General features: G+C 40.3%; 3 protein-coding genes and 1 pseudogene across 8 annotated transcripts in view; 3 read left to right on the forward strand and 1 right to left on the reverse strand.

Moving 5' to 3' along the window:
• Positions 1 to 23853: 23853 nt before the first annotated feature.
• LOC111833199 (double C2-like domain-containing protein alpha) lies at positions 23854 to 39039 on the reverse strand. 2 transcript variants are annotated; one of them, XM_023791200.2, is made up of 11 exons: positions 38740 to 39039; positions 35591 to 35916; positions 34881 to 34960; positions 34078 to 34152; positions 33875 to 33984; positions 32475 to 32601; positions 31462 to 31521; positions 29346 to 29545; positions 26452 to 26533; positions 26007 to 26103; positions 23854 to 25244 (listed from the first exon to the last, which is right to left on the reverse strand). In XM_023791200.2, the coding sequence occupies exons 2-11, from the start codon at positions 35910 to 35912 to the stop codon at positions 25108 to 25110; spliced, it is 1290 nt and encodes a 429-aa protein (XP_023646968.1). In that variant the 5' UTR covers positions 35913 to 35916; positions 38740 to 39039; the 3' UTR covers positions 23854 to 25107. The 2 variants fall into 2 exon arrangements, with proteins under 2 accessions (XP_023646968.1, XP_072568799.1); XM_072712698.1 differs by lacking the exon at positions 23854 to 25244 and adding an exon at positions 25267 to 25760.
• Positions 39040 to 53904: 14865 nt separating this feature from the next.
• Positions 53905 to 72089, forward strand: part of adprh (ADP-ribosylarginine hydrolase) — a 23274-nt gene continuing 5089 nt past the window's right edge. Inside the window, exons 1-6 of the mRNA XM_023791226.2 lie at positions 53905 to 54227; positions 54636 to 54750; positions 55261 to 55369; positions 55921 to 56019; positions 56200 to 56305; positions 56488 to 56754. Coding sequence (XP_023646994.1) covers positions 54220 to 54227; positions 54636 to 54750; positions 55261 to 55369; positions 55921 to 56019; positions 56200 to 56305; positions 56488 to 56754 — 704 coding nt within the window. The 5' untranslated portion in view covers positions 53905 to 54219. The remainder of the gene's footprint in view (positions 54228 to 54635; positions 54751 to 55260; positions 55370 to 55920; positions 56020 to 56199; positions 56306 to 56487; positions 56755 to 72089) is intronic.
• LOC111845841 (uncharacterized) lies at positions 59673 to 67137 on the forward strand. Of its 5 annotated transcripts, none has more exons than XM_072712699.1 (8): positions 59673 to 59775; positions 60093 to 60130; positions 60802 to 60894; positions 62876 to 63087; positions 63190 to 64175; positions 64277 to 64346; positions 65389 to 65557; positions 66656 to 67137. In XM_072712699.1, exons 4-8 carry the CDS (start codon positions 62880 to 62882, stop codon positions 66813 to 66815), a joined length of 1593 nt encoding a protein of 530 aa, XP_072568800.1. In that variant the 5' UTR covers positions 59673 to 59775; positions 60093 to 60130; positions 60802 to 60894; positions 62876 to 62879; the 3' UTR covers positions 66816 to 67137. The 5 variants fall into 5 exon arrangements, with proteins under 5 accessions (XP_072568800.1, XP_072568804.1, XP_072568801.1 ...); XM_072712700.1 differs by having other exon boundaries at positions 59680 to 59775; positions 60096 to 60130; XM_072712703.1 differs by lacking the exon at positions 62876 to 63087.
• LOC140590928 (E3 SUMO-protein ligase ZBED1-like) lies at positions 67609 to 71842 on the forward strand (annotated as a pseudogene).

Raw genomic sequence — 72089 nt, forward strand, 5'->3', positions numbered from 1 at the left:
GAATTCACCCACTTTGGGGTGCATGGCCATGAGTTTAGCTTTAATGTTTTTCACTCTGTCACAGTCATCTGTGAAGTAATGAGTCATACTAATATCCTCAAACTCCAACAACTTTGGAGAAAACAGAAAGAAAGAAATTACATCTGAAGATAGTCCTGCATTGCAGTAAGAATTTGTTTATATCCTTGCCTTCCAAGATGACACATAAATTACTTTTTCATATTTTATACTAAACTGTCTGACTTTTATCTTCTGCCTTGATTACATGCATTAAATGAGTGCATTAAACATTTAAATAATTCATTGTCTCCTTCTGAAGCAGTCTGCAAATCATCTTAACATCTCCACTTTTAAATAACTAATAAATCAGTGATTATAATACATGTCCACAATGCTGACATTTCATTTGTGACACAAGCACCCTATAAGTCCATCTGAGAAACATCTTCCTTTTTCATGCTGACCTGCCTAGAATCCAAAGACCCACACATCACTGAAGAAAATGTCAGAAATTGTCTTTTGTATTACTGTCTGGTACAATTATATCGAAGAATGAAACTACCATTGTCACACCATCCATCACCATGGACTCGCCTGTCACTCTTGATGACTAAGGAGAATTACAAATTGGTCCAGGTTGACAACCCCCATGGCTAATTTTGGTGGCTTGTTTCACTTTTGAGTTACATGATTTTGAGGTTTAATGAGAACAGATAGATGGTTTGTTCATGAACAAAAGAGGTTCAGATACTGAATCTGGTTCAGCTCATATAAGCCAGTCCAGCCCTTATGAGCATCAACAAATATGGTCTTACATTTGCTTTAGTACAATGTCTCTCTGAGATGGCAAACTCTGCTGGTCTTATGTTCAGCACTCTTCAGTTTTATTAAAACGTAATATGTGCATCATTTACCTGGGTTCAGGCAGTATTTGTTTTCTTCCAAACCTTTACCTATTATGCAAAAGTGGGTAACTCTTTACTTGAGGGGGGTCAAATAATGCAGTAATACAATCTTATTTAATGTATTGATTAACCTGAAACTAAGTGTTAGTTACATACTGATCCCATGTTCGTCCATCATTAATCAATCATAACTTTGTATTTTATAACATGTATTTCATGCAGTTACTGTATTTCTACGAATACATTTGTAATTGAGTAGTGACAGAGTTACTAAAGTTACTTGTGCTTACTAATGCTTTGTCTCCTTTGTTTTTATGTGATGCTTGACACCAAAGGTTGAATGAAATGGGGTACCCATGACAGAAAAGTCACCTGTTGGCACCTCATTGAATGTTCATATATGTCCTTCTGTGGTTGCTTAGTTTTCTTGTAAGTACAGTAGAACCTTGGAACTCAAATGCCTCTTAACTCGACCAACTCAGACATCCAACGGGTCTGTTGAATTTATTTCGTCTTGCACCTCAACCGAAATCTTGAAACTCAACCATTCCTGCTAAAACTTGTACGGATCAAAACGCGTCTCTGATGGGCTGAAACAAAGGTAAACACACCTACTGGGATGCTGATGCCTATGAATTGCTGTCAGTCTCACGGTGCCTCTCCACTGAGTTCACCTTGCGAAAGTTGTGTTCCTGTGCTTGGTGTAAATTTTTTTGTGCTATATCTACAGTGCATTAAGTAATACAGTAATCATGGCCCCTAAGAAAGTGAGCAGTGATAGCAGTAGACCAAAGAGGAAAGTAGTGAGAGTAACTGCAGGACTTAAAAAGGAAATTATAGCAAGACTTGAAGGTGGTGCACGTGGGTCTGCTCTTGCTTCGGAGTGTGGGATTGTCATTTATTTCATGTTTATTGCTTTTGTATGTGTGCTTTTTCATATGTGTTGTTCAACATTAGTTTTATGTTGATTGTTAATGCTTCTTATCATTAGTTAGTTAAGTAGATAAGTTTAAATAGGCAATTATTGTGGGCCTGGAATTAATTAAATTCATTTACATTATTTCTTATGGGGAAATTTTACCTGGACCTCGACCAAATCGCAACTTGACCAGCCTTCTGGAACGAAGTTTGTGTTCCAAGGTACCACTGTATTCTACTTTCCATCCAGAATCTGAAGCATATTGGTAATTTCTGCTCCATACTTTCTGTAAATCTTCGTGACAGTAAATTGCTACCAGTCATCACCAAAAAGGGTTAAACTGATCAAGATTGCCAGGACTGAGTGCTGGTAAATGTGCTTATGCAATTTTTTGATTATAATATTATTTCTTCCTTCCAAACACAGTTACTGTGAGGCATCACTGAATAAAAATAGTTTGTTTTCCTTTCGGCATCACTTAGAACAAGCAAGTTTAATTTAATTATTTAGAGTTCTGAGACAAGTTGTTCAGCTCAGTGGCACATTTGCTAAGCCTGTTAAAACAGCCCACGGAGAATATCAGGGTGTGATACCTGATAGAGTGTCACCCAGTGTAATGTACTCCACTGAGTAATGTTACAAGTTACTGTGCAGATTAACTAGTGCTGTCTGATGTCAGATTTTTATTGTAGCTGTGTACCACTATAGAAAATAATGGGACTGAGGGTTAGTACAATTCGGTTAGTACTGACTTATGATGAGGTAACTCAGCATACTGTTTGTTTGGGTACCACATGGAACCAAACATGGAAAGAACATGCAATGTCCACACACACACACACACACACACATCTAGGGTAAACATATCCTTATGGGGACTGCTCATTCATTTCAATGGGAAAAATGCTAACGCTAACTATGACAACCTTAACCCCTACCCTGCCCAGGAAACCGGTCCCCATAAGGGAAAAAAAAATTCTCCATAAGGGAAAAAACAGTATGTCCCCATAAGGATAGGTAAACCCACTCACACACACACACACACACACACAGTTTGTAATTATATCTTTGAGGGGACTCTCCATTCATTTCTATGGGGAAAACTCAAATCCCAACATTACAACCAGCCCTTAACCATAAGTAACCAAACAAAATATGAGACTTTTGACATTTTTAGTTATTGGATTGCATTCATAGATCTTTGTGGGGGACAATGTCAAAATAACAGGTTTTTAGTACATTGTGATATAAACCTAATGTACACACGCACACACACAGAAGAAGGTGTAATTCAAACCCCCAGCATGTAGGGCTGATGCACCAGTGCCAGCCATTAGAACAAGTGAAATGGCCGAGCAATGGACTGGTAACAATATCCCCTGAGACATGGCATGTGTATCCTGGGATAAATTAAAATATGGAAGGATGGATAGATGGATGGATATGCCAACATAACAGCATTAAGGATGAGGTGGAAGGAAGAAGCATATACTGTCTATTTTATTTACTTGCCAATCGATAAACTTTCAGTTAACTGTTTTTTTCGTATTGAACAATGCAACATACAGTAAGTAGATCAAATAGTACACACTGGGTTTCTTGTGTTTGTATTAGTCTCACATTGTTTATTTCCATCATGAAATCTGCTAACCCTGCTGCTCTTTTCCCTACGCATTCTTCCATGCTAAGCTGTCAGGAGAAAAGCTGTGCTGTGCTCTACAGTCAATACAAGCTGTTCTTCTGCACTAACTAAACAAGACTAGCGTGAAAAAAAAGTAATTAAAAGAATGGCAGCCTTGACAGAGGGAGCGACATGGTGGGTAACACTACGGCCTCACACCCACAGACTTTGTGAGATTGATTCTTTCCCAAGCTCTAACTGTGTGTGCAAATTACATGTTCTCCTCATGTTCACCTCAGTTCCCTCCCACAAACAAAAGACATGTCCTCTGTGATGGACTAATATATTGTCCAGAGTGACCCATGCCTTGTACCGTCTAGTTTCTATGTAAGATCTAAGCTTTGTGAAGCTGCATCGATTTATTTTTTCATATAATCTTAATTAGTAACGGTTTTTTCTCTAAATTTTGCTTTGTTGCTAGCAGTAAATGAAATAAAAAGGCCCCATTCCACCAAAATGACTTCAGGGTACCTTGCCATAGATTCAACTAGTCTATCATAAATGGGGTAATAAGGGGTTTATACCCTAACATTTCTCCGTGATGTTTCAATGGGATTCTCCTTGGTGAAACTGCCTTGTTATTGAGCTATTTATCTGTTACAGAGCAGCTCTTAAAACAACAAGCCAGGAATAATTGCTTAACTGTGCATAACTGAAGTATAATTGTATGCCAGACGTCATTGATTTCTAAGTCTTCTTCTAGCCACCATAGCCAAGATATTGAGCAACTAGACCTGCCCAGCATTTCAAAACAAGCCATTAAAAATGATGGGATATTAATTGCATCATTAACACAGTAACTAGACCTACATGGTAGCACATAGCTTTTTATCACAAAGGGCTCCCCTTACTTTGAAAGGAACCTGTCGCTGTTGAAGTCTGCTCTCTTTTAAAAAGCTTAGATGTATTCAGCTGTTAAATAGGGTTTTGAGTCTTGCATTTCAAGGGTACCTGGTGTTCTCTACATTTTTTTGGTCTTCTGTCTTCTCTGCCTGTGGAGAAAAGTGTTCAAGAAAAAGATAAATGTGGGCAGAAACTGGACTAGTTTAGTAGGGATTTAGTTGTGCCAGCTACAGATGGACAAGTACTCAATATGTGACATACAGGAAATAGACACACTGTCATATAAATTCTAATCTAAGTAAAATACAATTTGATGAAATAGATTGTGAAAGATCACATGAAACAATGCAGACAGTAATATAGTCAAGAGTAACGATAATGCAAGTGTGAGTAGAAAATATCACAGTAACACTCAAGAGGCTGTTGAACATGCAGATACTGCCAATGAGAAGATAATATATTGCCACCCCCTGGGTGGAAATCCAGCATCGATGCTACTATTTTATGTTTTACCTGTTACTTCACATAAGGGAGAAAGATTACCCTAATACTGCATTTAATGTGGGAAGGATTTTAATCATGCATGACATTTATAGGCTACTTAATGCAGAAGAAAACAATCTGGAAAATATTATATTAAAATTGGATATCAGAAGAGTTCAATGTTAAATTCTCTCAGGAGAGAAAACCTTTATACTCTTTGTGGCACCTTAAACCTTCAGTCTGCTGAATCCATACGTCAAGGAGATAATTTAGTTGCACACAGCATGGGAAGACATAGATGTGAGATGCATACCAAAGTGACCACTAGCAGGGACAAGAAAATCACTATTTCTATTTTGAGTAGGAAAGAATTCATGATTCATATTTTACCCAGAATTGTGCAGCCCTACATCTTTTTTTACATTTCTGTTGCAGACATAACGAGGCCCAAAATAAACATGTGGCTTTAGCCAAATAATAACAAGCCTAAATGACAAGGGTATGCAGAGTGTGTACAGGCTCCCAGCTGCAGGTACCCATGACCACTTGCATAATTGTTATAACTAAAAATTAGGCAACAATAAGGCCAAAGACCATCCATAGTGTAAAGGTTGCATATATTTTTGCAAATCATCTTAGATGATTTACTAATTTTTACTAATTTTAAGTTGCATATTAATGTCAGTTCTGTCTGATGTATTTTTGTTTTAAAATATTCAAATATCTGTAGGTACCTTTTCAATATGGTCTTTCATGATACTATTGTATCACTCACTAGTCAAACGGTTAACAAAACATTTAGCATATTATACTTGTCACTGGGGTTTTACAGTTTTGGGTCATTTTCAGGACTTGAGTATATATGAGTCCATTAATATCTTGGAACTGAAGGTGGCACCAGAGTGATTCCCAGAATCACTTTTGAGCAAACTTAAAATACTCCACCGGGCTCAAAGGCCAACTCAGTGCCACACAGTCAAGTTTTATGAGAGCTTGTTAATAAATGAATAATAAATGTGTTTATGAGGTCATTACTTAAGACAATCCAACGGCCCTAAACAGAGAAATTTCCAGAAGTTCCCTGCACGGTCAATACAACAGGCCACCCACAGGTAGGGCAGTTATTAGAAACACTTGCTTACTTTTGCTATGAGATTAAGATGTCCGCTTTTAAGAGACAATGAGAAATGCTTTAATCGATCAAATTCAATAAAATGCCATCTTATTCGCTTCTGCTTCCTTTATACTGTTCCAGATATAATTAATATTTTATGATGAAGTTATGTCAAACATGGTACCAGCACCTTTGTACAGTATTTCAACAAGACAACGCCCGTCCACACATGGCACGTGAGTCTATGGACAGCCTGCGTCATGTTGAGCTCCTCCTGTGACCAGCCAGGTCCCACAATCTTTCCACAATGGAACACGTTTGGCATCAGCTCAGACGTCAACTCAGACCCAGTGCCAATCTGCAGGATCTCGAGGGCCAGTTACAACAGCTGTGGGCCAACTACAGTAGCTACAGGAGTGGATAAAACGGCTGTATGACTCCCTTCCACACTGTAACGCTTTATGTATCCAGGCCTGCGGGGACACCCACTACTGACATGGGACCAGCAGTGTGCCCATACTGCCAACTCTGTTGTCCATTTGATCTGATATTATAATCATTGAAATACAGTCACATGACCTTTCACCGCATGCAGATTTATTTCACTTCCACCACTACGTCTGGGTGCTTAACTTTTTCAACACTGACTGTATACACACACACACACACACACACATATAAGCAAGAATTTATGCAAATAATACTTGCTAATCTTTATTTTTTATAATTTAATATATATATATATATACACACACACACAAACACACACAAGCAAGCAAGAATTTGTACTATAAATAGTACAATATATATGTTTATATTTGTATATATATTGTATTGTATGTATTGCAAATTCTTGCATATGAAATCTCTATGAAGATCTTGCAAATAACACATATTTGCATAATTATAAAATAGAGGGGTTTGGCTTACACAGCATGTGACAATGTCATTCATGAATATTAAATGTCTTGCCTCAGTTTTGGCAGACGGTAATCCAGCTGAATTTGGTCTATTCAAATTTCAGCCAGCAGCTATAATCACATTACGTCAGTCTTATTTTAGGCACCTATTGTACACATGATATAAAAAAGAGGCACATTAGAATTCCATGCCCTTAGCTGTTTAACTGATGTTTTGTCCTAACTGGCTCAGTTTTTACCCAAATCCTATGTGTATGATGAGTGTTTCTGCATTGTGTTGACCTTGATCATGGGCACTCTTGTAAGCAGAATGTTACTACTGTGATGGACACATCTACTCCACCTTCCAGTGTAAACCTGACTGGTTTTTAAAAATGGCCCTGGCCTATCCTCACCAGTTGTCACCGGAGGAGATGCTCCAGGGCACGTGCACCACGCCCAGGTGATGTAGCTTCAGGACCAAATTGGAAATGCAAAAATAAAGCTGAAGCCTGACATGTAAGATACAGAGGAACTGCCTGCCAAAGAAACTGCGGCAGCCAGAGACGCTTATTATTGTGTCAGCTAGGGACTGTCACATACTGAACTTACTATGGCGGCGGAAAGGCTGCCAGCCAAAGAGGAGAAAATGAAGATGTTCTGCAGAAGCAAACGGAAATACAATTGAAGGAAAAATGCACGGTGCCCTCCATGTTAATTAAGATGATCTTTTAATGATTTTGTCTACTTTCATTTTATTCCATCGTATGTTCATACTGCATCACTTCCTGGCATTTTGAAGACAAGTTTACCAAAATCAGCCCAGTTTTGATCAGCTGGAGATTAGATTGCTTTTCAAATGTTCATCTACATTACACAAAGCTCTCATGTCGTCAGCTCTTGCAAAGGTTAAGTTTAGGAAGTTTTGAATTCCGAGAACCTGAAAATGTTAGCAATGTAACGCTCCTGCAACAATTTTTGAATGTCTTTATTTAAGCTTTATTTCCTCCATTAATGAACAATGTACCATATGTTATAAAGTGTAGTAAGCTGAAAATATAAGGTCGGCACGATGGCCTCACACTTCCAGGGTTAGGGGTTCAAATCCTTATTCTCTTTGTGGAGTTTACATGTTTTGGCTTGTGTTCAGGTTCCTTCCAGATCCTCTGGTTTTCTCCCTTTGTACGAAAACGTGCAGTCAAGCTAACTGGCATATCTAAATGACCTATAGTGTGCGAGTGCATGTGCTCTACATTGTCCAGGGTGTATCCCTACAAATCTGTCCATGCGGGATCAATAGTTTAAGAACAATGAAAAACATTTTTATTTATTAAAACTAAATTAACTGAAAAATTATTTTCAAGTATCAAACTTCATATTTGCTGACACCCTTTTAAACGAGATCTAAATTGCAGCAGTCCTGTTGGTTTTAAGGGGTTTAAGTACAATTTAAGAACACTGGGCCTCATTCACCAATTTTTTCTTAAGAATTCTCTTAAATTTGTTCCTACGAAATTTGTTAAGAACAACCTACGTTGGATTCATGACGTGTTCTTAAGTAGCAGAATTGTTCATACCTTTGTTCTTAAGAATGGTGAATCCCACGTCTTCGTAACTGAGAGCGGGTGCCAGTTTGTCCTAATTAGCATAGGGAAACGCCCTGCAATTTCCCATAAAAGGACATGAGACTGTAGGGCCGTGTGCAAGGAATGGCGAAGAGACGCGCAGGCTGTGAGCCGCTTGGCACTAAGAGGAAAAAAAAACTTCAGTAATGCTAAAGTAGAAGTATTAATACAGTAAAATCTCATTATAGTGGACTTCGCTTATAACAGAATATCGTCTATAATGGACGAGGTCCGCTGGTCCCGGCCATGCGCCTTTAAGAGCATGCAGAAAAAGCATCGGATATAGCGGACTCTCATATAATGGAATTTCGCTTATAACGGACAAACAATTTGGTCCCCAGCTGTAGCTTTGTTTGGCTGATGCTCCGCATCCAGCGCAGATACGTAGTCGGGATTATTAATAGTTACGCATCTGCTGAGGTAAAGTTGGATTACTACATGTACAATATAATAATCTGTACCACAAGTGTGTCTGCTGGGGTGTGGCATGAGTTAATGGTGTCCTGTAGCTGTGTTCTGGGCATACAGCAACTCTAAATGTAACGGACTGTTTTGCCAGGTCCCTTGAAGTCCGCTATAACTGGATCTTACTGTACAGGAGGTAAATGCAAATAGACATGTTATTTAGTAGCGTAACCAGTTATAAATATATAGCCCCAAAGAAAGCTGATACATGGAAAGATATCACCTTCTCTGAACGCTGTGTGCCAAATAAATCTAAATGATCTTCAAACATACGTTCCCTTCTCAGAGCACGATTGGCAAGCTCTTCGAGAAGTAACAGAAATGCCATTTTGATAGCAAGGCCAATGCGCAGAGACAGACCTATTTATAATCCGCCTGATCGTCGTTACTACCATGAAAATAATTTTTACACTTTTAAATTATTTTTATATTTTACTTTTATAAATTATTCAAATACTATCATTTTATGAACTGTAGAATGAACAAAACTGCTATAACCGATTATTTTGAACAAACTATCATTACTCAAATGTGCGTACGAATGGTCTTGAGTGTGCTTAGATTCTGTACTTAGCTAAGAACCAATTCAGATAAGAAAACATTGGTGAATGTCAGAATCTTCGTAAAAAAGTGCGTACATGGGGTTTAAGAACAAATTTGTTCGTAAGAACTATTGGTGAATGAGGCCCATTGTCCATCATCTCTTGACTAACACACAGTCATGGGGAGCTGGAGTCAGTCTCAAGAAGAATAGTGCAAAAAGCTGGGCCATGTCCTGGATGGAATGCCAATCCCTCATAGGACAAAAGGCTGGGCCACATCCTGGATGGAATGCCAATCCCTCATAGGACAACAGGCTGGGCCACATCCTGGATGGAATGCCAATCCCTCATAGGACAAAAGGCTGGGCCACATCCTGGATGGAATGCCAATCCCTCATAGGACAACAGGCTGGGCCACATCCTGGATGGAATGCCAATCCCTCATAGGACAACAGGCTGGGCCACATCCTGGATGGAATGCCAATCCCTCATAGGACAAAAGGCTGGGCCACATCCTGGATGGAATGCCAATCCCTCATAGGACAAAAGGCTGGGCCACATCCTGGATGGAATGCCAATCCCTCATAGGACAAAAGGCTGGGCCACATCCTGGATGGAATGCCAATCCCTCATAGGACAACAGGCTGGGCCACATCCTGGATGGAATTCCAATCCCTCATAGGACAAAAGGCTGGGCCACATCCTGGATGGAATGCCAATCCCTCATAGGTCAACAGGCTGGGCCACATCCTGGATGGAATTCCAATCCCTCATAGGACAACAGGCTGGGCCACATCCTGGATGCAATGCCAAATGCAGGTGACTTCAAAAATAAGTTTTGAGAACTTTACATCCTGAAGAGGACATTTTGTGGTGGTCTCAAACTGTCACATTTTGGCTCAGTGATAAGCCTTGCTTACAGTCTTCTCTTGGCAAGGCTTTGAGGTCCCCAGAAACCTGAAATGACTTAAAGTAATTCTACTTTGGAATGTGGAAGATTATTTTCATTCTCCAACTGTGGATGTTGATAACCTTTTGCTTGCAGTCTTTGGTAAGCTGTTTTACCTTACCCATGATAATGCATTCTAACACTCCCAACCTGCTGAAATTACCCACAATAAAACATTAAACATTGTGTGGCCTCTATTTTTCCAGAAATAACTACTGAAATTGAAAAAAAAATGTTTTGTTAAATATAGTTATGCATATAGCAATGAAATGCCTCTGGCCAGCCTCAAACTCATGACTGGAGGGGTACAGCATCTGAGCTGCATGCTCCACCCATACAGCTATGTGGTCACCAGGTGAGCAAGGAGACACAATAGGGGCTGAAGGACTACATTGAAGGGGTAAGTAGGGTGACTAGCGATGCCTGCTGGCCAAAAGGGAACAAGGCACATAGAACAGGGTCAGACAGTCACCAACCCTGACAGATGAAGATATCTTAAAGCAACGTTGGTTTACTGACCAAAAAGGGCCAGATGAGACAGAGATCTTCAGGAGCCTCTTGATGGAGATGTGGGTCTGTCCATTATTGGCTCTGAAAACCAGCATCAATGACTTCAACTTGATTGAGTGCCTATAAGGAGCCAATGAAGGGAATGTATATTTACATTTATGCATGTTTGACTGAAATTTAAAATGTACATTAACGAATGCTAACATATTGTAATCAACTGAAAAAAATTCTTTATTCTCAATATACACTGCCCCCCAAAAATTAAAGGAACATATTTTAATTTGTATAGCACCAAGTCAATTAAACTTCTTGGATATTGATGTGGTCTCTTAAGTAGCAGAGGGGGTTGTTAATCAGTGTCAGCTGCTTTGGTATTAATGAAATTAACAATGGTGCACTAGAGAGACAACAATGAGACGACCTCAAAACAGGAATGGTTTAACATGTGGAGGCCACTGACATTTTTCCCTCCTCATCTTTTCTGACTGTTTTTTCACTAATTTTGCATTTGGCTATGATCAGCGTCACTACTGGTAGCATGAGGTGATATCTGGACCCTAAAGAAGTTGCACAGGTAGTGCAACACCTCCAGGATGGTGCATCAATACGTGTCATTGCCAAAAGGTTTACTGTGTCTCGCAGCACAGTCTCAAGGTTATGGAGGAGAATCCAGGAGACAGGCAGTTACTCTAGGAGAGCTGGACAGGGCCGTAGAAGGTCCTTAACCCATCAGCAGGATGAGCACTGCCAGAGCCCTACAGAATGACCTCCAGCAGGCCACAGGTGTGAATGTCTCTGACCAAACAATCAGAAACAGACCTCATGATGGTGGCCTGAGGTCCCACCATCCTCTAGTGGGTCCTGTGCTCACTGCCTGGCACCATGGAGCTTGATTGGCATTTGCCATTGAAACCTAGAATTGGCAGGTCCACCACTGGCTTCCTGTGCTTTTCACAGATCAGAGCAGGTTCACCCTGAGCACATGTTACAGATGTGAAAGGGCCTGGAGAAGCCGTGGAGAATGTTATGACTGGTTTGGTGGGGGGTCAGTGATGGTCTGGGGAGGCATATCCATGGAGGGACACACAGACCCCTACAGGCTAGACAGCGGCACCTTGACTGCCATTAGGTATCGGGATGAAATCCTTCGGCCCATTGTCAGACCCTACACTGGTGCAGTGGGTCCTGGGTTCCTCCTGGTGCCCGACAATGCCTCATGTGCTGAGAGTATGCAGGCAGTTCCAGGAGAATGAAGGAATTGATACCATTGACTGGCTCCCACGCTCGCTTGCCCTAAATCCAAAAGAGCACCTCTGGGACATTATGTTTCAGTCCATCCGACGCCACCAGGTTGCACCTCATACTGTCCAGGAGCTCAGTGATGCCCTGGTCCACATCTAGGAGGAGATATACTTGAAGAGGTTGAAAAGTAAAAATAGATGTATAATTGATTTTTTGCATATAAAAACTGGTTAAATTCCCCATAAATGTTTTGACTAAGCATAAATAAAACGTTGATTCCATAGCTTGTTAAAATAGTTGCATGGTCCTACCATGGTTTTAATAGGTTTGCCTTAGCAGATCATTTTGATGATGATCACAGGAATAATGTGTCACAACACACAGGGCATCGAGGGTATGGGGCGAGGTAACTGGATTGGACTTATTGGTCCAACACATCTCACAGGTGCTTGACACATACCCAACTGTCCCATGATGAAACAGAAAATGGTATTCATTGGACCAGGTGACCTTCCATTGCCCCATTTCCAGTTCTGATGCTTGCGTGTGCATTGTAGGCACCTTCCATGGTGAACATGGGTCAGCATGGGCACCCTATGTGGCCTGTGGCTACGTAGCCGCATATGCAACAGGGTGCGATGCCCTGTGTTGTGACAAATTAATCACATATCCATCCTCAAAATTATCTGATATTTGTGCCAATCAGTAATATACCACATACTCATTTAATGTACACAGTACATCTCATGTCTTTGTCACTGAATACATGCAGCAACAGATGGGGTCAAGAGGTTCAGTTACTGTTTAATTAAGCATAAATTAAGCAATAAATGTGATACCCAAGCGATTTTAAATGTAGTCTGTTTGTTGGTGCAAGACATGGTGGATATAGTGTCACGTTGCGTGGTAGGCGGAAGAGCAGGAAGTCGAGAGGAGCCGGTTAGACGGACAAAACGGGGTTTAATGGGGGTAAACAGGGTAGACAGTAATGGACAGGACAACACCACACAACTAACGTCAATGACAAATCTGATGGGACTGAACTCGGATGCGGACTAAGTACACAAGACAGGCTGGGATTAACTAGGAACAGGTGGGAACAATCAGGAGTCGACATAAGGTAATGAGGGGGCGTGGCACACACGAGGATCGTTCGGAGCTGATCGTGACATATAGCATCTGAGGAATCCCACCTTTTGGAGATTTTCACACACTATATTGTGAGTATAGACAGAAATGTGGCAAAAACAAAAACATTCAGTCAGTGTGGGTGAAAACATCTTTTTAATGAGAAGGGTCAGAGGAGAATGGCCAAAGTAACACAGTCCAAGCTAATTAGGAAAAAATAGCAGCTCAGTACAACAGTGGAGAGCATAAAGGCTTCTCTGAATGCTTGTCCAGGGTGTGGCATTTTGGAAGCAAAAGTGATCTTGTTCTTGAATCTTGAATCCTAGACCCACCTATGTGCAGCAAATTAAATGGCCTCTTAGTGCATGTATAGGTTCCAGTAAAACCAGTAACATGTCTGGTTAAGTTCATTATGCTCATCCAAAATTAACATTAGCACAGATGTTCCCCAAGGGAATCCACTGTCCTCATTGCTTTTTATACAGCTACTGCAAACTATTATGTGAGTCACTGCAAGAAGTGCTCCATGATCAAATCAGTGGGTGAGACATTTTGAAAAGGTCTTTTACTGGTCAAGGAACTAAAATCAAAGAATCAGATTTTTCTGCATTCTCAGAGTCAGTTAACTAAGCTGGAATATAAATGCTACAGCATTGGAAGTAGGAGCTTCCACACAAAGTGTGGTTTCTGAGTAAAGAAAAGACTATGCTTAGGGTCATGCACATAAATGCTGTCCGTCTTCTATTGCACTTTTGACAAGAGCTTCAGTAGTTAAAACTGCTTGCAGAGTACAGAACCCCAGGTGATGTTTGTGCAGAAACCTGCTGTGGACATTTTTTTGGGATGCAAAACAAAATAGACAAGCAGTCAGCTGACTGCAAATGTCTGTTTAAGAACTGAGCACACCATTTCATAGAATACAATTTTCCAAGGACTTCAGAGAGAGAAATCTCTTAAAACACCTCAGAATGCAAAAGCACTGCAAAGAAAGCAATAATTTGCTGAACAACAAATCATATGTTCAGTTGAGTCACCCTTCATCCTGCTCTGAATAAGTACATTCAAGTTCAAAAGATGGTCTAATCAACTCCTTGGAGGTTGAGCTAAATGCAAATAAAAACAAAGCCAATTTGTGTGATAATGTTCAATAAAATGCCAAATCCACATGACACTGAATAGTTTGAGGGTCATTATGAATGTCTATAAACTAGATTTTCTGACTGTCACCATATCTCAGCCGTGTTTAAGACTGACGGGTGATTATGGAGTAGCACCAGAGACAGCTTTTTATCTATCCACCATGAATAAAAGATCCAGTTCATTGTGGAAGAATGATGTCGAAGAATAATGTTCAAACGATTGAAGATGATCTGTGTCAATGCAAAGTGCAGCTGTTCAGGTGGCTTGCAGAGGCTCGGCTCCTGATTATGACAATTTAAATTTGTGATTCAGAACACAAGGATGTCATTGTTACTTCAAAAATGCTGAGATCTTTGTCCTTTATTTTGTAGGGAAGTTTTGTTTCTACTGAAAAACAATTTATTCCAAAGTGATGTATTATATTGCCTTTCCTGCCACCTTAAGGGTTTAAATCACTAGTCTTTTTCTCTTTCTCTGGCTTGTGGTCCCTTTCTGAGTACATTATACTGCTCTGTGGTCTCGCCTAGCCATACATTATAGTGTCTGTTTAGCAGGAGAACGTAATTCAGCTCCAGAGTGCAGAATGATGAGCTGAAAACTTAGCTGCAGGCAGTGTAGGCCTGTTTATCCAGTTAGACAGCATGTTAGTGGGATCAAACACAAACTTCACCAAACTTACATCCGTCTTTCAAGCACTTTTCCAATACAGAGTCACATACTTACCTTTAAGAAATACTTGAACAAAATATATGCAAATGTACACGGGAGTTATTACAACAATATATTTTTATTCAGCTTTTGGTTATGGCAAACAGCCTGTGGCAGTTACCTTCAGAACTATTTAAAGGTTTACTGCCAGGCACATCACTCGACGTCAAGTCTCAATAGTCATTTTTTTTTTCGTATTCAAAGGAGTTTCAGTTGGGTTGTTCGCTAATTTGAATTTTTTTACAATTAAATTGTGAGCTTTTCTTGTGCTTTAGAATATATCTGCTCTCCCGAATCATTTCAGATTTGAAACCCCAGTTCTGTCTTACTCTGTAATAAACGGCACAGAAAACACAGAACCAGTCATATGCTCCTTGATCCTCTAAGCGAATGTCTTTGTTGTCCCTCTGCAGACACATCTCCTCACTGCTCTCCTCTTCTCCGTGCTAGAAATAGATGCTGCTATTTGTACTAGGTCTAGGTGCTAATCGAAGTGGCTAATTCCATGATTTCCAAGGGGAGACTACAGACTGTCACCCGCACTGGGGCAGTGTTTTGCTTTTGCTAGTATGGGTTAGATAACCATGTTGAATCTGATCCCAACACAAACAGTGTAAATCTCAGTTCAAGATTGACCTGTTATATTAAGATTAAGATTGACTTTATTGATCCCAGGGGGAAATTCTGGTTCTTACAGCAGCAAGAACAAATGTGCAGACGAACATAAATATTGTGAGAAACAGACAAGGTGGAAGGACAGTGTCAGGATCAGTGCCCATCTGGCCCTGTCCCATGTGTCTTCTCCCCATTTGACCAGCAGTTCTCACTGGCCATCCCAGTGTGTCTCCCTGTTCCCTGGACTGCTATGAGGCTTGAAAGGCTAAGTGGTTGGCCAGTCATCTTCCCTTTTGTTGTGGGTTCGAGGCTGGCCAGTTTCAACTAGTTTATTAAACTTTTGTTATTTTGTGTTTTCGTAGTTCATCTAGTGTTTGTGTATTTCAGTTAGTTCCTTGTGTTTTTTGCTCCGTTCCCTGTTTGTTAAATTTTCTTCTTCTTTTTCTCTTAGTGTTTGGATCTTTTGAGTATCTGTTTATTGACCTCTCCTGCTCCTTGTTGTCCCTAGTTTGTAATAGGCACACCTCCCCCTTCTTATCAGAGTATTTAAGTGCCTGCCTTTGGTCTGTTCCTTAGTGAACATTGATCATTGTGGATTGTTTCCCAGTCTTGTGCTGGTCCCCAGTTGTGTTCATTTGTGTTCTTTCCTGTGTCATTTAGTGTTATGCTCCTTCCTTGATCCCTACATGTCTTAGTTATAGTTTTAGTGTCCATTGTCTTTGTGTTCTTGTTTTAGTTCTTGTTTGACCTGTTTTGACCCCTTGTGGTCCCTTTATTTTCTGGTTCTCCATTTGTGTTCTGTTTTGTTGAGAGTGACTGCGCCGATCCTTCCTCCTTTGTGATGCTCCACCGTAACAGACAGCACACACTATGAAAACAAGGCAAAAGAAGTACAAACAGATTTAAAAAGATACACACATATGCACATATAAAGCATCCTAAAAAACAGAATAGTGTGATACTATAAATAAATAAATAAATATTTAAGGATAAGAATAATAAATCCTGTGCAAATAATTTATGTGCAATTACAAAAAAAAGCACATGACTTTTACTATAACAGCATATTATGGTTGGGGTGGGGAGTGACACGTTGGGAGGAGGTGTTGTGGTGTCTGATAGCAGCAGGCAAGAACAATCTCCAGTAGCTTTTTTTATTATGCCATGGTGAAAAATCTATGGCTAAATGTGCCCTAGGATAGCGCCCCCTGGAGCGGATGGGCAGAATTGTTCATAATATTGGCCAAATTTGCCAACATCCTATCTTTTGCTATCACGTCCTGAGGGTCCAGGGTCAGTTCTGTGATGGAGCTGGCCTTCCTGATGAGTTTGTTCAGGTGTTTCGCATGGCAGTTTCCCAACAGGCTACACTGTAGAGCAGAAGTTTGGTGGCTATGGATTGATTAAATACACAGCAGCTTGCTAGACATGTTAAAATACCTAAACCTCCTTGAAAGTAGAGTCGGCTCTAGCCTTTCTTCTAAAGCACCACTGTGTTTTCCATCCAGTTAATTCTGCTGCTTAGGTGGACCCCCAGGTCCTGCACCACCTTCCTTTTCTCCCCCTGGGTGGTGAATGGTTTCAGGGGCTGCCCCACCAGTTTCTATAGCTGCTGAAGTTGAGTTGCAGGTTGTTCTCTCTGGACTGCAAGAAAAACTCCTCTACCAGTCCTCTGCACTCTTACTCATCTCCATCGCTGATATATCCTACAAAGGAGGGGTCATTTGAGAACTTCTGCAGATGGTAAGAGCTGGTGTTGTACTGGAACTCTGTCATGTAGAGGGTAAACAGGAATAGGAACAGGACCATTCCCTAAGTATCGTCAGTGAATATCCCCAAAATAACCATATTCGACATCACACAGAATTCCGCATGAACTGTAACACATGTGTCATTCAGTGTTTAATTAGTAAGATAATATGTGTCAGGTGTTAAGCACAGAGGCAGATATGAAACTGTCAAAGCAATCTTCCTTGACTTTGAACATCATTCAGATTTTTTCATATTGATAATATAATTTTTTTTTATCATATCGATAATATAAATTCCTTCAGCCTGCTTAGCTAACCATCCATCCATTTATCCACTGCCAAAAGTGATAATCTGAGAGTGGCACAACACCATCCTGCCCCTTAATAGACAGTGATGCAGAGCCAGCAGGAGATTTTCATGTAAGCTGTCTATATTCCTTAAGCTGAACTCAAACTGAACAGCCTTTCGGGAAGCACAGGATAATTTCAATGATAATAAACACATATATTATACACTACAGCCATAACAACATTCAGTTTATTACCAAGTTAATTTGGTAGTTTATATATGGACTATTCTGATATATATTATCTGTTTTTGCGCTTCTGGATTCCATCATATGCAGACTCATTTTGGAAGATTAGTTTAGCAGTTTTAGAGACCACAGACTTCGGACCTTGTATAGGACACATGACCTTGCATAGGATATATTTTCCAGCTGATTTGACATCAGGCGTCAAAGAATAAAAATCTGTCACCTGTTGCATCCAAAATGGGTGGTTGGTAGATAGTATTGTGGTATTGACTGAATGGATTGTGTCAGTAACCTAAACCTACACTAACAGAAATATAGAAAAACAAAAAATGCTGAAAACAAGTCAAATTCATGATGCTGAGAAATAAATATTAGTATAATACTGGAATTCTACATCTAGAACAAAATATAAGAATGATTCAGATTTTCTTAATGGCAACCTAAGAAAGGACTGATATATTCATCATGCAGAATAACATGCTTGACAGATTTTTACACTCTGCCATAAATAAACTGAACCTATTAACACAGAATCTCTGCATAAGAGCACATGATTGCTGAGAATTTTTAAATTTAGCATAAAGTGTCTGTGTACACAGCCTTTCTCATTCGGCTGTGATGGCTGCTCACGACCCGATACACAGTCAAACAGAACAGCAGTGGCCTCTGCTGCCCCCAGGATATCCTTAGCTGATGATCCCAGCAGAAAATGCTAAACAGCATCATCCCAGATGGTGATATCTGCTTCTCTGTGTACAATTATCACTTAATGCTTAAGCAGATGTCTAGTCCAAGTCGCCGGCATTCAAGAGAACAGTAGGAAGGGAACAAAAATGTGCACTGTCTGGTAGGGAGCTTGGAGGGAACAAAAACATGGACTGATTGTGAGTCTCTGAGGACTGGATTGGGAATCGCTGCTTTAGATAATGGATCATAGTTTGTCCGGTTCTAGGCAGGTAACTGGCAGCAGAGCACTGAAGATAAATTCTTTTTCACACACCTCAGATCTCTCTCTGACTGCTGCAGCTGCCTGGAGGATATTCAAGTCAACGTTGGTCATCCTAAGACCTAAGAAATGGAGTGCTTTGACAATTCGTGACTATGAACACAAAACGGACAGTTCTCACCCAGCAGGTGTTCTGCATGAAGCAGAGATGCCTGGCGAAACTCCACTGAGATCCCACCACATGATCAGTGTCTGAGCCAGAGATTCTCCAGTAGCCAGTGTACAGCTCCCCTTTGCCATCGTGCCAGTGGTATGAGTCTTCCTGGGTCACTGCCTTCTGGTCATCACAATAACAGCAACACATTTTAAGTATTTGCATTATATTATGTAATGCCTTTCATATTTTTCAGATGACCGTTGTTTCACTGACTGCTCATGCTGGATACAAATATCTAAAACTTTTTAATCACTAATATATTTTTCTTAGTCTAATACCAAATATGGTTTATTTCACCTTTTCACCATGTTTAACTGAAACACCCTAATTTTATGTTACTATGATATATGATTTTTTTTTCCTTGTTGAAGAAAATAGAGACCGACAAGCCAAAACATCATGATAACCTGCCTAATATGCTGTTGGTCAACTGTGTGCCACCATCACAGCTCTGACCTCTTGGGATATGGACTCCACAAGACCTCTGAAGGCTTCCTGTGGTATCTGGCAGCAAGACGTTAGCAGTTCATCCTTTAAGTCCTGTAAGGTGAGATGTGGAGCTGTCACGGACCAGACTTTCTTGTCCAGCACATCCCACAGATGCTCAACAGGATTTGGATCTGAGGAATGTGGCAGCCAGGGCAAGACCTTGAACTCTGTGTCATGTTCTTCAAACCAGTCCAGAACAGTTCCTGCAGTGTGGCAAGATGTATTATCCCATTGACAAAATACCATTGCTATGGTAGGTGTACATGGTCTACAACAATGTTGTGATAGGTGTCATACGTCAAACTACCCTCCACATGAATGGGCGGACCAAGTAATTCTCCAGAAGAACATTGCCCAGAGCATCACGCTTCCTCCAGTGCATCCTGGCCCTTCACCATCTTAGCTACTGTGTGTTACGCGTACTGGTGCAGAATGGCTGCCGTTGCATCATGCAGATGGGTGCTATACAGTGGTGGCAGTTGCAGTAGCTCCCCATCGGTTCTGTAAGTGTTTTGGATGTCCTAAAAAGTGCTATATAAATGTAACCTTCATTCATTCTTCCAAACCATACCTCTCCCTCCTCCTCTGCTGTTTCTGGATTTGTGTACTTACATTAACTGTCACAAACGTATATGAAGATCCAGTCACAAGGAGAAAAATAAACATGACAAACATGATCAAAGGTTAAAAAGCAGGGTTAAAAACATAGAAATGACAATGACTCATAAATCTACCATGTCAAAGAACTTCACAATAAAGGCAAATTCTCTGTGATCCCTAAGGCTGATAGGCTTGCTTAAAAAGACATGTCTGAACATGTGATCTCCAGTGCACCATGTCTCTTGTCCCAAAAAGCAATATTTCCCAGCCTGGTCCTCAGTGACCCACAGACAGTCCATGTTTATGCTCCCTCCTGGCTCTTGGTATGACATGGACTCCCTGGGGGTTCCTGAGGATTGTGAAAAGCTGCCCTAAAGCAGCCACCATTTAAGGCAGACATTGAGTGAATGGATATGTCTCCCTGGCTCCCTGGTTAGCAGCTATGGCTCAAGGCCTGCGAGGCAAAAGCTTAGCCCTCCACTCCACGCCTTACTGACAAACATGCCTCCCGACTCTCCCCGTCCCAGGTACAACCTACAGAAAAATTATACACGCCAGCACATATAAAACAGATGTAAGTGGTCGTTGAACAGTATAAGGAAAGCAGAATACCCAGAGGACACCCACTCAAGGAGAAAAAACTGTGAGAAAAAGCAAAACTGCACGTATTGAGAGCCTACACCCCTGCTACGTACTGAGCCAGCGCGCTGCCCAGACCCCTGCCAGATCTGCCACAATTATGCGTCAACATCCAAAATTTTATTTGGCTTCCTAGGTATCTCATACACAATATTTTTAATGAATAATCCATACAGCTGTAGAAAGAGGGGGTAGCGTGTTTTTATTTTGTGTATTAATAATTTAAAAGTTATTGCCAATTTTGAGACTATTACCATCAGACACACACTGCATACACATGGTTTAAAGATCTGTTGCTTACAGACTAATATTGAAATTTTACATCAGATTATTTTAGTCTTGCTTTACACAAAGTAATATGAAAGCCAAAAGCCAAAACATTCAGAAAGATAAATTCAGATAATAAACTAACAAAAAGGACATTTCTATGGTGGGACCCTCTCAAGAATAGCCATTAATAAGCTCAGGTGATGCAAGAAGCTGTTCCTGTTCAGTTTTGATGTTTGTTGTTAGTCCAAAAAGCACTGATATCACATCCAGGCTGTGCCCCACGCATCCTGGGATAGGCTCCAGGCCCTCCTTGAGACCCTGCTCAGGATAAGCATTTGGAAGATGGAGGGATAGATGGATAGTCCAGAATAAAAACACCTGCTTTCCTGAGATTCCTTTACAATTAAATGAAGGCAGCTAACAGGGCAACGGCAGAATCACTTTGAAATAAAGCTGTAGAGAAACACTGATCAGCATATGGCTGTGAATGGGCTTCATGGGAACACTATTGAGACCATAATTAAAAAGTGGAAGGAATGTGGTGCTATCAAGATCTTGCCTAGAGCAGTTTCCTACCATATTGGATGAAAGAGCTATAGGAGGAGACTGATCATGCAAGCTGTTAGAAACTCAATGGTCACTTCTGGACGAGCGGTGAGCACTTTATGTTTGTTACGTCTGTGATACGTGGAGTGGTGCAGTCAGAGCTCTCAGACAGAGGCAGTGCTGGTCACCCCAGTATGAGAGCCTAGGGTGCCATCGTCTGAGGAGATTCAGACTTAGCAAGCCAGTTTTTCTGTAGTGTTTTTGGCCCAAAAGATGTCCTTTTAAGTATGAATAGACCATTTTTCAATGCATGTATTTAAGAACAGCATTTGTGTTGCAACTCTTGCAACACTGCATATAGCATCAGTCATGTTATAGCAAATACTGAAGAGATAGTTATGGCCAAGAATGGAACTTGTGTTTTTTTTACTCTTAATGTTAGTTTCTATTAAATAATTTATGGTATCCCATTAAATTTACATTACACCCCTAGTATAAGTCTGTTGTGTATTTGGTCAAGTGCTTTCATTTCGCAGTAAACTGGTTACAATGAGGTGTTTAGACAAACTAGCCAACAGACATCTTATGCTGACAAAGATGCCAAACTGAAGGTTTTGCCGAGGGAAAGGTATGAGCAACAGCAGAGAACAAGAGAAGGAGAAATCATGCCGCACATTCAGAAGGAAACATGAAGAAACCTGAACCAGTACACAGCAAGCAATGATGGATGATAACAAGCACACAATAAAAACATTATTAGATCTGATGGAGCAATCCCTACAGAAATAAAGACCCCCGCTTCATGTTTTCCGCAGACACCAGAATTAGGAAAATGCATGAAGGTACCAAGTTAAATGAAGTTATCTCTCTAACTTCAGAGCTAAATGGCAAGTAAGCAATCCTGAGAACACACATCTACTGTAGCTGCATCTCTGAACACAGTAAAGACAGTGGACTCCAGGGGAACAGCATGGACAAATTTCTACAGTCAGGAAGCATCTAAAGTTAATGTAGCATGTCGTAAACACATCCCGAAAGCAGGTTTCAGCACAGAAAATGACAAGCCCTTGCGAAGATGATTTGGAGGAAGAAAATGGCAGAAGAGGAATGTGGGAATGATCAATGACAGGGAGGAAGGAACAGGTGCCAGTCTGAGTGAGCTGCATGTAAACTCCAGGAGTGCGCTCTGTCTGCCTGACAGCCATCACTGTTTGGACGTGCACCTAGGTCTTGGGAAAACAGGCAAAATAAGTCTTCTGGTGTGTGGGATTCTTAAGGTTTTGAAGACCAGAACTACCAAAGACCCCATATTATGTACTGTATCTGAATGTTTTCACCCATCCATCCATCCATCAGAGGGTCATGAAGGGTATCATTTTCATGTAATGTCAACAGTGGAGTAGCTGGACAACCCAAAGCCCCTGACAAAATGTCACCTTTGCCCCCTGCTTGGGTTGGTACTTTCAATCACCCAGTTGATTTTGCCAAGGGGGGGGCGGGGGATTTTTGGCCCCCTGAATCGGTCTTGGTATCCATGCCCCTCTGATACCCCTGAATGGCAATGACTAAGTGCTATCGATTTATACGTGGATTTTTCAAATTGCATCATTAATGTCAGATGTTCACTACATAATATCTCCTTCTGCACTCTTGTGCTTCTAGCCCAGATGATTGTTTGCTTTCCAGCTGTACTGGTGGCCCAACAGCTATTTCAGGGATGTTGAGGCAGGCAGTTCAAACACAGAGTAGGAAGCTTTGCTGGATACATTTTACATCATCTGTCAATCTCCTTTAAAAGCATCAATCAATCTGTCTCCTGACCTCCTATGTCTTTTTATCCTCCAAAGAGGATAACAAACAGGACATTAGTGGAGATATTTCAATTAAGACATTTGTAGAAAATACACAATTTAGCCATAAAGCTGTGTGTTTCTAGACACTTCAGAAGTTCAGACTGAAAGTTATCAATAGTACCTATGGATGGCTAACTAAGCCCTTTTGAAAATGTATTCTGCAGTAAAACTATTTGCTACAATAGTATAATACCTATCAATATTCCTAAACAGAAACAAACCAGAAAGTAGAATATAATTCACTGCATTTCCAACATGTTTATTCAGAAACATCTTGTATAAATATAAACATTAGTAATCCCATTCCCTGCAATAACTGGACAAAGCCACAACAAAAATAAATTATAAATCAGCATTCATACACAGGGGCATGCAATTCCTTTGGACTGTGACACCGAGAAGAATAGTGAAAGAGACATACGTACTGGATATTGAACAACATCACTGGAGATTAGCATGCCTCATAGTCGCTTCATGTAGCTTCCATTGTCCCGCCGGCACATTGGGAGAATGCAGACTGAACTTATAGATAGATTGTTCTGCATAACAATCCTCCTCACAACAATAAGGTTAAGTACAGAATTATAATAATCATATACTGTTTCAAAATCAGCATTATTTTGCAGACTACACCAAAATCAGTAAACAAATTGAAAATGTCAGTCAGACCATAATATATGATTTACCAGCAATCCACTGAACAACAGTGCAAGCGACCAGTGCCGAAATACAGAGGGGAAGAATTATGCAGCATTTATAAGGGGAACAGAAAGCATGATACCCCAGGTGCAGAGGGCATGATTACCTGTGTCTATTTTGGGATTTGGGGAAATTATCAAAATATTTCTACTGAATGACAGGCTATTCATTTTTTCCCTTGATCTTGGCAAATGCATAATAATTTTGCAGTCATCAATATTTAGTGCTCTGCACCTGCAAAAGTATACACGAGGTATAGAGGATGTGCTTTCGGTCAGGCCTTCAGAGTAGGAAATAGGCAGGGAAGCAGGAGCTGCAGCAGTAATGCCATATTCAAAGGTACTTCAAGATTTTACAGAAAACAGTCAATGTGGAATATTAAGTCACGATAGTCATTATTCATAAAAACAACCAATTTTGGAACCTGTGGTAAATGCCTTTAATAAGAGAATATTTAAGACCACTTAGAATTTTATTGGAAGCATTTTCAACAGTTAATGTTATTGCAATGGAAAGATACCATACAACAAGGCATTGGAGGAAAATTAAATGATAAATCAATACCAAACTATAGCTTACAGACACAAAATAAAAGAGTAATACACTGCAGAGAAAAAGTAATAAAAGTACAGAATGCATTAGGCATAAAAAGACAAATGATTTTCTGTACACTATATACATGTAGATTATATCCCTGTAAAATAGGTCCACCATTAGCACCCAGCAAAGGATGTTTACTCATCAGTTTTCTAATGAGTACCGTAGCTACTGACAGTATACTGAATATGCCCTTTCAATCATGAAATGTGGATCCTGGCAGCTCATTGGTTAGGGTGTGCCAACGCTCCACCTTCTTGCCCTTATTCTTCAGGCATTCCACCCAATGCCGGAGTGCATCTCCCTGTGAGTGACAGCCTAGAGACACACCCCCTGCCATGCACAAGTACAGTAAGGATTAAAATAAATCAGTACTGCATAAATAACTACAAAATGAATCACCAATGACAGCAAAGATTAACGTGTTGATGAACTACTGAAGTGGACATGCATTAAGATAAAAAAGATGTTTTTACATGTTTATTCAGACTGTGCATTGTATTATCACAGTATATAATGAAAGACAAACCATGAATAAAATAGGTAGTGGGTTTTCATTTTACACAACTGGAGATGTCCCCTAGTAATTTATATAATCTTTTAGTTGGTGTGTGGTAAAATTACACAAATACAGACACTCCTCTACTTACGAACTTTCAACTTACGAACTTTCAGACATATGAGTGTAAGTCCAAATTGTGTTCATTGGGCTCCCATTTCCTGTCCGCAACATCAATTTTCTTTTCTGTGCGCCAATTCCGCATAGTATGACTTCTGGCCGCTACTCCCACCGCGCAGCAGCGTAGCGTGCTACTCCCAGCATCCTAGTTCTTTGTGCTTGTGTATACCCTTAAAATGATGTTGGATAATGACTTGCGAACATTTCAAATTACGAACGCCCGCTTGGAACGTAACTCGTTTGTAAGTAAAGGAACGTCTGTAGTTATGCCGCTTATTTATTGTATAGGAAAAAATGTGAAACACAAGATCATTATTTCTACTTAAGATGCCAAATAAGCATGAAATTAGGGGTTATGTTCTTTAACAATTTGAAATACTGAAAATACGAACACAAATAACAGCTCACCAACTCACCGATAAAGTCATTGGACTTTCCGAGGTCGTAATCCCAGACAGTGACCTCCAGTGTCTTAGTGGAAAGTTCCGAGAGGGAAATCTCATAGAAGAACTCCTGCCAGAGGTTATGTGGGATCAACAGGAGGGAACATGATGGGGACAGAGAGGATTAACATGGAGAATCACGAGAACAGAAAAGTACGGTACATTTGCATAAACTGGATGTGAGGGATGTGACAGTAATATTGTAGACTATCAAAATACTTAATGTTTGCTCAAAGACACCACAACTTATCTAGCTGTTATTCTGCCGTCATGCTTCAAATGGTTAATATTTAGTACTGATAGAGACAGGGATGGGGTTACTACCGCTTACATTCAGATACAATACGGTAAAGCAGACACACACAGAACTAGAGGAATGACTGCACAGAAGCTGGATAACAGCCATATCGGGTTGTACCTCGTTAAATTCTGGGTTAAGGGTCTTTTTTATGACCGCGGTTTTGTGTTTGGATTTCTTGTGGATGTCTGGCTTAAGGTATCTGAAATTGAGAAAAGCAGATGGGGGTGGGGGTGGAGAACCCAGAGAAGATCGAGCACATGTGGAGACAAGCAAACATTTGAGTCCCCCCCCCCAGACCGCCCCCCCCCCCCTTTGCGCTGACAGCCTCACTGACTTCCATGAAATTTTCATTTACCGATCTACCGTTTGCCAGTCAGTGTGTGCACAGAAATGTAAATGCACACGCACACACACACACACACACACACACACACAGTCACATGCACGCGCGCTTGCACTGCTTAGAGAAGCACCTGCTTTGATCAGCGGCTCTGTGTGAGGGAGGAAATGGCAACGACCAAAAGACATTGAGGTGTGGGAGGTGAGGGGGCTTGTCTATTCATACACCATCCTGCTTTGCTTTTTTTAGCCTGCAGGGAGAAATAACATTTGGAGCATTTAACCAAAAAAGATGACAGGAGGCGGAAGAATCAAAAGTCTTAGATGCAGATTTGCTTTTTCCCCATTTCAGGGAGACTTCAGGACACTGACTGGGTACGAACAAAAGGAAGCACCATTTTGGGCTCGTTTGTTTGATTTCTGTCACAGTGCATCATCAGTGGCCTCCTTCCCTCTTCCTTCACTTCTCCATCGCGCCCTCGCCTCAGAGACCTTGCCGGCAATGGACTGCATTTGTAATCAGAGGTTTCTGTTCTATTGGTCCCTGCCGTGGCCTTTCCTCACATCTCTCCCTCGCTAAACACTGCACTACCTGGTTTATTACTCACACTCGTTGCTCGCCTTTGTATTCTATCCCACCTACATGTGTTGCCTTCAATGGCAACTTCATTATGTGCCAATGGGGGTGAGCAGAAACGGGCTTGCTAAGTGGAAAGGGGTCACTCCAGAAAGCAGCATGCTGAACAAAATGTACACAAAAACAAATTAGCTCCGATAAGGTATCACTGTACTCGTCATGAACTATGCTTTACTTGTTTCAGTGTCAAATTAGATCCTTCCTGGTTCAATTAACTATCCAGCTGTGAGCGCTCAACAAAGATAGATGGGTTTGCTCTCTTAACTGAGTTAATTACTTTAACTCATTCATTATGTTCACCTGTCGGAGGCCATGCTACACGATGATGTCATACCAATGTACTGCCTAAGCAGCAATGTAACAAAAGCTGAACCAGACCGTGCAGTAAAAAAAATAATTTCAAAATATCGTTGAAGAGCTAACATGAAAGAAACTATCAATGGCATGTAAAATGCATTTGATTTAGTGTAAAAATTCATCTGTCTGGTTTTCCACAACCGTTTATCCAATTCAGGGCCTTGTTGAGCCTGAAGTTTATCCTAGGAGGCACAGGGTACTGGGCGGGTCTGATTTGGCACTGTGGGAGGAAATCGGAGTACCAGAGGACACCCAAGTGATGCCAAGGGGTATAGACACACACACACACACACACACACACAAGTTGGTCTACATCTAAATGGGGACTGTCCATTCATTTCTATGGGAAAAACCCTAATCCCAATCACGACACCCTTAACCCCTACTCAGCCCTAACCTTAACCATAAGCAACCAACCAAAATACAAGACTTTTGGCACTTTTACTTTTTTGATTGTTTTCACAGATTTTTATAAAATTGAGGTTATCCAAATGGGGACCTGAAGAAGTGTCCCCAAAAGTGAGGAAGTTTCAGATTTTACTGTACTTTGGGCACATTTTGGTCCACAAATGTGATTTATACAACCCCCCCCCCCCACACACACACACAGGTTTGTAATTATATCTTTGAGAAGACTTTCTATTAATTGCTGTGGGGAAAACTCTGTATTCACAGGTCAAGATAACAGGTTTGGTCCCCACAGTGTAATATAAACATAAACCACACACACAGTTTTGTAATTATATCTTTGTGGGGACTGTTCATGAATTTCTATAGGCAAAACCCTAATCCCAACAATGACAACCTTAAACCCTACCCAGTCCTAACCTTAACCATAAGTAACCAAACAAAATACAAGGCCTTTAGCATTTTTAGTTTTTTGATTGCAATCACAGATTTATACAAGTGATTTTCCCTTCATGAGGCTGAGAAAATGTCCCCACAAGGTCAAAATATCAAGTTTTTATCACATTGCGGGGACATTTGGTCCCCAGCCGTAGGATACTGTATTTACTAAAATATTGGATCACATGTTATATGGAAGACATATTATGGAAGATAGACCATTTATATATACACACAGTCACTCTGTGGGAAGCATAATTGCCTTACCCCTCCAGGGTTGTGGGTTTGATTTTGACCCCCGGCTCATGTCTGTAGCTTCTTAATGTTCTGTATCTGTGCGCCTTTCCCTCAAACACTCCAGTCTCCAGCAGTTCAAAAGCACCAGTGTAATGATGTCTCTAAACTTCCCACGGTGTGATTATTTGTGTGGCCTGTAATGGTCTGCCCTCCTATCCAGAGTACACCTCAGCAAAGGCTCCACATTCGCTGCGGCTCGCTATTAGTTAAGCAGTTATTAATGGATCATAAGTAAAATACACGGCATATATTGATAATATTGGCAGCATTCTGGCAACACAAAGATGAGTACAAGCTGCCAAGTGGGTGGAGAAGAGCTTTAGGGTATGAATATGCTATTTAAGCTGCGCTTTAACCAACTGTGTCCGAACTAAACCATGAATAAACACACCTGAGGATGTAAATTTCCATATTTATTGCATACATCCTTTTCCTAGCTTTTTGTCGTCTCCTCAAAGCCCTTCCTGTCCATTTCCTTCTTCCCCCACTCATTCCCTGCCCTCAGAATCCCGCTTCTGGCTCCCTCCGCACTCACGTCTTTACATATGGGTCTGAGAAGCCATTGACGTCCATGGCAGCCAGGTGGGCACAGCGTCGCACCCCCACACAGAGCCCACTGCGGCCCTCCTCTTTGGCCTGCCCGCCCTCTTCTGCTCCGTCGGATGGGGATAGGAACTGGAGGGAGAGAAGAAGGCGCCCCCGTTCCTCCAGACTCCTCTGCTGCTCAATCTCCCACTGTGAGAGGCAGGAACAAAGAGCTCCTCAGCATTGAGATTCACTAAACGACCATAATAAGAGTGATTTAAACTCGGCAAGAGGCGAATAAATAATGACGGCACCGAGGTACGGGTGCATTATAGAGCATAATCTGAAAACCAAAAGCTATTGCATAATAACCAAAATGGAATTATGATTCAAATTCTAAAGAACATTGAATTAGTGCAGATCAAATTCTGGCAGATTAACACAGCCGGAGTAACTAAAAAAAAAAGACTACCCAGGCATACTGTCTATCTAAAGTAATTAGGTAGAAAATTCTCTAATTCTCTTGTCAGATGTCTCCGACCAGTCTATATTTTTATTAATATCTTAGAACAGAACATTATAACTTAAAGTGTAAACCCATCAACTTTCAAAGAGACACACTGCTTATTGAAGCATAAATACAATGCAATGCAACAGGTCCTTCCCTTTTAAGTGTCACTCTTAGTTGCATTTTCAGATTTCTTGATTAGTCTGTTTGAACTGTTGTATCATATTTTGAAGTTGATCAGAAGCCTAAAAGTAACAGATAAGCATGCTAATCCTTTCACCTCATTTTTATCTCTTTAGCCGAACTGTCATTCTTATCCCTGTTTTTTTACTCTTCCTTTCTTCTGATTTCTCTGGAGCATCATTTCAAACGTCCCTGTTTATGTAAGGTACAGAGACTAATTCCCACACATTTAGTGGTGGCTGTTTCATGTTGCCTAAAATAGTCATTCTGCTCATCGCTTCAGGAATTTCAGGAGCCTCAAACCAGAATATTCCTTTATTCAGTGTCCCTGTGTGCTTTCCTTTAAACCCCACCTATACCGCCACCCACTGCAATGTTGGCAATGTGCCATTTGCCCATACAAGACTGTCTCGGCAAATGCCTGAAACACGCATACAGAAATTGTGAGTGAAAAGAAGCGACAGAGGAGAAGAAACAAGCGGAGCAGAATACACGAATAAACAACCATGGATGCATCCAAGCAGATTACTGCAGACAGATGTGATACAACACAGAGGCATGTGCTGACACGAAACAAACCGGAACATAAAGATAAACAGATCATCTGCCCAGCATTCACAGATGTGATAGAACACAGAGGCATGTGCTCGCATGAAACAAACCGGAACATAAAGATAAACAGATCATCTGCCCAGCATTCACAGATGTGATAGAACACAGAGGCATGTGCCGACACGAAACAAACCGGAACATAAAGATAAACAGATCATCTGCCCAGCATTCACAGATGTGATAGAACACAGAGGCATGTGCCGACACGAAACAAACCGGAACATAAAGATAAACAGATCATCTGCCCAGCATTCACAGATGTGATAGAACACAGAGGCATGTGCCGACACGAAACAAACCGGAACATAAAGATAAACAGATCATCTGCCCAGCATTCACAGATGTGATAGAACACAGAGGCATGTGCCGACATGAAACAAACCAGAACATAAAGATAAACAGATCATCTGCCCAGCATTCACAGATGTGATAGAACACAGAGGCATGTGGTGACACGAAACAAACCGGAACATAAAGATAAACAGATCATCTGCCCAGCATTCACAGGCATTACTGCATGCACAGACAGTTTAAGTTTCTACCCCTAGTCAGCCAAAATTCTAATAGCTACAAATTCATTCATTAACATTCCTCTTCATTTAAATACAGTTTTGATTTAATATATTTTTTTTCAATAAATTAACATTTATCCTGCATGTATTATTAGGATTCAAGTACCTGATTCCTATGCATATACTGTATGTTACTGTGGCTCTCAGTCTCCATAATGTATTTCACGTGCATAAATCAGCACTGAATTTGAATTTGAGGTAAACACAGAGGGGGAGACCAATTCATAGGCAGGACAAGGCTGCCAGCCTACCTCTCTCAGGTAGCAGGAGATTCCCCTGAGGGCTACACTCATAGCGGAGGGGGAGGGAAGCTGAGGGAGGAGAACAGAAGAGACAAGATGAGGTGAGACAGGGTGAGCTTTTGAATTTCATATTTCCTGGACTTATCAAGAACTTCCTGAATCGAAAACCATGGACAGGAAGCCAATCATCAGTATTGCGTTTAACATATTGTGCAACATTTGTTTCACATTATTAATATAACTGTCGATAGTCTAGAAATCAACTGATAAATCCTGTTACTATATGAGAACATGGTAATCCGAGAGTAACCCTGCAGCCACACCACTTTGACAAAAGCCAACTGACAGAAATTACTAACGACAGGAGACGCTGCTGTGCCCGTCCCGGGGGGAAGTCTGCCCCAGTCAGCAGTCCAGAATTTTTGAGGTAAATAGAAATCTACTATTACTACCGTTGCTATTTTGCCCCCAAAGATAGCGAAAAATGTTCCCCGACTGTTAGACAGTGATATTTAAGCTGACAATAGAACAGATCCACGTGGTTCCTTTGTCGTTGTCTCACTGAGTATTTCATAAATGTACTAGGAGTTAGCCACTATGCAAGCTTACCACATTAAATCCAAAGCCGCAAATTTAAAATTAGCGATAATAATAATAATAATAATAATGTCTATCTATAATAATAATAATAATAATACATATCTATCTATAATAAATCTATCAGTAAACATTTTATTATTAAATATTCTTTAAATTGCTATTTATTTTATACCACAATTACTTTGTGGTTATTAAACTTGCAAATTACTGCCAAAGTAAATCAAAAAGCTTTCAGCTCAGGAATTTTTTTCAGAAATCAAGCATTTATTATCTTTCATAATGGCATGATTTCATTATTAATTTTACGCACCGCAAAGATAATACCAAACCCTACAATGAGCTTATAACATCATTCTGTCAGGTTGGTGACTGACTCACGACGTGTGTCCCCCCCCCCCCCCCATCTTCCCCCATGCTCTCACAGGAGGGGGATGTTCCAGGCATATCTTGTAGTGTTTGGTCTGGTCAGGCTTCAGCCGGCGCAGGGCGACCCGCGACTCCCCTATGAACTCATTGTGGCTCAGCTTGTCCTCGTCGCACACGGACACCCTGAAAGGGTGGGAAAGGCAGGAAATGTGAAAAGAGCAGCTAGACGGATAACTATGCCGACTCACCACCAGCATCCTCATCGGCCTCCAACGTTCTATGCAAATGATGGCTTCCTCAACATATGTGTTGCAGATGAAGGTTTGTTATGTGTTTATTATGTGCTTGGCTGGTAAAGGAGGCTGGCTGTTCCCAGAGAGGTGCCACATGCTCAACAGCAATATGCCATAAAGCAGTGAGTCAGTGCCTGCAGAGCAGTGGTGGGCCAGGGAAGGTGATACATGCGGCACAGCACTTGGTCATATGTGGGATGGGATAAAATGGAGGGTGGAGAGGAGGCTGAAAAGCAGCAGGTGTTTCAGCAGATTCGCCCCCCAGGTGATCCTGCTCCCTGCTTGCCTGCAGCCTGACTCTCCTTCTTTAACTGAGCGCATGACGAAGGAGCTAAACTACCAAAGTACACGCTGTCAGTCATTCTGTGCATGTCTCTAGATCAAGACAGCAAAGGCAGAGGGAATCCTGCAGGACGGCGACCTGCACCGCAGTCACACAGAGCAAAATGACCATGTATAGTGATATTATTACTTGAAGATCAGTAATAATTAAGTATTCTGATAAAGCTGTATTTTTAAAAGCAATAGGATCAGTCTGGCTGAAGGTTTTCCATAAAGCTAATGGAACATTAAGCCAAGGTAGAGTGATACATACAATAAAACATGATGCAAAAAAAGTCAGAAAAAGACAGATCAGAGTGCTCACAAAAACATCTTTTTGATGTTTTGATCTTAAAATCAACTTATTTATTTGATTATTTTCTTTTGTGTATGACACAAATTTTATATATATATATATATTTATATTTATATATTATATATGTGTGTGTTTATGTGGGTGTGTGTGCGTGTTTAATATCAATAAATGAACAATAAATCATTTATGGTGTAATGTTACTCTTTACATTTGACATCCTTTGATCCTTTGAAAGTTTGCTAATGGTAGCTAATTTAATTTCCTCTTGGAAATCACTCATTCTCTTTTATTCTATTCTATTCTCACACTCCCACACATTTTGAAACAGTTTCACCCACACACAAGCAAATATATGGTGATATTTTACCTCTGGGGGTCAATAGAATTTAATGCCCCCCAGATGTGACTCTGACCTCAATATGTCACTCCAGCTGGGAGAAAGGGGGGCAAAAGTGAAAGAGAGGGGGGGGGCAGAAGAGAAGGCACCCACAACAGATGACAATAGGCACCGTGACACATTACTAACCTTAGAGTTTTCCTGTACATGTCTTCCTCAGTAATGCCACAATAGGTTAGAGTCTCGTTCCACACTGGATTCAAAGTGTTGCGCACAATTTTAGTCTTCAGTTTATTTGCCTGGGAGAAGGTTAGAACAAAACTACTACACTGACCACAATGACAGCAACAACTGTGCTACAAGTGCACTTAATACTAAAGAGTGATATTCACCTTGCACGCTCCTGGGAGTAGGTGCAGCTTCACATATGGATCTGCCAAACCATTAAAGTCCATTGGTTTAAGTCCCTGTGAGGTGTACCATGAAGCAGAAGGGCAGATTAGATGCTGACTTCCCACCAGGCAATCACAGATCTGTGGTGTTTGTCATCATATTATTCATCTTTGCACCTGGAGCACTATACTTCAAATCCAAAGTGGGCATGGGGTGCATCAGAAGGGATTGAAAATAGCAATTGAATAACAGCTTTGACGATTCTAAAACAAATCTGTAAGATTACCAAGGATGTTACAAGTCTCTTCTGAACAAGAAGGATATGAAACATCTAATTAGATTTTATCATTTAGACTTTTTGGGCAATCCATTTGTTGGCAGCATTTCCTCTATTGGCAGAGCAGTAAGCAAACACCTGCAGCAGAACAGGTTTGAAGCAAGACAGTCAGTCCTGCTCTTTATCTGGGTCTGATGGCAAAACCAGTTGAATGCAGGATTCAGAAACAGAAATGCAGGTACTGCATGTGTCTCAAAATCCCTCATATTAAATATTAATGTTCAGAAGAAATTAACAGCTTTGCCTAAATTGGCTTTTGCTTCATATTGCATATATCAGGCGGGGGACAATTGATGCTCTGGCTAGGACACAGTGAGATAAAACAGGCACAATGAAGGGGAAGAAGATCAAAGACTGTGGACATTGCAAGATCTCATAATTGAGGTGAATAGAGGCAAAATAAAATGGTAATGGAAATTAACTAAATTGTAAAATACATCAATTTCGAGCAGCCTTGGCTGATACCTTGGCTCTGAGCACAGTGCAGTGCAAGGAGCTGGTGGCTCTTTCATACAGCAGGTCAAACTCCAGGATGCCTAAAGACGCTAAAATGTAACAATGATAGGATCAGTCACAACCTGGAATGTCTATCATATCTGGAGTAAAAACATCATTCTTTAAATTATCTTAGCTTGATGTCTTATCAAGTAGCTAGTCCTGAAAAACATCAATATATTCTGAAAAAGCTCAATTTTTTCAAAGTTGAAATGACTAAAATCTTATATATTACCTGGAGAGAGTCCACAGTTATACCAGTCAAGCACTTACCCTGAAATGTCTCAGTACATCTTTAGCTTTAAATATGTTAATGTGAATTGCAGCTACCAGGTGGCAGCTGCGATAACTGTTGATACACACAAATAATCTGTGTTTATTCTTCATGGTAATTAAAGCACAGGCAAGTGTGCTGTCCATGTCGCTGGATAAATGGCCTACACGCATAATCCTCATTAATGAGAAAATTAGGCAATTCAAAATTAAAGTGCATTTAATTCATTTTGTTTCCCACAAAACACCCCCCCCAACCCAACCCCACCCTCTCATTCCGTAGGGTATTATTTTTAGACTCTGACCATGAGAATTTGGTGCTCATGGGCCTGGGTAATTGTATGGTCACCTGACATTGCAGCGGTTTAGAGGCTTTTAAAGGGGACATGCTTGGCTTTTAGACTCACTGCTGTCATCGCTGTCGCAGCTGTCAATTTCAATGGATGTGTCCATGCTGCTCATTGCAGACAAGGTCCCTCCTCCTCCACCACCTGTGGCTCCTGTCAGTACAGGAGAGAGCAGACCCCCTCCGCCCACTGCGGCGACTCCGCTTCCAGGGCTCAGGACCTTTGGGTTTGGCGAGATTGGCTCCGAGATGGAGGAGGTGGGGGAGAGGCGAGGGAAATAGGCAGAGATCTGCTTGATTGGGCGAATGGGGCCGGGACAGACATCAATAGCCATGTGCTCCTGAATGGAAATGGTCAGTTTCTTTCCCTTGCGTACCGTCATAGAGCTGGAGGAAAGAGAGCAGCAGTGAGCCATCAGAGATCCAGCAAGTTATTAAAAGATGTATATGATTTTTAATACAGGTGCATATTCATTCTTTATAATAGTGAAATATCAGCTTAACGCTACATTTACTTATTTAGCAGATTCTTTTATCCAAAGCTATGTACAGCCCCAAAAGGGGGGTCAGCCACTCCCTGGAGCAATTTATGGGTTAAGGGCCTTGTGCAAGGGCCCAATGGTGAAAACACACTGTCAACTGCTGTATGGGATTTGAACCAGTGACCTTGATACACCAAGCAGAGAGTGCTAACACAGACAGCCGCTCACTGCCTAACTGGAGAAATGGCATTGCAGATTCCCCCTGCCTAAGACCCATTAGCTCCTATGTGGCAGGCAGGTCCAGTTATTTCTGACCATTCCACTGAAATCTTACAAGCGAGGCTCTGATGTCATATACACCAGTGATGTTTACCACCACACAAACCATGCATTTGCAGGTTTGGGGGCATCCTGTTGGCCACAAACAGTCACCACACTGCAGGGGGGTGGGGGTGGACAGGACAAAGGCACCAAGACATAAATCAAATTGAACCCAGAAAACTATCAAATCCCCAATAGATACAAATTGCTGTATAATACAGAACCCAGTGAAAGAGAGAAATGAACAGCAGTTTCAGCTCCAAAATCAATTAAGGCGGCTGGTCAGGTACGGATGATAGCAGTACAGGAGAACAGCCCAGTAGCTGTTAAGAAAATTAATCTAATACATTACAACTCTTTGGCCTAGGATCTGTCAGCCGTTTTGATACTAGCTTGATACACTACATGGTTATGGTAAAACATTAGGACTGGCTGGCACATCTGAAAACATTCCCAGGCTACAAGCTGAATAGCAGTTCATTACTTTCAAGTGATATTTTCCCATTCAGTTGGTGCTGTGTAATGTTTCATTAATTTTTCCCCATCTTATTCAGTATCTGAGCTGGGTGATAGCTAGAAAACAGTACAGTCATTGTCAATTCTGTAACTGAACAAAAAAATCTCTCATTATTCAGTGTGCAAAAAATATTGATGTAAATTGTCTTTCATTATTTTATAAATTATTCTATTTTGTTCACATTAATTAAGTGGTGATTTTTTGTGTTAAGATTGCTGCTTACTCCAATCAGTATTACAAAATATATTTCATTTCTGATTATTTGAAATTCTGCAGTTCTGTTTACTTGGCCCATTTAAACCCAAATAATCTTGAAAATATTTTTTTGCCATTCATATTTATTTTGATCCTACATAAAATTAACATTAACTGTCATTTATTGTCAAAGCAACATAATAAAATTCATCATGTATAGCGAGATGTAATTAATATTTAATAAATCAGGAATTCCTTAAAATTTTACTGGTTACTAATGAAGTTATTAGTGTTTACAATGTAACAGCTGAACAAATCGTTCATCTTTCCAAATATGAAGTAATGATGAGAGCTAAGGAATTAAAAGAGTTTAAAATGAGGATAGAGAATGAGTAATATTCTTGCTATTGGTCATGTTCAAATTCATATCCTCGCTTGTTTGAGCAAACAGGATTGCTGCTGTTCATCGACAAAATACTGTCAGACATCAGACCTTCAGCAGCACCTTGAAACAAGTGAACAAAACAACACAGACAGATTGTACTGATATATCAAGATACATTGCAGGAAGCTGAGATTAAAACAGATATTACTAATAAATAAAGCCACAGCCCCCCCCCCCCACAAGCAGCATGACTGGATGGCCACAGCAACACATATGACTGACTCAGTAAAACAAATTACAGGTCATAAACATGACATTTTTGTCCTATTGCAATGTTTTTGTTTATGGTAAAGATACAACTGTGGGGGAAAATTAATATTTTTGCATACATCTTAATTTTAGATAGAAGTCTGAATCTCTTTACACACACACACACACACACACACACATATATATATGTGTGTGTTTATCATACAGCAAGAAATACATATATTTCTTGATGTATGATTCATGTGTGGTCTTGAAGAATAAGCACCTATTAAGAGACATGCAACCATTTTTCCTCACCTAACTCTCCTTCTCTGCACCTCTTCCTCATTCTTTCCATTGTTTTTCCTCACACTTTTCTCTCCTAATTCCTTCACTATCCAGTATCTCACTTCTTTGTTCTCTTAAGTCTTTTCTTTCCCATCTGCCTCATATCTATCTCTACTTCACTTTTGGTCCAAATTGGCCTTCAATTCCCCATCTGTTGTTATACTTTTGCTGAAATCAGAGTTTCCCAAGGTATGTTACCATCAAGATGAACGCGGAACATGAAAGGACTAACTGATCACACTGATGATATCGCTGAAACACATAAGTAATACTATGAATAACTAATGCCGGGGGAACGTGTGGAGAAACGTTTTCATTAATTAGTGACACAGACAACGGAGAAATATGGGGAGCAGCACACCAGCAGTAGCACTGAGCAGCGTGGAATAGCACTGTCACTAACTAATAAGTCTGACAGTAACACTGAACAACACGGGGGAGGCAAATGCAGCATCCACACATGGTGCCAACGCGGCAGAGAGACAACAGGTACGAAGATGTGGGGTGATGAGAAGGAGAAAAAGGGAAGTGTACGCAAAAAAGGGGGAATATCCAAGCAAGGAATGAGAAAAGGAGCAAGAGGAGATAAAAGAAATGGGCAAGATGAGTAATGAATAGACAAACAACAAACAAAATGGACAGTGAGAAATAAGGTAACAATGATGATAAGTTCACAATGATAGAGTATTTCTCTATTAAAAAAATGCTCTTACCTCCGTGAATGTGCGAGTGTAAAACTCCCTCATAAACGAGTGAATCCCAGAGCAAGCGGGAAGCACTAACAGGTGGTGAGAAGGGTGAGGGAAGAGGAGAGGCAGAGAGAGGAGGTGGGAGGGGGAAAAGCAGGGGGGCTTATTAAATATTCATTAAGAATCTATGGTATCAGAAATATAAAGTTCAGATGAAGAAGGAAAACAGAGATAAACAGGATGGAGATGATGGAGCCAATGAGCTGGAGGACAGACAGAGTGATGGAGACTATTCCTCGAGAGTCTGTTGTATGTCTGTGTCTGTCTTTCCTCTCTGTTTTCTTCCCCCTCCCTCGCTCTCTTCCTCCCTCCCTCCTAGTCTCTCTCCCGCTCTCTTCCTCGCTTCCCTATGCAGTGTTTTCAATTCTGCAGTAACCTTTTGCTCTGTTTGCATTAATTTTCTGCTTTAGTGTTAACAAACTGTAATATCTGGCCAGTGCATTTTTTTCCTGTTGAAATAAGATAAATTCACGCAATAAATCTCTCTTTCTCTCTGGCTCCCTCTCTCTGTTCAGCCTATGCAGTGCTAATGCAGTGTAAGATACCCTGAGCCAGTATTAGCACCTATTGCTCTCCGTTCAGCCTGTATGCAGTGCTAATGCAGTGTAGGATACACTGAGCCAGTATTAGCGCCTCTCTCTCTCTCTCTGTCTCTGTGTGTGTGTGTGTTCAGCCTGTATGCAGTGCTAATGCAGTGTAAGATAACCTGAGCCAGTATTAGCACCTATATCTCTTTGTTCAGCCTGTATGCAGTGCTAATGCAGTGTAGGGTACCCTGAGCCAATATTAGCACCTCTCTCTCTCCGTTCAGCCTGTATGCAGTGCTAATGCAATGTAAGATACCCTGAGCCAGTATTAGCGCCTTTCTCTCTCTTTCTCTGTAATTACTCTAATGGCACCTCTGGTCAGTGATTGACGGAACCAACACACCCTTTCTCTCGTGAACAGAAATAATTGCTCTTTGGATCATTATTGTGTTTCTGTCTCCATCTGCCTTTGTCTTTTCCATTTAACCCCCCTCCCATCCCCAGCATACACACACAGATGTATATTTATACATATCTGCTGTAATGGACTTCCAGTAAGTCTGGGAATGAGTGACAGGCAGGACTCTCCTGGAGTCAGAATGTTAACTTCTCTTCAGGAAAAATGCTTCAGCTCTATCATTATTCTTCACTTGCCTCTTATCCCACCCACGCACATGCTCTCTCTCTCTCTCTCTCTCTCTCTCCTCCCTCTCTCTCCCTCTTTCTCTCTCAATCCCCCCCCTCTCTCTCTTTTGCTCTCCCCTATCCCTCTCTCTCTGTCTCTCTCCCTTTGTGCAATGGGAATTTTATCACTATTCTTTCTCTACTCCCCCCACCCTATCACTCTCTCTCCTTTAAATCAATTTATTGGCTAAAACACAATGATCTGTCATTGCACATGAAACCCACATGCATGTAACACTCAATCAATGGGCCGTTTGACTTTTGTTGTGTAAATATAACAATACATACTGACAATAACCCTCTATTTAAAAGGTATACAGTCAATTATCCATCCATCCATCCATTTCTCTAATCGCTTATCCTATTCAGGGTCAAGGGGGGTCTGGAGCCTAAGGTAGGGAGTAACCGAGAATGGGGAGCCAACTTATCGCAGGGCTACAGTCATTTAAAGGAAATAAAGAACGTAAAAACACTGTAATATATTAGTAAAAAAAAACAAAAAAAACATCCTGTCTGTTTATGGTCTCATGGGTCCTAGAGCCTGTTGCTGGCAGCACTGGACACTAGGCTGGTGCACCCCCTGGGCTGGACACTCGTCCTTCTCATGGCACATACATGCACACACATACATGCACACACATATATGGCTTGAGCAATTCTGACATGCCAATTATCCTTTTGCCAATTTCTTGAACGGTGGGAGAAATCCAGATTGTCCAGAGAACACCCACACAACGCAGGGAGAACTCCGCACATGCAGAGCAGCCGTGGGATTGAACGCCACAACTCCTGGATGTGGAAGATGGCAGCACTAAGCACAGAGCCAGAGTGCCGCCCGGAATATCAAAACAACTCCCGGCACCTTGGCCTTTCCATGCAGCTCTACACTTTCACTGGCCTCCCAGGCTGAAACCTAATGCTGCGGATTGTGCTGCTGCAAGTACAGTGCCCTCACCCACTAGCACTTTCTGATTTTTAAAATGTAACCCCAAAATAAAAAAGGAGCTGTGCTTTTATGAGATCCATGTTTTTGGCCAGTATCCATTTAATATGGTGGGTGTGTCCGTTCCGCTCTTTTTAGCAGTTTTCGTGCTGGATACTGGCTGTATTTTTCCCATCTTCCTGGTGTTAGAATCTATTTGCTGACTATGGAAATATATCACATACTTTACTTGCATTAGACACAAATACTGGACTTTATCCCTTGCAGAATGCAATTATTATTGCAACATAAATATAAAATATATAACCTTTGTAAATAAAGTACTTGCCTAAAGTCATAGGCAGTCGAATAAAATTATGTTTAAATGATCTTGATGTTGGTGTAAAATTTTGATGTTATGTCTGTCCTAATGAGTTTAGCCATTTCAAAACTTCTGCTAAAGCCACCCCAGTATTTAAAGTAACCATCCAATGCAACTATGTGTTTGCTAATCTGACAAATAGCATACTATGTTTGACTAATAATTCCCTCATTGCATTATTTATATAATTAATGTAATTAATTTAGTGAGTGCAGGATGAGATACGAGCAGAGGTGGAGGAAGACCGCCGGACGAAGATGGTTGGCATGTACCAGCAAGGCGCCTGGACAAGGTGGGAACACGCTGAAGAGCGTAAAATTACCTGGCCAGAGCTCTGGGGATCCGAACCTCAGCATATCAAGTTTCTCATCCAATCCGTGTACGATGTTCTTCCAAGTCCAACCAACCTGCATCGCTGGGGCTTAGCAGACACTCCGGCATGCCAGCTGTGCCAGAAGAGATGCACCTTGGAACACATCCTCAGTTGCTGTCCAAAGGTGTTGGGGGATGGGCGATATCGCTGGCGTCATGACCAGGTTTTCAGGGCCCTGGCAGACACAGTTAGCGTGGCGATCACCAGCAGCAAGTACCCGCACACCCCCAAACAGCCCATCACCTTCGTCAGAGTGGGAGAGAAGGCACAACAGCAGCCAAGTTCTTCCAGAGGGCTTCTCAGTACTGCACGTCATTGGAAGCTCCAAGTCGACCTGGGAAGACAGCTTAAGTTCCCAGAGCACATCTCAGCCACTTCACTCCGCCCAGACATGGTGTTAACATCAGAGTCAACGAAGCAAGTGGTTCTGGTAGTGCTTCCTGTCCCCTGGGAAGACCAGATTGAGGAAGCTAATGAGCGCAAGAGGGCCAAATACGCCGAGCTGGTGATGGAATGTAGGAGCAAAGGCTGGAAAGCCCACAGCGAACCAGTGGAGGTGGGGTGCTGGGGTTTTGCTGGCCAATCATTACATCGTACTCTCAAACTTCTTGGAGTAAAAGGTCAGCTGGGCCAAAGAGCTATCAGGAACATCACAGAGGCTGCAGAGAAAGCCTCAAGATGGCTGTGGATCTGGAGGGGGGATCTGTGGAGTAGTAGGCCACTTGGACACAAGTCGGGGGCTGATCACCCCTGACTGGGTCGCCCGGGCGAGGGTGTTTGATGATCAAAGACCCAAAACACCCCATGACCTCGGGTTCATCACTGGTGATGTGTCCAAGTAGCACCAAGAGGTATATTTCAGAACTATATATACATTTACTGCATATATAGATTACTACCCATTCTCTTTGACTGCTTAAGACTTTTGTACCATACTGCATATTTTATGAAAAGCTAGGCTTTCTTCGGACCTGCTTTTTATATGATATACTGGCAGTACTTGAGTCCAGCTGAAATTTGCTATTGACTTGCAATACAATTGCTTTTTGTATTTTTTATTGGAGAGGCAACAGATAGTGTTTGCAATGACACCGAAAATGTGAAACCGCCAGCAGAATGAACCATGAACAACTGAAGCGAATCTGCAGCCCTACAACCCTCTTGCAAAGAGGTCACAACACGGTGCAGCAAAGCACACTGGGAAACTTGAAATTCCATTCAGGTCAACAGTTTTCTGTGGTATGATGAAATGTGGCCCGTGGGCAAGCATGTGTGAATGGATGAACACTTGCAGTGATGAATAAGCTTGATTGAAGGAGATTTCTGTTAGCTAAAATGTGATTTTGTGTGTGACGTGTGATATACTACATCCCTCGTTACCTCTCTGTTTGAGATAACATCATTTGCTATAAATAGCGTTAAACATCTAAAAAGAGTCAATCAGTTCAGAAACCTGGTGTGTGGGGGGGTAATGACCTGTCATAATGGACAGGATAGCATGGCACGCACATGCATGCACGCACGCACACACACACACACACACACACACACACACACAAGGGTGTGAAATATTTTCTTTGTGGGGACTCTCTATCCAGTTCTATGGGGAAAACTCTAATCACAACATGACGACCCATGACCCCTACCCAGCCCTAACCTTAACCATAAGTAACCAAACAAAATATGAGGATTTTTACTTTTTTATTGCATTCACAGGTCTTTGTGGGGACCTGAAAAATGGTCCCCATAATATCAAAAAACACGCTTTTATTGCATTGTGGGGGACCTAGGTATAAACCTAATCCACAGACACACACACACATAGACACACACTGAACATTTCCCTCAGCACTGTTTACCTGCTGCAGTATATCTGCATGATCAGCCAAAAGTTGGTGAAAAACTTGCTGCAATTGTTATTTTTCATAATGGTTTCTATATTTTTCAATACATACTTGTGAAAATGAAAAAAAAAACACATCGCAAAATGAAAAGCAAAACATGAGGAGTGTCACCAGTGTTTGAGAAAAATTGAAAAATGGGTAATGCTTTTCATGACCTGCACCTTTATAATGCCTTTATAATGCATTCACAGAACATTCAGTGCACCTTCATAATGCATTCATAAGCAGCATGTAAGCATAACTTAACATCGTAACATACCATAACAGCTTTAATATACATTAACAAACATTACACGACTATACAATTGTAATGTTTGTTATTATCATATAATGCAATTGTATGGGGTTACTGCTCAATGGATGGGATTATCACAGCTAATTTCAGAAAAGATTAAATGACTATGATTTGCTGTCAAAAAAGAATACCTGCTGAAGTTCATATTGGGCCAGCAGGACGGCTCGACAGGTAGCACAGTTGCCTCACACCTCCAGAGCTAGAGGGGGTTGGATTTTGCCATTACCCTGTGTGTGCATCTACATGTGGATTTTGCATGTCCTTCCTTAACCTTCCTATATGGACCCCCACTTCAAGTCAAGGGGGATTTAGTTGGGCTAATCATCTAAATTGCCCACTGTGTATGACTGCATCTTGTTCAGGATGATCTCCAGCCCTGTGCTGCCTGGGAGAAGCTCCAGGCCCCCTGGGACCCGGATAAGAATAAGTGGTGGGAAGAAGCTCATGCTTATTAGCTGCATTATTGTATTTGCATTGTTTTCATTTTGTTTTGGAGATACATCAGACTTTCTGACAGTGCCATTTAGCAGGTGGCACCATTTACAGTAATAATAAAACTTATCTACTGTGGGCTTTAACTTTGTATAGCTGGATGTGGAGACATGCATGTAAACCCCACAAGGCCATAAAAATATTATAGCTCTGTGGTCTCTTAAGGAATTCCATGGCTAGTTGCTAGGCAACAAAGTCGGAGTTACATGACCGCAGGGATGCAGACAGTGAATGATTTCTATTGATATTAGCTGCAGGGAAAGGTAAAGATAATCTGATTTTGGTTTATAATCTGAGAAATTCTTGTGCTGTAAATATTCCATCGCAGTGAGAAAATTTTAGCATACCCATTTTTTTTCCTGAGTTTACCCTAATTACTGCTACACTTCCCAGCTATTAGGACAATACATTTAGACTGCAGATTGTTGTTTAGGACAGAAATGCAGTAATTCTGTATACATGGTCCAATTTGCATAACACATTTTTCCACATACATATTGCATACTGAATGAAAATTAATTTATGTATATTAATATATTATATGGTGTTGTGTTGGATAAGTGGTTAAACTGGATGGATAGAAATTCACTTTCCATATGTAATTAATTTACCTGACAAAATATTTCATAGAATTCAATTTCTTTCTAAACAGGTGCTGATTAAAGGAAGGAAAACATTCTGCAGTTCAGCTAATTTGCTTGTGCGTAAGCATGTGTCTGATGGAGGGGAGAAGTTTGCAGAAAATAATTCATTTAAGGTCATTTGGTGGTGCTACGTCATCTTCAATGAGACGTCAAAAGCAGTGGAGGGATAGAGCTGTAAGGGGCAGGAGATCTTTTGCACCGTTCGGCTGAGTGCAGCGCAGACTGGGCTCGCTGTACGACACACTGCAGCAGCATTGCCTCAGAGCAAAGCCTCTGATGTGTAAAGTGCAAACACCACACGGTCCATTCCCATGCCAAGGAAGCCAACACAGCCTTATTCTATAATAAGGGTGCTGAGGGGTGTTATTCATTTTAATAATTAATTGTACATTAATTTGAATTCACACTGAGATACACTACCAGTCAAAAGTTTTTGCACGCCATAGGTTTTTTAACTTATTCTTTATTCTTGTTAAGCATTGGAAAGTTGAATGAACAACTATAAATGAAAATATAATTCAAATAAAACAAGTTTCCTTTATAACATGGAAAGAGTATGTAACAGTGCATATCTGACATCCTATTAACAGGTTTTGTCATGATGGCATAGTCAAATTCTAGGCTGTCCTGTAACTTTAAATGCACTAGTTATCTGTTTCATCCTATGAAACAGAGCAGTATTTAATGTACCTTGTAGAAACAATACATTGAATTTACTCTGCTCTTATAACTACTAGAGGAGGTTACATTGATGAATCAAAGATATGACATTTTCTTGCTCAAGGTACTCAATTGGTGAACTTTTTATAATTGATCTATTAGCAAATAATATTGAGTGCATTTAGAGTAAATGTTAAGTGAGTAACATGCAAATGTAGGAAACTTTTGACTGGTAGTGTATGTGTCAAGACAATGACAGCAAAAACACAAAGAAGTAATTTCAAACAGGCTGAAGTAACACCTTAGTAAACTTGCTTTGGGTTATCAAACAACAGGTTAGAGTAAGTGGACTTTCTTTGCATTATTGAGATCTGAAACACTTTGGGCATTGCAACCAATGTAAGATTGCCCCCTGTAGCCTTGCATTGGAACAACATGCAAATTTTCTGCGCCATTCTGTAGTCATAAAAAAGCAAGTCAATAGTTAATTAAGAACTTTTTTTCCATTCATCATTAGTTTCTTGGATATGTACCTCCACTGCAAATATTAAGGCTCAACTACAAGGGAAACTATTTAAATTATAAATTTTTATATCTATAAAGTAATTTATGAAGTAAACAGAAACAAACCAATGATAATAAGACTAATTGTCTTGTGAAGTTTTTGTTTATCTCATTATAGCCCTGTTCATTTAGTTTATGGATTTAGCTTAAATTACCTCTAATTTGTTAAACGGAATCAAATTTTATGTGACAGGAATTCAGACAACATTCTGCTGCTGTGGTTAAGGGAGTCATAGTGCAATGTTCCTATGCAGTCTTATCAAGGCTCTCACCTGCTAACTTACACTAATGATTTCATTTTTCAGAGCACTACCTGTAGTTTCCGGGATAGGCTCTGGACCCCCATGACCCTGCACAGGACAAGCAGGTATAGAAAATAGAGGGATGGAACAATACTAGTTACAGTTACTGCCACCTTATCTGGGTGGAGGGGTTTGTGCACCTCTGTGATCCTAGAAGCCATGTTGTCAGGGGAAATTGCCATGGTAAAGTCTACCAAGGCAAACTGAGCGGCCAGACAATTGTGTGATTCAGAAAGACCCCTATGAAAAGAAACACTAAGGATCATGTGACCCCATCCAAATTAGGGAGACTGGGATCCCACCCTGGAGAGGGACTGGACACTATTCCACTCTGGAGTTGTGTTAGATGAGAGGCACCGGGCAGGGGTGGGTCTACTCATAACCCCCTGGTTTGATACCAGCACACTGGAGTGTATCCCTGTGATTAAGAGGGTCTGAACCCGAGTGGTTCTCTGTTATTTGACTTGTGCTAAGGACAGGACTGCACCCTATGCTGCCACGCAACGATTGATTTTGTAATTGTACCATCAGACCTGTGACTGTATGTCTTGGATACTTTGAATAAGAGAGATGCTGAGCTGTTACCTGATCACCACCTGGTCGTGAGTTGGATCAGCTGGTGGGGGAAATGCCAGATAGACCTGGTAGACAGAAATGCATAGTGAGGGTGTGTTGGGGGCATGTGGCAGAGACCCCTGTCTGGAAGATCTTCAACTGCTAGCGGTGGATGAGATTCGCCCTGAGAAAGCTTTTGATATTGTTGAGCTGTCTTGGCTGACAAGCCTCTTCAGCATTGCGTGGAGGTTGGGGATAGTGCCTCTGGAATGGCAGACTGGGGTGGTGGTCATAATCTTCAGGATGATCACACTCCTCAGCCTCCCTGGGAAGGTCTATGCTGGGTACTGGAGAGGAGGCTTCATCCATTGGTTGAACCTTGGATCCAGGAGAAACAATGCAGATCCCACCCAGGTCATGGAACACTGGTGGGTTCATGGGAGTTTTCGCAACTATTCAGCTATTTACATGACATGTTGCTAATATGTCAGCAAAAACACTGGGACATCTAACATTAACGTAAAATGCTAATTTGAATGTTTGATAAGTTATTACTAGTTTACCAATCTGTTTTTATGGGTCTAGAAATGTCGAATGAAAGTCAAAGTTGTCATCAGTGTGTCAGATATTTTTTCCATGTTTTGCAGTACTGTTGTTACTTCTGTCATTGTGGACATTGTCAACAACCAATACGTGAGCTCTCTCTCTCCAACAGCAACCATGAAGCAGCACAGCAGGTACAAATGATGGCAAGTCTAAGGAAATAATTGAAATTTATGTAAAATTCAAACATTTAAATAACATAGAAATGCAATACATATAATGGAATATGTAATATATAAGATAATGAAATCCGTTCATGCAACCAGGGTGGTGTACAAATTCTGCAGTCTTTTATTTTTCACTGTTTTATCATTACACACACAATAAGGCAGCTGTGGCCAAAAGCTGCTTCTCTTTCTGCTCCAATGTTGAACAATTTTCCTATGTCTGTACATTTCCACCAGGAGCAGGATGGAAAATATTCTCAAAGGAAGCTAGCTGCAGTCTTGCAAATACGGACCCTGTGAGATCACCAGTCTTTGCAAAAGCATAGTCTGTGACAAAAAACTCCTTGACTAATGACACATTGTCTTTTGATGTGAGAGGATCTCAGTCTTTACAAAGTCTTATCAGGGTCTTTTCAAAGTCTTCAAAGAGCATGGTGAGCATTATGCATGTTTATTAGTTTATGGCTTGTATTATATTTTTGCTTTTCTATTCTTCCTAAAAATATTTACTTATATTCTGGAAATAAACTATTTTTTTTACATTTCTATGTGCTCCATTTTAATATATCAGTTCATGCTTGCTAACACGCATTTCTCAATACTGAAGTGACTTTTTCAAAACTGTTTTGCATTACAGTTTGTATGCAGTTTTTTTTTTCTCACTCTACCTTTACTTCATATAGAAATGTCTCTTGTTTAATGTTCACAAAGGAAATCATTCCAAAAATTCCCAGTTTTATGGAAGGTAATGAGATTGAAAACAAAACACCCAGGTGTATATTTGGTAGAAATGGGAATCAACTGTGTTTGGCCTAGTATTCCTTTAACTGTTTATATATAATCACTGTAGTAATGTAGCTGAAATAAATTAATAGATGATGATAAATTCAACAAATACAGTGGTACTGTCACGATCCGCTCCGAACGATCCTCATGTGTGCCACGCCCCCTCATTACCTCATGTTACTTCCTGATTGTTCCCACCTATGTCTAGTTAGCTCTCCCGTCCAGCCCGGCTCGCCAGTCCTGTCCCCGGCTCCGGCTGCACCGCCTGATGCCACACCCTCTGCTTTGCCCGAGCCTCCACCCTCGGGGACCTCATTGACTCCCTCACCCTTGCCTCAGCGAGGCCGACACCCCCCAGGACACCGCCTTTCAGTGTCCCGTAAGGGACGGGGACACAGGCGTCGGGCTGTGTGGTCCCCTCCTGCTCCCTCCTCCCTCTCCCCTGCGGCCCCTCCGGCCGCTGCCCGTCACCTGCCTGGGCTCCCTCGGGCTCCCCTTTGTCCCCCTTCCGTTCCTGTCTGGTCTCCCCTGTCGGCTCCTCCTCCTTTACTTCCGACTGTGTTTGCTCCTTGTCCCTTTGTTCCTCCTCTGTGCACTCCTGGCCCCTTCATGTCGCCTGTGGGTGTTCCTGTTGTGTCTCCCTTCTCTGTTTGCCTGTCTGCCTTTCCTGTCCTTTGTCGGGTCTTGTCCTTCTTCTCGTCCCTGTTTCTGTTTTGTGTCTCGGTCCTGTTTCCAGTGTCTCGTTGATGTTTTGCTTTTGTTTTCCAGGTTTTGGGCCCCTCGTCTCGTCCGTCGCCGCCCCTCGGGCGCGCCCGGTGTGCGCGCCTTTGAGAGGGGTTATGTCACGATCAGCTCCGAACGATCCTCATGTGTGCCACACCCCCTCATTACCTCATGTTACTTCCTGATTGTTCCCACCTATGTCTAGTTAATTCCAACCTGTCCTGTTTATTTAGTCCGAGTCTGTCAGTTTTCCCCAGATCTGTCATCGTCAACACTGCGTGTGAGTACCTGTCTTGTCGGTTTGTCCGTAATAAAACCCTGTTCTTCCGCTCAACCTGGCTGCTCTCGCCTCTCTCACCTGCTCGTCACTCGCCGATCGTGACAGGTACCTCAAAACTGAAATTTAATCCGTTCAGAACTGTTGTGAATTTAATAAGTTGTGATAGAATTTTCCCCATAAGAAATAATGGAAAACCATTTAATTGGTTTCTGGCCCCCCAAAAATGCATCTAAATGTTTTTTTTAGCATTTAAACATAAAATTAACTGGATAAAACAAGAAGAGCATATACTGTACTAAACACATCTAAGCACATTTATCAAAACAGTAATTTGTAAAGTAAGAAAATAAATGTATCCAAACAATGTGTAAAGTAAAAAAAAAAAACAATGCGTCCTGCCCCGATCGTCCGCTCCTTCCGTGTGTCACGCCCCCTCGTTAACCTCGTGTGGAATCCCCGTGTGATCAGTTGTTTCTGGTTGTTGTCATTAGTCCTCTGTATTTCGTCCGCATTTCAGTTTGTTTACCCAGCCCGGTCATTGTATTGTCCGTCTGCGTTTTGCCTGCCTTACCTGTAATTAAACCCCGTATTTCCCGATACCCTGAGGTCTGCGTCTTTGTCTCTGTTCTGTCCCGGCATGGCACGACAATATTATTATAATTAAATGTATTAATGGTTTATTTTTAATATTAAAATTATTAATAAGGAATCTTTACTTTAAAATGTCTTATTATATAATAATATTTACTGTTACTGTCTATCAATGTCTAAATGTATTTTTACTGTCCATATGTATTCAGCTAGTGTAAACACGCACAATGCTATCACAGTGAATGCGAGGCTTAGACTGAAGCATTACCCTATGTTTCTGCCAAGAGACGTGCCCCGTGACTGATTACTGGGCGTGTACAAGTTCTTAGGTCGGTGTTCACGGTTTGACTTCTGAGATTCAGATCGAGTTCTACATAATTTTTTTCCGAACTGGTTGGTTCGACTTTTAAGAAATTTGAGTTCTAATGAGTTTGAGAACTGAGGTACCACTGTACATGGCTGGGGTTACCCTGAGGAGAGGTTTGGGAACTGAAGCAGTGCAACTCAGTTTAGAACATTATTCAACAGTTTTGGAAACAGGATATATATGCAAAATAGGCTCTAAATATGTAGTTTTCCTAGTGATGGAGTGAGAAAGAAAAGAAAAAGATCGGCAGACTAGTCCACACAGACCGCTGTTGTGCTCACTGTGGAAAGAATTATCAAAAAGTGATTTCAGTACAGAAAAATGCTTGTTAGCAATTGTGTGAAAAACAATATAAAAGGCAAATTGTCACATTCTAAGCGATGCATAGAAAATGTGTTTAGTAAATAGCCATTAGAAAATCCATCCGTAAACTTTTTAAACATTGCAAAAGTTTTTGTTTGAATAAAACTTGCTAACTTCCATTGGTCTTATGTGCTGTTGCACAGAAAAAATCTAATTATAGGATGTTTTTAGTGTTTAACATAAAATAAAAAAAAAGATATTTTTCCCTGTTGTTCTTTTTCCAATTACACTCCTTATTCTCAAGTCTGTCATGGATTTTTTTAAATATATAAAATTACTGTCATCTAAGTGAGGCAAGCATGTACAATGTAACTAGTTTCCTTCCCTTGATTTTATAGCAAAAAAAATGTTTTGCTATGACATTTCACTTATGAATAAGCCTAAATTAAAAACAGAATATTGTAAGCATGAAGCAATACTTAAATAATAAATTAATAATAAACATTTAAGTCAGAGCGATGATGGGCATTGAGAAACAGAACAGTTGAAAATATTTTAATGGAAAGTTGCATAAATGAATATACAGTGCAAAAGTCTTAGGCAGTCACAGAAAATGATGTTGAAATGATCTTCATGTTGGTGTAAAATTAAGTGTCTCAGCCATTTCAGAAGCTATGCTAAACAGTATGTGCAGTAACAATGCAATACACCCAGACATTTTTTGACTCAACCACTAGCACACCTTATTTGGCCAATCAATACCTAATCAAATTATTTAACTACTTCAATTAATTAATTGAGCTGATGATGAATTCAACAAACAGGTGGGGTGGCCCTAAGGAGAGGTTTGGGAACTGAAGTGGTATTCTTCTTGCCATCCTATACCCATAACTTTTTGGAGAACAGAAGAAATTCCGGTTAATTTTTATTGTGCTACTGTTCATTTGCATGCGCTCTACTGTTAAATTGTATTTTATTATTTTTTTAATATTATTATTATTATATGAGCAAATATACACATTATATATATTATATATATAAAATGCTTTAAACATTTTCTTGGACTGCCTAAGACTTCTGCACGGTACTGTATAAATGAATGAATTATGAAATAATTTGTCAATCTATTTGGGTAAGTACATAGCATTTTCTGTTAATCAGTATATTAATTAAATTAGCATACTAGCTGCCAGCAGAGAAAAAAAATCAAACTATTAGTTTAAGGAGTAAAGGTAAAAAATAAAGGGAATAAATAAATCAAAATATTGGAAACACATTTGTAGAAAAAACTTGATTATTAATGATAAGAATTAGCCAGACTTCCCATTGTGTGTTTTCCCAGCTTAGCTATGAAGTGAATGACATGGATGATAAAGGTAAAAAGTGATCACTGTGACCCTGTAACTGTACATTACAATGGCTGTCTTTCATAGTGTCATCTGTCCATCAGTATTTCCTAGTTTAATGCATGATTGCAGTCAGAGTGGGCTCACCTATCCCCTCTTCTGCCTGCCTGCACCCCGCATGCTGTCAGGTTTCGTTTCGCACTGTTACTTCATTGCCAGGAGACGTCCTGAGCTGAATTATCATCAGCAGAAGGAGATTCCAGAGACAGAGCCTGAGGCGCTTCGTAATGGGCCAGCTGGTCCTGGATCTCTACATCGAGACCAGCTGCTCCTACGGAATTTGAACTACAATCCCCCCCTGCTGGTCAAATGGAAGCAGTACAGGTAGGAGCTTTGTTTCAGTGTTAGTCAACTACAGGTGACTTACAGTACCATGGAATTAGTACAGTATACAGCATACTGTACAGTATATGTACAGTACACTTTAACATATACTGTACATTTAAAAGTGTATTTCACATAAATGTTGCAGCTGAAACATGGATAGAAAATGAATACCTTTTTACATATTTCTGCTTGCTTCCTTTCTGAAGGCGATATTACTAGTCTCCAATCAGCTTTGATGTTATTGGATATATTGATATAAATTCTTAGCTCCCTGGATGACTGCTTGCTTGAGGACACCCTCTATGATGATGGCTATTCTCTATGGCGAGCTGACAGCTGTATGGTCATGCTCGATTGCTTAAATGGCTCTTATGCTTGGAGGACAACCTGCTTTCTACCATTTTTCAGTTTAATCGTTTCATCTTTTGCGTCATACCTGCCCCATTCATGCCATGATACATCAACTCTCAGAACAAACTCACTCGCAGAGTTAACTGCCTTTCTTATAAACCACATATGAGAACAACGGAACCTTCAGTTACGGACAACTAATGGCATGCATGCTTTGCCTGTCTGGAGAATAGGGTTTTTGGCTATTTCTGGGATAAAAACCTGAAATTTATTCTTGATATCTATGACTGGCTAGTTTCACCATCCTTATGCTTTTTATTCTATTTTAAAACATGCTGCACAAAATTTATAATTCAAATAGCATTTGAAGGCTTGACGAGCCAGCATATGTAAGATGTTAATGTGTCATACTCTGTTTTAAACTCCTATTACCACAGCAGGTAATGTCCAAATCCATTCAGATCAGACTTTATGACTCATCTTTCTGAAACAACACACACACACACGCACGCACGCACACACACTTATATCCATATCTTTGTGAGGATTTACGGGCAAAAGCCTAATCCCAATGACCCAATCCCAAGACCGTTTGCACTTCAATTGCACTTACTGCAATTATTCTTCAGTAATAACTGTTTTGTTGTATATTGGTTTTCCAGAATACGTAATAATCGTATAATAGCCTATCTCTGATGAGCTCCATAAAAGCACTGGTTCGTCTTCTCCTCTGCCTGTAACTGGGTACTTTCCCCACAGTCTAAATCCAAGCATAAATCTATGCTTCATATTGCTTCTGTTTAATTTACCCAGTAGGATTAAAACAAAATAAAACACATATAAATATATTTTCAGAACATGAATTCCTCGCCGTGATAAAAAAAAATCTGTTCATTTTAAATTAAATTGCAGTGATACGTAGGAGTCTAAGTTTAGATCACTCGTGGAGCGCATTGGCTCTCTGCGTGTCCGTTTAGGTGACGGACAGTCACAAGTCACCTGCTGTGCATGCGAAATTTTACAGGGACGGATTAAAAATATCGAAGTACTTAAGCTTACTGAAGCTATACGTTCACGTTTTATCAAAACAATAAGGAATTTTGGGCATTCTGAATCCAGTTTCATTGAAATCAGAACAATTGCGCTTGTTTGTGGCGAAGTTTTGAGGAAAGCCGCGGTGTATACTGGTGACTGTAGCCGGGTCTCGAAGTGACCAACCAAGGGAGGAGTTTCACGATGGCTGGGTAGGCGAAGCTTATATCCTTTTCGCAATATCAGTACAGCATGCAGTAGAATAATAATGATGACAAATTGTATTTACTTGGTTATTTAGGGTTAAAAGTGAACTATTCATGCTATGCCTTTAATGACCAAAATTGTCTTAAACTTTTCCTGTGCATATGTCAATAGTGCATTTTATATGCTTGTTCTATGAATCACGCTTTTGTCACATGCATTTGACCTGTAAGTGGTCAGCAGTTTGCTCGCTAAAGGTAGAGTTGCACGCTTACTCCAACCTCAGCGCCTTTCATCATGTGTATTTGGAAAATAGTATCGATACATCAAAAACATAACCATGTCGAGTTAAACCTCGTTCATGGCACTCAGCTTGACAACGCGTGTGACCGTGACAATGCGCGCCTTACAAACAGGCAGGCTTCCCTTGAACACTACAAGGCAGGGATGTTACTGAGCGGCGTGGGGGACGCCCTGGGCTACCGGAACCAGCTGTGGGAGTACAACGAATCGGGGCCCGCCATTCACCAGGTCTGTCTCTGTGGAGCCCTATATTTCTTAGTAAAGGTTTTTTTGCAGGTATATTCCCTGTTCTTTGAGCAGAAGTTTGTTTATTTACATTTATTTAGCAGACATTTATTTAGCAGCATACATTTGCGAAAGCAGGGCCGGCCAGTCACTAGTGAAATCACTCTACCAACCACAGGATTTGTCCTAACCCACAGAATCACCAAGAAATATTTCTTAGTGGCATTGCATAGAACTGTTAATCACAATGGAAGTTAACATAATACATCATGGGTTAAACTTCACTGCTCCCCATCCACTGAAAATAATGTTGCTGATCATTCCTGTTCTTGGGGTTGTCAGCTGTCCCTTATAATGCAGGATCATTCTGTATAATACCGGACGCAGCGGTTTATTTTCCAATACGGGGCAATCCCATATTATAAGGGACGAGTGGCAACCTTACCTCTTCTTATACTGGCTGTTCTTAGTGAAGCTTTAGCAGTAAATATACCATGATTACAAAATGCTCAGGAGCTGCAGGAGATGGGTGGCCTCCAGGACATTTCTGTTGAGCTTCCTGATTGGCCGGTCAGTGATGACACCGTCTTGCACCTAGCAACTGCAGAGGCTCTTGCAAGTGGTGAGCATTCTGTTCACTTATCTATCCTTTTTAAAATAATTGTTATAGTTGTGGTGAACTTGGAGCTTATCTCAGGAAACACAAGCAGAAGTCAATAGATAGGCCAAGCCCATCCAACAGTGCCAACGGCAGGACAAGCCTGGCAGAGGGCACATGGGGAGGGTTGTTGGATAAGCAGATGATCTGTAGCCATGCCCATGGGAGAGATCAGGCTTATTTGTTTTAAAAGAATGATGCCATCCAATCACATATTATTGTAAACAGGAAGCGTGTATAAGTTAAGACATTTTATCAAATCGAGTTTTTCCTTGTGGGGATTGAATAAATGTCCCCACATGCTAAAACGTTACAGTTTTTTTATCACATTTTGGGGACATTTGGTCCATTTCGTATATACAAACACGCACATAGTCATACACTGAGTAAGGTGGGAATGAATGACAGTGGGAGGAAACTGGAGGACTCAGAGGAGAGAACATTCATTTTCGTGCTCACATGTTGAGATTTGGTCAAATAATGTATAAATCAATTTACTTTATAATGCCTTTCAGGAAAGAAGGGGGAAGAGCTCCTGCATGAGGTTGCGTTCCGCTATATAGAAGGCATGAAAGACATGGATGGCAGGAAGCCTGGACCTTCAAGTGTCTGGGGTAAGAAAACACAAATATGCATCCATCTGTGCTTGGTTTAGAGTCTGTCACAGCTGCTGCATAACATTCACTACCATCACTGTGTATGTACTACATGTCCCTACGAGCATACTGTAGCTTGTAAATAATGTTAAGTGATGATAAACCCAATATATGGAATTATTCACTCTCTGTTCCCAGGGGTGTCCCAGTTGAGACCAGGTGCTGCAGGGGGGTACAGAGTGCCCTATAACCCCGAGGGAACTGGCTGTGGGGCTGCCATGAGGTCTATGTGTATTGGTCTTAGGTATGGGCATGATTAAAATGTAGTCAGTGTTTGGAGCAGGGAGTTAGGGTTCTGTGCCTGTGATTGCAAGGTTGCTGGTTCAAATCTTAGAGTCGGCAGAGTGATGTTACTCTTGGACCTGTTTTACTACAGTCACCTTCTATGTAGTTTTTTAAGAATCCTTCTCTTTTCTCTGTACATAGGTACCCACACCCAGAGCAGCTCTCAACTTTAGTCTCTGTTGCCGTAGAAACTGGAAGGATGACTCACCCACATCCCACCGGCTTCCTCGGAGCGATAGCATCTGCCCTCTTCACTTCATATGCCGTCCAGCGCCGGCCAATCATGAGCTGGGGGCTGGGGCTGGTGAATGAGGCCTGCCCCATTGCCAGGAGTTTCATCCAGTCACAGAACTACGCTGTGGAGGAGACCGAGAGGGACTGGGGCTACTTCACAGAGAAGTGGAAATGGTGAGGAAAGCCATGCAGAGGCTGGATGGACAAGACATGTCCAGACAAGATAATATATAACCAGATAAGACAACAATAAAGATAAGATTAAAATGATAAGATGAGCTAAGCTAAAGATAAGTATAAGGATGAGATAAGATACAATAACGGCACTTTTCCACTGCCACCAAGAACCGAGCTGTACTTGAACCTTACTGTGAACTAGGGCTGCACGATTTATTGATTTAAAATCGAAATCGCGATTTTAAACAATGTGATTAGCAACTCGCAAAAATCGCGATTTAAGATATACATTATACAGCACGTTGGGCCCATGGTTTAAAACTGCTGTTAGAATAGTTTTACAAATTCATGCCGTGCTCCCTGTGTGACAGTCATTCTCACAAGCGCCGTGCTTCTCACATGCCAGTCATGCTCACCAATCAGAAGTGGCCCAAGAAGGCGTATAGGCCCACAAACAGCAAACACGTGAAACCCAAGGAAAATGTTACATTCGCGGTGCGGAAAAATACTGATTCCCCTACTGAGCTATAAGTGAATTGCCTTCCTATCTCATGGTCCGAGATTGTTTCAGGAAGGTCCTATCATCAATAGAACCGGCGAGCTCCTTTTAAACAACAGCTGCGATATACTTCAGCGTATCATACCTTTGGTTTTTGTTAATAGGCAATAGCATTAGTATAACGCTAACCCATCAAAACAACGAGACAGTCAGTAAAGATCTCACAGCAGCGGAGTCGGTGACCTCCAAAAAAGCCGTAAAACCCACAATACAGTCGTGTTTATGTCATATGTTTTTGTGCTTATTAAATTTAAGTGTTTCCAAAGATTAATCCCACAACAGTAATAAAATAAAAGTCTTGCTTTAACATAAATACTAAAAGAATAGATTGCTTTAATTGCTATTACAGTTGGGTATGAGCACGCCGTCTTATTTAGAAAACATACAAAATGAGACGCATATAATGTTTAATCATTCGTTTTGTATTTGTCCGAGTAACAAAGTGTGATTTTCTCTGTTCTGCACACACATTTACATGCACTGTAAAACTTTACTGTAAATTTACAGGCAATTTCTAACAGTATTGTACTGTATTTTTATAAACCAGTATCAGACTGTATATTTAACAGAAAGGCTGTAAATGTACAGTATTTTTCTGTTTTCAGCCCGCAAAAATCGTAATACAGTATCAGGCTGTAAATGTTGCATTATGGGATTGATTTCCTTCGCGCTAAATTTCTTTAAAATGTGAGCAGAGCCAGTGCCACTAAAGCACGAACAATATATACAGGACTGTCACAGAAAATTAGAATATTGTGATAAAGTTCTTTATTGTCTGTAATGCAATTAAAAAAACAAAAATGTCATACATTCTGGATTCATTACACATCAACTGAAATATTGCAAGCCTTTTATTGTTTTAATAGTGCTGATTATGCCATACAGCTTAGGAAAACTCAAAAATCCCATCTCAGAAAATTAGAATATTTCCTCAGTCCAAGTAAAAAAAATAAGATTTGTAACAGCAAAACAAAATCAAACATTTGAAAATGTCAATTAATGCACTCAGTACTTGGTTGGGAATCCTTTTGCACGGATTACTGCATCAATTCGGCGTGGCATGGAGGCAATCAACCTGTGGCATTGCTGATGTGTTATGGATGCCCAGGATGCTTCAATAGCGGCCTTTAGCTCAACTGCATTATTGGGTCTGGTGTGTTTCAGCTTCCTCTTCACAATACCCCACAAATTCTCTATAGGGTTCAGGTCAGGGGAGTTGGCAGGCCAATCGAGGACAGTGATGCCATGGTCAATACACCAGTTACTGGTGGTTTTGGCACTGTGGGCAGGTGCCAGATCATGCTGGAAAATGAAATCATTATCTCCATAGAGCTGTTCAACAGATGGAAGCATGTAGTGCTCCAAAATCTCTTGGTACACAGCTGCATTGACTCTGGACTTGATGAAACACAACGGACCAACACCAGCAGCTGACACAGCTCCCCAAACCATTGCTGACTGTGGGAACTTCACACTGGATTTCAAGCAACTTGGATTTTGCTCCTCTCCAGCCTTCCTCCAGACTCTAGCGCCTTGACTTCCAAATGAAATACAAAACTTGCTTTCATCTGAAAACAGGACTCTGGACCACTCTGCAACTGTCCAGTGCTTCTTTTCCATAGCCCAGGTCAGACGCTTCTTCCGTTGTCTTGAGTTCAGGAGTGGCTTGACCATGGGAATACGGCTATTGTAGCCCATTTCCCGGACACGTCTGTGAACAGTGGCTTTTGATACCTGAACTCCGGCTTCAGTCCACTGTCTTTGAAGCTCACCCAAATTCTGGAAGCGGCTCTTCTTCACAATGCTGTTAAGTCTGCGGTCCTCTCTCTTGGTTGTGCAGCGTTTCCTGCCACATTTCTTCCTTCCAACAGACTTTTTGTGAATGTGCTTTGAAACTGCACTCTGTGAACAGCCTGCTCTTTTGGAGATTTCTTTTTGTGTCTTACCCTCCTGATGGAGAGTGTCAATGATGGTCCTCTGGACAGCAGTCAGGTCAGCAGTCTTCCCCATACTTGTGATTTAGTTTACTGAACCAAGCTGACTGTTTTTAAAGGCTCAGGGAAACCCTTGCAGGTGTTTCGAGTTAATTAGACGATTCAAGTGATTAGTTAAATAGCCTGCTAGTATAGTTTTTCATGATATTCTAATTTTTTGACATTGGATTTTTGAGTTTTCCTAAGCTGTATGGCATAATCAGCACTATTAAAACAATAAAAGGCTTGCAATATTTCAGTTGATGTGTAATGAATCCAGAATGTATGACATTTTTGTTTTTTTAATTGCATTACGGACAATAAAGAACTTTATCACAATATTCTAATTTTCTGTGACAGTCCTGTACGTTGCATATAAAATGACAGGATAATGCAGCAAAAAGACGAAGATAATACATTTTGTCTGTGACGAAGAGAAATGAAGTTGGTAGCAGATGGATAATTGTTTTCCTGAGCATTGACACGGTAAGACACCGTCGACTGTTTTATTCGATTGCATTTCTGTTTGCACGAGTGGAAGATTTTTTTGATCGGCGTGTTAATCCTGTCGTTTTCGACGATTGAACATCTAACGTTACATCAAAATTTTAATGCCCGAAATAAGTGTTGTGATTTAACGTAACGTTAACTTAGCCTGCAACGTTACACGTAATGTTAGGTTAAAACCCGAGTGAATAGTTCAGTCTGTTCTTAACTAACTTACTCACAAATTAACTTTGATTTATCTTTTATTTTGTCATTCGGACGACCTGCATTTGATTGTCTGTTCATTTATATTTCAGCAGTTACTTTATCTGATAAAGATCGACCGAGCGCCAACGTAAGTTAATCTTAAAAGTTAATTTTACAGTTATAATTAACTTGTTCATAAAAATGATGTGGTGTCAGTTCTGTGATAGTGCATTTGAATCCGTCTTATCATACTGTCAGCACATGAAAATGCATAGTCATGTTCCTAATGCTTATTTTAAATGTGGTATTCCTGATTGCCCCAGAAGATTCAAAAAGTTTGCTGCTTTTAAGGCTCATATATTCAGGGATCACAAAAAGAAGGACACAAAGACGTCTGCTGAGCAATTAGGTAATGCTTACACTTTAGTCTGTGACATTGGTGTCTGTCAGGAAAGATGTAGTGATTTAAGAAACTTCATTTTACACCTGAAGTCTCATATCAAAGAAGGCACTAGAGTGCCTTGCCCATTTAAGTGTAATAAAAGCTTTTCTTTTGCATCAACACTGACCTCACATATATCCAGGTATCACTGCAACTCCTCAGCAGATAGGTTTCGCCATAATATACTACATTTGAATTTTTCAGTGCAGAGACCACATGGTGAGGAATGCAATGTGGCTGAAGACTCAAATGCACTGTCTGATTTGTTTATGGATTGTGGTGATAGTGAAGAGCAGGTGGATATTGCACTATTGCCAGATAATGCAAATGAATCACTTTTTTTGAAGAATATGGCTCTGTTTTATCTCAAATTGCAGGCAAAGCACATTCTCCCATCATCTGTAATTCAGTCAGTAATTGAGGGGCTGCAGGACATCCATGATATTAGCCAGTCTCATTTGCTACACATGGTAAGTGAAAAATTAACTACACTTGGCATTTCTGAAACTGATGTAAAGAATGTTGTAGACATTATGAAAACTGATGATCTTTTTCGGATGTGTAATACCCATACACTACACACTGATAAGAGGAGAAAGTCTTTCTATAAAGCCAATTTCAAGTATGTTGAACCTGTCCCCATCTGCCTTGGTAAAAACGAATCTGGCAAGGAAAGCTTTGCTCAGTACATTCCCATTAAGCAAAGCTTAGAAGCTCTGTTCTGCTGTAAATCAGTTATAGAACAACATAAAAATTCACGATCTACAGTTAAAGCAAATGATGTCCTCAGTGATGTATGGGATGGCAGTAATGTTGATGACAATGTGCTGTTAAAAGATGATACAGATTCGTTGGCTTTAATCTTGTATCAAGACGCTTTTGAAGTGGCAAACCCACTTGGATCTGGCAAAAAAAAGCACAAAATTCTTGCTGTTTACATGACACTTGGAAACCTGTTGCCTTACTGCAGGTCAGGAATTGACCACATGCAGCTAGTTCTGCTGTGTAAGGAACAAGACTTTAAGTTTTTTGGCCAGGATTTGGTTTTTGCCACTCTGGTACAAGATCTTAAAGACCTCGAGGAAAATGGGGTTCGGTTAGCTGATGGAAAGGTTCACAAAGGTACACTATGCGCAATAGCAGGAGATAACCTTGGATCCCATTACATTGGTGGCTTTGTGGAAAATTTCAGTAGAAGTAACCACTTCTGCAGATTTTGTGAAATTGACCGCCAAACATTTCTTTCAGCACCCCTGACAAAGGCATTAACGAGAACTGTAATGTCATATGAACAGAATCTTAGGGATTTGGATTCAGGTGCAGCTGAAATTGCTGTTGGTGTCAAATGCAATTCTCCATTTAATGACCTAAAGTACTTTCACGTATGCCAGCCAGGATTACCTCCCTGTCTAGGACATGACCTTTTTGAAGGTGTTGTGTCATTTGACCTTGCTTTGTATGTGGATCACCTTGTAAATCAAGAGATGCAGTTCACTTACACTGAACTGAATCGCCGCATTAGCCAGTTTAAGTATCTGGGGAATGATGCACGTGATAAACCAGCTAACATTACTCAGGGTACTGGGAAATTAAGTGGACATGCAGTGCAAAATTGGTGCCTGCTCAGGTTTTTACCTCTTTTGGTAGGGGAAAAAATTGCCAATCCAACTGAAAATGAGGTGTGGCAGTTAATACTTCAACTTAGACAAATAGCAGAGCTCATCTGTGCTCCTGTAATTACAGTCGGTCAGATTGCTTATTTAGCAGTTCTAATTGAAGAGTATATTGAGACTAGAAAGATGTCTTTTCTAAGTCATCCACTTAAACCGAAACACCACTACATGTCCCATTACCCTGAACTCATTGAACGTTTTGGTCCACTCATTCGCTTGTGGACGCTGCGTTTTGAGAGTAAGCACTCGTACTTTAAACAGTGTGCCAGAAAATTGCACAATTTCAAAAACCTGAGTGCTACATTGGCAGAAAGACATCAGCTTCTGCAGGCTTACCTAAATTCAGGAAGCATTTTCCCTGAAAATGTTGTGGCAGAGAAAGGGACAGAATTTCATGCAAGTGACTACAACGATGACATTCAAGGATCTGTTGCATGCTTTCACTTTGAACCAGGGAATACACTGGCATCAAATGAAGTGACAGTGAAGGGCACACTTTACAAAAAGAACCTGCATGTCATTTTGCAGAACAATGATGAGGGAATTGTGTTCGGGAGAATTCAGTTAATTCTTGTTCATAACAATTCCAGTGTGTATTTTGTCACACAAAAATGTCAATCTTTTTGTCTTGTAGACCAGGGAGTTCATTGCTTGACATCTCAAGATAAGGGTTATTTGTGCATAAACCAAGACAGCTTACTGGACTATTACCCACTTCCTAAATACTCTCTGTGTGGCTTGTCAGTTATTGTTCTCCACCATTCTTTCCCAATTCTAGAATAATGTCTGGATTGAAAGAAGCATTGAAAGATGCAGTACTGTCAGTGTTGCCAAGCCTGTCTCCAGATGTTATCAGTCAACTGGTTGAGAAGCTCACGGATCAGGGAGTGGAGGGTTTAGATGATTTGATTTATGTGAAGGAAGATGACATTTTGGAGTTCATCAGACCTATTCAATGCAGGAAACTTCTTAGTGCCTGGCAAAATCAAGGTAGAGATAAGATTGTTTATTTTAAAAAAGTGATAATTTAAAATGTTACATTGCATTACAGTACTTTTTCTGACAGATTTTTTTGTTGTACATAATTTACAGAAAAACAAAACCAAACTGTGGTTTTGCAACCAGTTGATGTTCTCCCATTGGTTCCCTGTGAAGCCAGCACTACTCCTGATGCACGTCCATCATGCTCCTCAAGCACATCAGCAAACAGTCCAGGATCAACTGGTGTTTCACATTCATGGGCTGAAAATTTCAAAGTTCCCTGGAACGTAATGCCTGCAGGTATACAGAGTGCTATTGAGAATGACCAGAGACCTTCCCCAGCTGACCGACGACAAATGATTAGGATCCTTGCTGATGAAATGAAGAAACATGAGGAAAACCCAACCAGATCACAGTGTCTAACTGTTACTCAGCAAATAGTCAGAAGGTATCCAAAAGTGTTTGCTGACATGGTAGGTGACAGGCAGATTGTGGGTGGATATGCATCTCTTCTGTCACAACTGAAAGTACGAATAGAGCATCTTAATCGAAAAAGTACACTCAGTCATCATATGACACAAAGGAATGAAATTGGAAATACTAAAAAACGAAGTTCCACTGATTCTTATGGCTGTACAAGCTGGCAGCCTATTCTTCCACCTGGTGAAAGTTACGAAAGTATTGAAGTTAAGCGTCAAAGGATGGAGGAGATACATCGTCATGAGGGAATCTCTGGAGCACAGAGAGGGGACATTTGCAAACTCATGGAAGAGACCTATTGCCTCCAGCGTAAGATGATTAATGAAATCCCGTCCCATACCATTGCAGATATAAGAACCAAATGGCCATATCTCTTTGCACAGAGACATATATATGGCCATTTTGAGATGCTTACAGACAAAAAAGTGCTCAGACTTTTGGAATCGTCTATTCAGGAGGGTGGACCAAAAATTGTCCAGTTTTTCAAAGAAAAACCAACTAACGAGGATGTTCGGAACACACTCTCCAGTGATCAAAATGATGTTGCTGCTATGGTCCTACAACTACTTCTCGCACACTTCAAAGAGAAATTAGATGGTCTTATCCTTCTGACAGATGTAAGTAGAGATTATTCAAAATTTCACATTGATTTGCAGCATGTTTTATTGTTTGTTTCTGTTGATGATGGTTGTACTGTTTTCTTTTACATTTTTTTCAGGAATTTGCAACACCTTTGGATGTCCAGCAAGCGTTACCTTTGCCAGAAAGTCCACGCCTTATAATTCTTGGTAAGTAAACCTTAAAGCGATACTTTAAGGCAGGAAACAAAATTACATCATGTTTTTTTATGTTAGTGGAATTGATTTTGAAGGTAAGCTGTCTTAAAGGCAGAGTAGATCATTTGGAAAAGGCTAACATTTGCCTGCTACCAAAGCATTTATACGATCCCTCCCTCTAATGAATCACCATTCAAAGTCACGCCTCCAAAACACATGGGTGCACTCGTAATTTTGAAAACATGAACAGTTCCCGATCACACGCTGGGTTACGCTAATGGTGAGCTAACGCGTAAAGTGAACACAAACTACATAAGTAACATATGTTATTACACAACCCATCATAATCGGAGCAAACAATGTACCTGCCTGTCTTTTCTCCAGCGTGTAAATGCAACACATGTTTAGCGTAGTATGACCGTTTTTGATCTACTTTTTTTTTTTTTTTTGTGGCAGTTTCAAGAGCTGTCTTTTTTTTGTTGCTCTTTTGGAACTGCCACTTGGAGGAACAGAGGTACCTGCACTCTGTCCACCATTGTCCTGCTACATGCACATCACACATGAGCACGATTGATAACGTATAATACACATGACGAATCATTGCCCTCGGTCCAATGTTTTTTGATCCTATATCTTTCACACACGATATATATATTATGATAATACCGATGTTTCACTTTACTTATTGATTGCTATCAGGATGTTAAGAGACTTCAAACCAGCATGACAAAAATGTTTCTGGACAGGATTGCCTACCTTGCCTTTATCTTGCTTTAGCATTACCTCCATTTTAGCAAAGAAGCTGTTCCTTTATATGGTGAAAAGTTCACTGCTACAAATGGAAATATACATTATGGTATTTCTTTGTGAAAAAATAACCTTAAGTGTTTGTCTGGTTAAAAGAAAATTAAGTAATGAATGCTGCAGAAAGCTATACTGTAGTTCTTTTAACAGTTATGTTGATTAATTTATAAACATCTAAATAACATAACAGAAAAAGAAACAGTAGGTTTTTTTAGTTCACATGTTTTATTAATCCTTTTTTCATTTTCAGGTCAGTCTCTAAGCAACCAGCGGTGGATGTTGAGCGTGGAAGGTCAGGTTGTGTGTGAAGGAGAGCAGCCCAACATTGTCTCTGGTCTTGCAGCGCTGTTTGCCTCATTTTACAATTTTAACCTCCAGTATCAGGAAGAGGCAGCATGCACCCTTGAGTTTATTCAGAGGTTAGACACTTACGCATTTGCCATTTATATACACAGTGCTGCTCAAAAATGTACACCCCTCTTGCAGAATCTGTAAATAGGTGGATAATTTGGGAAAAATTTATGTTTATTTTAATGTGGTCTTGCACAGAGGAAGTTATTGTTAAACAGAAATGTTAAAGTTCACACAAAAAAACTGAATTTCTAAACAACCCAGTGCAAAAGTTTAAACACCCCTGATTCTTAATACTGTATGATAACAATGAATGTTTTGTCATAGTTGTTTAAGGGTTTCTTGTTTGTCCTGAGTCATTTATCTGTCCACTGGTTTTGAGAAAAATAATCCAGAATCTTTTTCAGCGTTTCTTGATGTTTGAATTATGTCCAGTATTAACAGTATGATGTTACGGTTCATCTTTATACATTAAAGACAATCAAGAGACATACACAACTATTACAACAGATAGAAACATTCAGTGATGCTTATGAATGCAACACTATTCATTTAAAGTGAGGAGGGTGTAAACCTGTGAAAATGATGTAAATTGTTATTGTTTTGTATATATATTTTATTATTTAGTAATGTCCTTTAGAACATTTAAAAATTCATATATGTTTTTCAGGACATTAAATATAAAAAATTACACCAAAACCATTGTAATATTTCAGATTTTGATTTTGAACAAAAAGTTATATATATTATATATATATATATATATATATATATATACAATGTTGATCTTCCCCAGTTAACAATTGTTTACACCTAATAATACAGTTAAATTGCACTATTACTATACTATTATTTATTTGTTTTTCAAAATAACTGTGTAAAATAAAAAATTTATGCATAACTTGCATTCATGTTATTCGGCCTTTGTTCAGCAACTGGGAGTACACAGAAGTATGCGATTTATATTTAAAGCAGAACATGGTTAACAAAGACAAAATGGAAACTTGTTTGATCCACGTTTTGTCAGTAAAGTGCAATGACTGTAGCATAAAATTTTAATTTTAGTAACTATATCCAAACAAATTCTTGAAAGACATCTCTCGTTAAGAGAGAGATATAAAAATAGGCATAAACATTATACTAATTTTTGTTTTTTTGCCTTGTAGACGCTTTCTCGACATCAACCCAGAGCGTGGATCTAAAGCCAAGAAAGGGAAAGTTACGTCAAAGAAGACTGGCCAAATTGTGCAAAAAAAGAACACTACTGTGCACCCACAGGTTTCCTCTCTTCTGAGAAAACTTACAGACTTTGAATGGAATTTTTAGACACTTCCACTATCCACTGTAATTGAACTAAAAGGAAGTAAGGTATAATGCTGTTAACAGTATACAAAAGTACAGCTGGCATTTCTTTATATAATGCGTTTTTTTCCTGCTGACTCATTTTATTTTTTGCACAATTGTAAAATAATTTAAAACCTTTCGATTAATTAGAAGTTAATTTGTGGAGACTACTGAAAAGTTAATTTGTGGACAGTATACTTGTTAATGTTCTGTTAACTGTTCAGTGAATTTATTTCGTACAGCTGACATTTCGACCAACATTTTCTGGCCTTTGCTTTTGAGAAATAAACATGTTAAGTTCTAAGACCTTTGTTTTTTATTTCCATTTGAGACTACTGATAAGGGAAAAAAGTAAAATTTTCTTGTTTTAAGGAAAATTATATTCTGTGTAGAAATACAATTTAATGCAATATATAACACATTGTAATATTGTAAAATTAAGTAGCACAACAGTTTAATACAGTACTTAATAAAGGCATGCTGCCAGAATGTATATTAAAAATTGAAATGTAGTTTACAGTTGTGGTTCTGTAAAAAAACAGAATGTGGCTGGCAACCCAGCTGCCAGTGTTGTACTGTAAATTTACAGGGAAGTTTTACAGTACCACTGTAAACAAAAATTAAATTACAGCATGATACTGTATCTGGCAACTACAGTACAATACTGTAAATGTAGTTTACAGTTGTGGTTCTGTAAAAAAACAGAATGTGGCTGGCAACCCAGCTGCCAGTATTATACTGTAAATTTACAGGGAAAAGTTTTACAGTGTGTATGTAAGTTTTATTACTTTGTAAATAGTCTGTAGGGTTTGCAAACTGCCTTAACGTTTTTGATGCAGCTAACTTTAAGTTCAGAATGGAATAAGATTTCTTGCGTGAGAGTCTGAAAGAGTTTGCAACCATGAACACGTACATTTTTTGTTTCACTTGAATTGATTTGTATAGAAAATAACGTATACAGTTGTTAAAAAGCGGAAACTTCGACCAACATGAAATCACCAATAAACGACTAATTATTTTTATTAAACATTTTATAAAATGCATACTATGTTTTAAAATTTCCAGCTTTACAGTTTCAGGATAGAACAGCCACTCTAGCTGTTATGAACATTACGGTTTTTTGAGTGTTATTAGTGTTAATAACACCAGCTAACAACACAATAGTGCAAACAAAAGGGCTGCATACACCGAAATTGTTCTTGCTTGTTCATTGGCGTGGGAAAAGGCGGTTCTAGTGTTATTAGGAGAGTATTAAGCGTTACCTGCAAGATCACTATTTTTCTTTTTGCTGCAATTGTTTTCATTATTACTTCATTTAACTTGACACATCACATCTTTTAATTCTCATCCTTGCATTAGAATATAGACCAGTTAATACTGATGGTATCTCATGCTGCATCATATGTTTTAAAATTACTACATACTGAATATTGAAATTAAGCTTGACATAGGAAAAAAAAAAATCACAAATCAAATCGTAATCGCAATTTCTGTCAGAAAAATCGCAATTCGATATTTTCCCCAAATCAGAACTCCGGATCAAATCCTAAAAAGTTCGAGTTGTGATCGAATTTTCCCCATAAGAAATAATGGAAAACCAATTACAGTGGTACCTCGGTTCTCGAACTTAATCCCTTCTGGACTCCGGATCGAATCCTAAAAAGTGTGAGTTCTGATTGAATTTTTCCCATAAGAAATAATGGAAAACCAATTAATTGGTTCCCAGCCCCCCAAAAATACACCTAAATATGTTTTTTTTTTTTTAGCATTTAAACACAAAATGAACTGGATAAAACAAGAAGAGCATATACTGTACTAAACACATCTAAGCATATTTATCAAAACAGTAATTTGTAAAGTAAGAAAATAGATGTATCCAAACAATGTGTAAAGTAAAAAAAAACAATGTGTCCTGCCCCGATCGTCTGCTCCTTCCGTGTGCCACGCCCCCTCTTTAACCCCGTGTGGAATCCCGTGTGATCAGCTGTTTCTAGTTGTTTTCATTAGCCCTCTGTATTTCATCCGCGTTTCATTTTCTTTCCCCAGTCCGGTCATTGTATTGTCCGTCTGCGTTTTGCCTGCCTTACCTGTAATTAAACCACGTATTCCTCGATACCCTGACGTCTGCGTCTTTGTCTCCGTTCTGTCCCCGCTCGGCACAACAATATTATTATAATTAAACATATTAATGGTTTATTAATAATATTAAAATAATGAATAAGAAATCTTTATTTTAAAATGTATTTCATTATATAATAATAATTACGGTTACTGTCTGTCATTGTCTAAGTGTATTTTTACTGTCTAAATATATGTATTCAGCTAGTGTAAACATGCACGGTGCTATCACAGCGAATGCGAGGCTGAGACTGAAGCGTTACCCTTTGTTTCCGCTGAAAGACGTGCGCGTGACTCATTTCCCCGCTCATACAAGTTTGACTTCGGCGTTCACGGTTTGACTTCTGAGATTCAGATCGAGCTCCAAGTATTTTTTTTTTTAACTGGTTGGTTCGACTTTTAAGAAATTCGAGTTCTAATGAGTTTGAGAACTGAGGTTCCACTGTATTATATTATATATAGGGCTGTCAAAAATAACGCGTTAACGACGTTAATTATTTTTTTGTTGTTAATTACGTCATTTTTTTTAACGCATTTCACGCATGCGCAATGTGACGAATTATTTGTCAGGAAAGTGGTTGGGGAGCTAAAGGCGAGATGGAGCAAGGTGGGCCTATGGACGGATTTAAATATAAAAAGAATGATGATGGTACAGTTAACAAGTACAAGGTTTTTTGCAAGATTTGTAACAAGGAGTTTCAATTTCACCGGAGCTGTTCAAGCTTGAGGTAGCATGTCAACGCCAAACATGCGAATGCTGGGCCGTCAAGTGCAGCAAGTGGTTTGCGCCAGACCATGCTGGATTTTCGCAGACCATTAACACAATCAACCTCAGATAATTTGACCGACACAATACCAAAATGGATTGCAAAGGATTGTAGAGCCATTAGCATTGTAGAAGACTCAGGCTTCATGGATGTTTTGCAAGTGGCGTCTCAAGACTCATCCTATAAGCCACCGTCAAGAGACACAGTTATGACGAAAATCCACAAGCTCTATGAAAACGAAAAAGAAAAAAGGAAAGAGGTCTTGGCTCAAGTAAATTATATCGCCCTGACAGGAGACCATTGGACATCAGTGAGTAACAACAACTACGTCGTAACTGCACATTACATCAGTGACGCGTGGGAACTGAAGTCTTTTGCGCTGACTATATTAAAAACTGAGGAGCATCATTTTGCGGAGGCTTGTAAAGAACAGTTCCTGTCTGTTGCACGTAAGTGGGACATCGAGGGCAAAACGACAAGCATTGGGACTGACAGTGCACGCAACATGGTTGCCGCAATTCGACTTACACGCTATGAACACATGAACTGTGTCGCTCACATGCTGCAGAGAAGTGTCACCGTGAGTCTTGCTGACAGCGGCTTTGTGAATGCTTTGGTCAAGGCTTGCAAAGTTGTCGGTCATTTTAAGCACAGCCCAGCAAATGCTGCGGAGCTTCAAGCACAACAAGTCAGCCTGGGAAAGAAGCAAGAGCCATTGATCCAGGATGTTCCAACACGTTGGAATTCGACACTGGAAATGGTCAAGCGCTTGAGCAGCAATAAAGAGGCTGTCATCGCAGCCCTGGACAATCAGGAGCACAAACTCGTTTTGCCGACCGCAGCAGAGTGGGATAAACAGCAGAGGCTGGAGACACTTTTAGAGCCATGCAGGTAAATCAGTCTGTAGCCTATCAAATAACATTACCTTGATTATTTTCTGGAATAAATTAAACCAAGTTAAATATCAATAACATGTATGTATGTAAAAAATAATGATAATAATAATAATAATAATAGTAATAATATGTATATGTTGCTAACCTCTGTTCTAATATTACACTGTTTCTGTGTGTGTGTGTGTGTGTGTGTGTGTAGGTATGTAACTGAGCTCCTGGGTGGGAAGGCCTATGTCTCCTGTTCTGTGGTACTACCCTCTCTCTGCCACTTGCGTCTCAAGATGGAAGCCTGTGATGAGGACCCTGCATACAGTATGTGGTGAGATTCAAGACCAAGTTCAAGGAGGACCTAGCATCCCGTCAAGAACAGCTCAACAATGCATGGCTCCAGATTGCTACAGTATTGGATCCTCGTTTCAAAGACTTGAAATGCCTGCCCAAGACAGACAGGGAAGAGGTGTGGACCACACTTGAAGGAATGCTGCAACAAGAATCACCCAGAAAGTCTTCACAGACACATGATGATGGGCCACCCAGTAAGAAAATCAGCCTTCTGCAAATGTGCTCAGATTCAGAACCAGAAGATGAAGAGGTCCAACCTGCCATACACAGGTACAGAGCAGAGCCCACCATTAAATTGGAGGACTGCCCCTTGAGGAGGTGGGCATCTCATTCAGGAGCCCATGAGAAGCTGGCCTCACTAGCTCACAAATATCTAGCCACTCCTGCAACCACTGTTCCCTGTGAACGACTTTTCTCAGTTGCAGGTCACATTGTGAACAAGAAAAGGTCAGCTTTACTTTTTGGAAAATGTGAACAAGTTAGTTTGCCTCAGCAACTGGCTGAAAGATGATAAAGCTCAGTAGATTTGAAAGGTGATGTGCAAACAAAAAGACCAGTTTCAGTGCAACATGTTATAGTAGTTAGGCTTGCTTGAGCAACTGGATTAAAGAATGGAGGTAAAGGTAAAAGATTGTTCATTTGGTTTGATTCACAAAAACGCAACAGATGACTCAAATTGTGCATGATAAAAATGTGGTAGGCCACTGTTATGATTTGACTACCTTTATTGCTTTCTGTTCAATTGAATACTGTAAATTGTACATCCTGGTTAAGAGGAATGCCAAAGAGGACATTGCAAAGACAAATATTATGGTGTGTAGTATGTTTCAGCTTGATTTAAACCACCATTATTTGGCTGTGTTAATAAACAGATATAATATGAAAATTATGTATCTGTGTCCTGTTATTTATCTTTTGGTATGCATTTCAGAAAAAAAAAATGGTTAGGATTCAGGTGTAGTTGCAAATAGTGATTAATCCTGATTAATCCACTGAAAATTCTGATTAATCTGATTAAAAATTTTTATCATTTGACAGCCCTAATTATATATAAATGATTACTCGATGAATTGTCAGATTAATCGGTAAATTACGCGATTATTAATGTAATCAGTAGTGACAGCCCCAGATGT

This window comes from Paramormyrops kingsleyae, chromosome 5 (genome assembly GCF_048594095.1).
Source record: "Paramormyrops kingsleyae isolate MSU_618 chromosome 5, PKINGS_0.4, whole genome shotgun sequence".
NCBI lineage: Eukaryota > Metazoa > Chordata > Actinopteri > Osteoglossiformes > Mormyridae > Paramormyrops > Paramormyrops kingsleyae.

Excerpts from the sequence above, each read along its gene's own strand:
- LOC111833199 (XM_023791200.2), bottom strand. The coding sequence starts at position 35,912 with ATGACGGTACGCAAGGGAAAGAAACTGACCATTTCCATTCAGGAGCAC. Across the intron at positions 33,985-34,077 it reads TACTCCCAGGAGCGTGCAAG|GCAAATAAACTGAAGACTAA; the intron begins GTGAATATCACT and ends ACCTTCTCCCAG. Across the intron at positions 26,104-26,451 it reads TTAACCCAGAATTTAACGAG|GAGTTCTTCTATGAGATTTC; the intron begins GTACAACCCGAT and ends AACCTCTGGCAG.
- LOC111845841 (XM_072712699.1), top strand. The coding sequence starts at position 62,880 with ATGTCTGGATTGAAAGAAGCATTGAAAGATGCAGTACTGTCAGTGTTG. Across the intron at positions 63,088-63,189 it reads TAGTGCCTGGCAAAATCAAG|AAAAACAAAACCAAACTGTG; the intron begins GTAGAGATAAGA and ends CATAATTTACAG. Across the intron at positions 64,347-65,388 it reads TCCACGCCTTATAATTCTTG|GTCAGTCTCTAAGCAACCAG; the intron begins GTAAGTAAACCT and ends TTTCATTTTCAG.